The sequence below is a fragment of the Zootoca vivipara genome, chromosome 9 (assembly GCF_963506605.1).
Source record: "Zootoca vivipara chromosome 9, rZooViv1.1, whole genome shotgun sequence".
NCBI lineage: Eukaryota > Metazoa > Chordata > Lepidosauria > Squamata > Lacertidae > Zootoca > Zootoca vivipara.
Genome location: NC_083284.1, coordinates 29,836,971 through 29,909,059, shown reverse-complemented (window position 1 = coordinate 29,909,059; position 72,089 = coordinate 29,836,971). Strand labels below are relative to the sequence as shown.

Sequence of the window (72,089 nt, the reverse complement as noted above, 5' to 3'; positions counted from 1 at the left end):
GACACCCAGACTAATCCCCTGTCATCTGCTATTTTTTCCAAGCCTCTCAGATGACCTGATATGAATGGAGCAGCAGCATATTTTCCCTGTCTCCTGCCTTGTGTTACGATAAAGTGCTCTCTTGTTTCTAGAACGTGAGCTGGCCTGACTTTTGAAGCTGGACAACATAAAGGAGAAGGGTGGAAGGAGAACATCTCTCACACCCTTGGCAGTCTGCTGTAACAAATTTGCAAGGCATGTTGTAGACATAGATTCATAAAGTTGGATGCCGGAGTTAGACCAAGTCCAATGGTCTACCGGAACTGGATAAGTTTTGATTATTGTGGCCTAAGGATGTAGACAAGCTGTTTGAAGAGGGGCAGTCCCTGAGCTTTCATGGACCCAAACTGTTAAGGGCCTTGTCAATTAATACAAGAATCTTGAACCTTGCCTGGTAGCATATGGGTAGCCAATGCAAGCTTCTGGGCACTGGAATTATGTTCTTAGGACAGCACCACCTTGCTGTCCTAAGATTATCGCCAGTGTTGAAGTAAGATTTCAGCTGCCCGTCTGATCAGCTTTTGTATGAGGAATTGGGAACATCTTGTCTTTTGCCTCAGGCAGCCAATTGAACTGTAGGAAGTAGCGTAGAGGCAAATGAGGCCTGTCAAGATAAATGACTATTCCCCTGCCAGATTGGGGAGGTAGGCAAGCTCTATTAATGTTAAGATTGTCAGCATCTCAGGTTATGGAGACTGATATTTACCAGCTTCATAAAGGGATTAGAACCCTGGCTGGATCTAGGGGGGCAGGTGATTCAGGTGATTACTGGGTTACTGGGGGTTCACAGCTGAAACATATAGTACAAGCACACTGACTTGTGTAGCTAGCACTTCCTTATGCATCTGGGTTTCTTCTTCAGAAAATATATATGGGAAAATGTACAGCATAATTGACAGGGACAAATCATGCAGGCAGATCATGCACCAGAGTCGTGAAATGGGCTACAAGCCCAATAACAAATGCTAGATTCAGAAGGTCGAACAAATGCAAGAAATGATGAAGATGCTCCTTGCCTGAGGCTGTCCTTGTCCAGAGAACTTCAAAAGAAAAGTTCCAGATAAGTACCATATATTCAATGTATAATTGATCATAAAGTTGTACAATTAATCATAGTTTTGAAAGCAGAAGGCACTTCAGGGTTATTTTAATCCAGTGCTCACCAACACCAGCAGAATTCTGTAGGTGCAACCAGTTCACTTCAGATCATCCTACCCCTAAAATTCACAAACCCAAACTTGTTGATCAGTAATGACTTCATGGAATTATATCACCATATACTGGTCAAAGGTTGATAAGCCATATTTTTTGTTTAAGTGTTACTTTAGCAAGAAACATTCCCCATCTTCAAGATCTTGGGACTGGGGATTATGATAAAGCTCCAAAAGCAGAACAGGAGCAAGCAAGAGGATGTCAGAAGAGCCCATTATCCAGGACACTAAATATAGCACAGTTGTACAGACTGAGACAACGAGAAGCAGAGAACTCCCAAGAGTCTCCAGCCGTTCTGCTCATATATGTATAAAAATTGTGATTCCTCATATATACAGAGCCTAGGGTTTAGCGAGGCAAAAAGTATTTCTAATACAGGTTTGGACAGTGAAGACACCATGATGAATTCAAAAGTCAGAATCAAATTTGTCTCTGCAACAGCGAATGTGCAGAAAATGTACATATTTTAATCTTTCCAAGTAGAACGAGTAGGACTTAAAAGAACTTAGATTTGGGGATTGTGCTCTTAAATTTTGGAGTATTTGTGAAGAAAGGAGCAGGGGTGACATTTAGGGCCTACCAAAACATTTCAATGGATTTTTGCTGACTCCCATTCCTGATCTAATCACTTGTGGCAGGATCATCCACAGCTGTGAACCAGCTGCCAAAAAATCTTCATCTCCACTCTTGAGTCTCAACCCTGTTGACATTTCCATTGTTCCTAAAGATAGAAATTGCCATGGTATTTCATGATCAGAGAAAAGGCTGTCCTTGAGATATCATTAAGCCCACCTCCTTTACAGCTTTGAAGATCCTGGCGGGGATTTTTTACTTTTATCAGTCACTTATCAATGCAGTGTTAGGACTAATCAACTCACATGTTGTGCTTGGGACACGTCATCACATTCTCCTCCATCTGGAGATGCCTGACAACAAATATGTCTTTATTGCTGACAAGCAACATTGAGGTTTACAAATATATCATGGCTCAGCCTATTTGTGTCAGTGTAGCGCGTCTTCTGGCTAAGTGTAGGTGGGAAAAGGCACTGTGAAATATTTTAAGTGCTAATTGTCGGTCCTAACCACATAATCCATTGAATAGAAAGCTAACGAGAATGAAGAAATACAAAGTGGGAAAAGCATTTTTTCTCTGTTTATATTTAGGAGTTATGCTGAACTCCTCATCAGATAGAGTGGAAAGGTAGTTAATTTTTACCAGCTCAAAGAACCTAGCAGCAACCTGGTCTAAACTTAAAGTTGCTTTAAAATGCAGATTTTTTTTAATATAGTAGGTCAGTGCAATAATGTATAGCCTAGTCCAGTGGGGTGTTAGGGGAGGGGTGAGAGTGGGGACATGTGCTGCTGCTTCTGGGTAGTTTGTCCACCTTTGGTCCCATCCCTGCACTCAGCTCTCACCTCTGGCTCCTAGAAGCTGTCAGCATGCGACAGCAGCCACACTCCAGGAAATGGTCTCAAACCCTCGGTGAGTTAGGGACTTCCCCTGGATATGAAGACAAGCTCCAGCGGATTGAGTGGACAAGACCAATAGTGGATCCATTGGTCAAGAAGGTGGTTTCTGCTCCTGCTGTAGAGGGAAGCGAGAGGCAGATGGGGCTTGTCAACCTGGGAAGGTAGTTCATTAAGGAGAAGGAGAACTCTGATCCTAAACCTCTGCTGCCTTGTGGGATATCTTTGGCGAAGAAAAGCTAAGGAGTAGACCCTTCACAAATCTGGAGTGGAATTGCTAAGATGCTTGGATGGCATCCTTCCGGCAAGTGTTTCAGCCAAGCTGGTGCCAAATATATTCCTCTGCTAACTTTTGAACTACATCAACGAGGCAGAGAGGAGGGCCTTGTGTGGGCAGCCCAGGACCTCCATACACACTGCCCAGGCTTGCGCCCTGGGGCAGTCACTAATGCAGCAGTTTGACTTCACACCCCGTCAATGGCACAATCCATTGTCTGTCTGTCTGTCTGTCTGTCGTCTCTCAAACTGTTTTTATTTATTTTCATGGTACAAATGGATGCTAACAACAGCCTAATAAAACACATTCTGCTTCTGAAAATGCTTGAACAAGTAAGGTGGGGGGGGGAGATGTTCTAGTACCTGACTACAGAGTTTCCCAGAATGCCCTGTACAGCTCACTACTTGTGCCATAACACCTTGTACAGCTCCATAGGATTGACATAATTCATAGGTTTTTACTGCAAGCTTCTATAATTATTAGCCACAGTGGCTGGGTATGGCCTCCACTGATGGAAGCTGCTTGCCCCCTGAATACCAGGACCTGAGAATCACATGGGAGGAGTGTGCTGCTGCTCTCAGGACTTGGTTTTAGCATCTGGTTTACCGCTGTGAGAACAGGTTGCTGAACTGAATGGACTTCTGTCTTGATCGAACAGACTTGTTATAAGTTTGTGCTGTAGAAAAGCATCTGTTTTAGGATCCACCTCATTTTTATGGTTGCTGTTTTAAATTGTTTTTAATATTGTTTTTAATGCTGTAACCCACCCTGGGACTTTACAGTGAAGGACGGGCAGTAAATAAATAAATAGTAACAATAATAGAACTATATGCACTTGTAACCCAGTTTCCTCCTTATAGAGCTGTGAATTTGCTATCTTCCCATTAAAACCCCTAGTTCAAACTTGCAAACATAGAGGAAAGCCTAATGTAGAACCTGAACTGCTGCTCAAACTATGTGTCATATCCTATCCTCTTTGAAAATTACTGAACTGTAACATATGGAATTCTACTGCAGCACATGCATTATCAATATTAATTTTGTAGACTGGCATAGCATCATTGCAGATAAATTGTTCTGTGAAACAAGTTCCTGCAGATACTTGTGGTGGGGAAATGCTAAGTATCTTCATGTGTCGTCATCCTCCTCCTCCTCTTCATTTCACCGAGGAAGATGATCACCATGCAGACTTTGACATTATTATTATTATTATTATTATTATTATTATTATTATTATTTGCTAGATGTGACAATAAACTTGTAGTTTATTACTCAAACCAGAGAACTAGAAGATGCAAAACAGATCATTTTAAAAAATCCAGATCATCTGAAGAAGCACTGTTAGTCTTTCCGCAGGCCACAGAAGCTTGACTAGCTTCAAGTTGGGAATTTAGAAATTCTGGATCCATGTTGTGAAATTCTCTTCCCAGCAGAGATTCAGCAGGCAGCCTCACTACTGGCTCTCAGGAGATTTTTCTTGGAGGCTGTTTTTTATGCTTGCAGGCCATTCATTTCTTAATGGTTGTTTTGTATGTGTGTGTTTTATCATAATTTGTGTCTTATTATGCCTGTACATATTGTTGTACAGTGCACTGGTGCTGTATATGAGTTGACAGTATAGGCTTATTTTTATAAAGTACGGCACGTGTTTATCAAAAGTATGCAGATTATCCCATGAAGTGGAATTCTCTAACTGGTAGCATTTAGTTAACAAGTAAAAAGCAGCAAGTAGAACATGTCATTTGTCTAGAAGTGTCGCTTTATAATTTACCCACTTTCCAATAAATGCAGCGGTAATTTGGCGCTCTCCTAATTTATTCTTAATGGCTAAAATCCTATTTGTGGAGCTCACCACCCATTCTACCGGTATGAATCTATCCCTGCTGCTCACTTGACATCTCAAAGATTGGATGCTCTTTTTAAAACGCATTTGTTAAAACCAGCCAAACCTCCCCTATGATTTATCGTTCATTCGCCTTGCATTCTGTTTTGAAAGTTATGGAAGATAAACACACACATATATAATGTCAAATGCCTGCTTTTGTTGTTACTATACTTTGACATGAATAATTATATCTTGTAACATCAAAGCTTCATAATGTGGATATTGACTGATTAGAATGATGCAGTAAATTGCAATTTGGTTCCTTGAAAGCAAATAGCTCTGTGACAATTTTGAATTACACTGAATAACTGGGTGGTAGTGAGGTTTTCAAAAGGCCCAATCCTATGAGCCTCAAAACTGCCCTAAATGCATTTCAACCACCGTGGTCCTAGCTTTGCCAGTGTAATCATGCATACATTCGTAGATTTTAGTTCAAATGGCACAACAATGTTTAAAATAACTCTGCCATTTAGCCCTCTTCAGACATTATTTGCACAAAGGGAGCAAGTTTGGCTGTAGGGTTGCATGGAGCCACAAAGTCATGTGGCTCCTCTTCCTGTTCCCACACTGTCACTGTGTTGGAGCACAACTTGGATTCACCCCATGTCCTGCTTTATGCGGGACTGGGAGCCTCCATACATATATCTGGGGCCCCACTTCAGTAGTTATGCCCCAATACGACAATTGCAAGAGGAACCATGCGATTTGTGGGGCAGCCTCTTGCCACCATATTTGTTTACTTCACACAAGCGAGCCTGAACGTGTTTATTGTTTATCATATATATACATAATAGGTGTCACCAAAGTAGGCTGGTGGTTTGAGGAGGTACTTGCCAAAGTGCCCTCTGGTAGGCCCTCTTCTATAGTAGTCACCTTCCCAGTTGCACCAGCAGCCCAAGCTGAGGCACCAATGAGGCAATGTGGGATCCAAAATGGTGTGGCCACAAGATCGCTTGCAATGCCCCAAAGACATATTCTTTGATACTCCTCAGATCGAGTGCTGGGGCTTGTGCTTCAAAACTGATGCTGTGCATCTTTTTGTGATGCATCAAGGGATATTGAAAGGCATATTTTTAGATCATGTTGTCCAGCTGCTTGGGGCAGTGACACATCTTTGTCAGGTCCATCCCTTTCCTCAGCCTCATTTGCTCAATCCTGGTCAGGCAACCATTAGTTGTGAAGGGGCCATTCAATTGGTCCTGTGTTTAAATGCTTACCAGGTGATTCCTGCATTCCAGTGTTTAACAGCCTGGTGTGGAAAGATGGAGCAATTTCTATGCTAATAGCAGTAAATGTGTCTGGTGCCTTAATTTATATATAACAGCAGTCAGAGGCAGACTATCTCTGAACATATTATTGTGAGATTGAACCTATGAACTTTCAAGATTACAGAAGCTTCTCTGAAATTCCTGAATCTTGGTTCAAAACTGATAATGTGCATAGGATTGACCTATGGGAATACTGCCACCTCTGGAAGTCATAATTTAATAACTTATATAGTCCATTTTATCAATCATAAATGCATTTACCCTCAGACTTAAGCACTTAACTATATTTTTGCGGTCAACGAGTTATAATGGATATATTTATTGCCAAAATCATGTGAAAGGTCAGTTTTGGAATTTAATTTCTATAATGGGTTGTTGGTGACTGACTTTATTTTCCAGCCTATATTATGTTTCATAATATTATTTAATGGCATGTGAAGTCATGTGTTCCCTAAAAAAAATCTTACTCGGCTAGTTATCAGCTCTGACACCTGTTTTCCAGAGTATTAGCCTTTATTATCAACTTTGGCTTACCTCCGTATAACCAACTGCGATTACACGCAGCTCTAATTGTGCTCTTGTCACTCAAGCTGAATAAATACTGGCTTTAAACCTGCTTAATGGTAGGACTCTGATCTGAAGTAAGGCAAGCCGGTGCAATAGGAACAAAGGAATAGAGGTCTGTGTGTGACCTTTATTGTGAAAAGGCATTATCTGACAGAGAAATTAAAGGCTGCAATCCTAACCTGACTTACTGTACTTGAAAGGAAATCCCATTGAATTTAATAGGATTCACATCTGAGTAGACAGCAGTGTAGGACTGCGCTCCTATGTGCATTTACTTGAGAGTAAGCCCTATTTAACCTAGAGCTTATCCACACTTCCTCTTGTGCTGCTTTTTTCCCCTGGGGAAAACTGCTCTTTTGCACTCAGTTGGAACAAACAATTGTTTTCCTCAGTTTTCCTCATTTTCCTCACATTGCCATTTGTTCGGATCTATAACTCAAGAGCGAGTCTTCCCTTGGAAAGGCGTGGGCCAAGGTGAAAACTGCTTGGACCCATGCTTTCTAGACATGGCACAAGGGGAAATATGGATGAACCCTCAGTAGTGCACAAATAGGCTTCTGCTGTAAGAAGTTATCAATCCAGAGTCTGTGCTCCTGAAATATTCACAGACAATGAATGCACACTGAGTGGAGAACTGGATCACCTGAGATAGCTATGCCTGCTGTTAAATGGCTGCATATAATCTACTTGCGTACAGGCTGGGGTGCCAACTTGAATAAAATGTTGCGGGGGCCCAGCAAAGCCCCGTCCCACGTAATCGATCACATGACACAGTTCACACACACCATTTGAATGGGAATGCCCATCAACTTTGTGAGGCCCCGGCCTCCTCAAATATTTTATTGTGGGGCCTGAAGCCCCCATGGACCCTAGGAGTTGGCTCCTATGCATACAGGGCTTCCTCTGTGCCAGAACACACAACCTTCGTTCCAAAAGAGAAGCTATTGTGAGTGCAGAGACCCCCTTCTGAAACAAAGTAAGACAGTTTAAGTGCTAAGTACTTGTACAATGGTACTGCTTATGTCTCCACTATTTCTTCTTCGAGAGGGGAGGAGTGAGACCTCTTAGGTGCCAACCATATGACCTCCTAGGTTCCCCACCAGGTCTAGGTTCCACCAGCCTCTTCAGTGTGTAGATTCCATGCAGATGTTCATACATACTTGCCATGCCATGCCAATCTCCATGTTTCCTTTTGGGAATGAGGCACAGTGCAGACTGTGGTGTCTTTAGGATATATGGTTTACTTACACATATATGCAACCTGAGCCTACGATGGAGGGGTTCACTGCATTAACACACCCCAAAAGGGTCCTGTTTCTCCCATAACCACAGCCTTGGATTCAAACAGACACCAGACATCAGACATCATGCTCTGCCTCTCTGGCCTGCTGCCTTACACCTAAGTCACATTATTGCTCTAACCTCTCTACACTAAACTCTGGGTTTATCTGTTGAGCGTGGGGGACTCCACCCATTTGTCTTCTCACACTGAGCCCCCTTGATCCTTTGTTCTCTTATTGGCCTATTACCCAGGCACGCACCTCAACACAGTTGATAGACTACAATGCCCATCTTCCCCGACCACTGGCCCTGTTAGCTAGGGATCATGGGAGTTGTAGGCCAAAATATCTGGAGGGCTGCAGTTTGGGGGTGCCTGATCTAGGGATTAGAGACCCCAAGTCTTGATTAAATTCTATCACTTACTGGATCCAGGGATTATAGGAGTCTGGCACCCACAAACTCATAACAATATATTTTAGAATGGAGGAGACAAACTATTTTGGACAGAATAATTATAGTCTCATTTAGAAAAACAACAACAAGTGAGTGAGCATCTAAATCTATACAACTCAAGAAGCACAGCTGTGCATCTGCAGAGAAATACTCAGAAAAAGAGGAGACAAAGCTACAGAGTAAGAAAAGAGGACTCCTCTCACTAAGTGGCTCAGAGAATGGATAATAAACTGTGCGGGAAAGCCAGGGCGAAATGAAACTCCTCCACCCACTCTCTGGCTTCTCTTTGCAGCTTATTGGAATTCAGAGCATAAGCATTTTAATTATTTGAAGGAGCTTTCTTTTAATTGCTTATGCTTGTGGAGATTGATTTCAAAATGAGAGCAGGAATGAAGGAGGCATGGGTTTTAATATCCCCTATGTTCTTAGTCACCCCACTAGATTTTTCTCAAGTCTGAGCCAAGGTTTTGCATTTGCATCACCTACAGGAAAGAAAAGAAAAGAAAAAAAGATTATTGCAGAACGCTTTCATCATAACACTACCAGCTACCATTTGCCTTCCACCAGGTTCATAAAAATAATATACAGATGGTGTTAAATGCAGACTATTTCAATAGAAATGTATTGTGCCATCCTCCATCACTATGATTGCAGTCCTCAATGTTGAACAAGTTGCCTATCCAAGCTATAGAAGGGAAGAGCAGCCTGCCAAAGATAATGCCTTTCCATTAATTGTACGGAAACCCAATTATAACTTTTATTACTTCCACAATATTATATCTGCAACATATTATACTTGCAAATATAATAATAATAAAACATTTGGACCACCTTATATCATTGAATGTTCACTAATAACTACCTCCACACACCGAGAGTGACGGAGACAGACAGACAGACAGACAGACAGACAGAGAGACAGACAGACAGACTATACAGATGCAGAAAATAAAAATTAACTCATAACCAATGTCAGTTAGAATTATGAAAATATTAAAATTCATTGAATTGAAATCACGGCTGACTATGTATTCAAGAACTATGAAGTTGGCTCTCCAACTGATCAATTTTGAGTTTCAGCAGGAGGCATTGTTGATACTAACCAGTCCTGGAATGCTTCAAGAGCCATCCCTTTGATACCTGGGCATACAAATAAGGCTAACACACAGGACCACCTTGCTTATAGTGGTTGCATTTATAGTGGCTGTATTTGCAGTAAATTAGTCAGATAAGTTTGTCTGAAGTCCAGTCAAGGGGGAAAGAGCAGGGAGCAATTACAGGCAGGGATCTTGTGGCAATGGGACCCATAAAAATCTGCCTTATACCAATTAAGGCAACTGGTCCGTCCTTCCCTAACCTGGCAAGTACGATACAACTCCTATCAGTAACTCTATAGGATGTATTTCCAGGAACTTTCTGCATAAAATGCATGCACTCTACCAATGAGCTATGGGTCCTCCCACTCTCTTTCCCTCATTCAGTTGCCTCCTTATCAGCTTAGCTACTGTTCAATGTCAAGGTTCAGATGAATCTCAAATACAGCAGACCAAAATATAAGGAGATTTCCCTGTCAAAATGGAATTCTCTTATATATATATATATATATATATATATATATATATATATATATATATTGATCGTTTTATAAAACACAAATTTTCAAAAATAACACAAAAATACAGAAATACAAGAATACAAAAAATACAAAAATACATCATTACAGACAAAACAAAATAAAAACATATCATCTTCAGTCCATTTTTGTTACCATTGTCTTTTGGCTTCCCCAATTCCCCACTATCTGATTTTCCTTTTTAGATACATCTGTAGCAGTTTCTACTTCATCTTTCTTACTGTTATCATGTAATCCCTTTAACTCTTCTTATATTCATCTTTCTACCATTCACCAAATTTTCCTACCTTTTAACCTCCTATTTTCTCCCTATTGCCTTAACTTCTTTATTTCCCTGGATATTCAGACTTCTAATTTTCAAAAACTTTCCCTATATATATTTTAAACCTCCTCCATTCTTTTTCAACTTTGTCACTTGTTTGGTCCCAGAGTCTTCCTGTCAATTCTGCCAGTTCCATATAGTCCAACATTTTCATTTGCCATTCCTGTAACGAGGGCAATTCCTCTTTTTTCCAATATTTTGCGATTAAAATCCTTGCAGCTGTGGTGGCATACATAAACAGACTAACATCATTTTTGGGAATTTCTTCCCCTACCATTCCGAGTAAAAAGGCTTCCGGTTTCTTCAAAAATGTATTTTTATAAATCTTTTTCATTTCATTGTAAATCATTTCCCAGAAGCCTTTTACCTTAGGGCATGTCCACCACATATGGTAGAATGAGCCAACATCCTCTTTACATTTCCAACATTTGTTATCACTTTTGTGGTACATTTTCGCTAACTTAACCGGCGTCAAATACCATCTATACATCATTTTCATCAAATTCTCCTTCAACACAGTACATGCCATAAACTTCATACCCTTCTTCCACAATTTTTCCCAATCCGACATCATTACATTATGACCCAAATCCTTGGCCCATTCGATCATAACCTCAAAATGGAATTCTCTGTGGTTTCTGATGTGGATGGCAAAGCCTTCCCAAGGAACCGCCAGTTTCCATATTATAAAATTCAATTAGCCACAATCTAATTGAAACACAGCTTTTCTATAATTGACTCAAGTCAGCAGGCTCCTTGCCCTTTGAAATGAAATTTAATACACATTCAATGCTCCTGTTAACATTCCCAGCAATGTTTCTTTGCTTTATTAACATCAGTGTGTGCTGTAGATCAGTCTTCCCCAAGCTAGAGCCCTTGCAACATTTCTGGTCGTTTGCTATGCTGGGTGGGAATGATAGGATTTGTAGTTCACAATACGGAGAGCACCAACTGGGTAAGGCTAACAAAGGCAATCCATTAGAACAAAAGTTTTTGTTGTTGTTGTTGTTAAAGCAAATGATAAATAAGTGATTCAAGCTTCCTCAAGTTTAACAGGGAAAAGATAGAGATGTTAAAGAGTTTGGACCAATTTGCATGAAATGAAATTTGAAGGGGGGGACAATCCGAATGTGCATTTTCTCTAATTGTATGTGGACCTTTGCATATTTCGAGGTAGGAGAGGATTCAGACATGCAAACCTCCACTTGCACCCTGGGAAAGCCCAATAAGATTCTGTTGATTGTATCTGAGAAACCTGACATTAAACGATTCACTTTTTAATCTGTACGAGAAATCCACACCTCACAGTGGTTTATGGAAAGATTATAATAAATTAGGCATGCCAGCTAGTGAATTAAACTTGAGACGGGTAATTAAGATTTCTCTACTGAAAATGTAATCATGTGAATACAGATGTACAACTCATGACAGACCAAGTGAGCGCTCACTTTAAGCACCTCCGCATACTTATTTGTTCCTGCAAGCTGTCAGCTACAGAGACATTCGCAGCCTGCCTCTGATAAGATCCAATTCTGAATGTATAATGGGATTTTCTCAGATTTTCCTTTATTATTTAAACATGCAAAACAATGTACACTTGCTCCCTCACCGTGGAAAATGGGGAACAGGTATGAACTCGCTGAAAAGTGTGCTCAGCATTCGGCAGGTGCAGAGGCCTTGGACTGCCTTGCTGACAAGAGCCTAGGAAAAGAGACACCTCTGCTGAATCCTACCGCCCACAAGCAGTCCAGATCAGGAGTTCAGATTGTTATCTTACTTTGGGATTCATCCCCCTATGAGTGTTAAAGTGGGACAGGAAATGAAAGATAGGCACTTTCAAACTGAATGCATGTTTTACACAGGATTAACCTTCAAATCTCAGGGGAAAGAGATGCAAAAAGGCATAAACCGTCAATTGTAAACATTGTGTCCAGTAGAAAAGTGTGGCTAACCAGCCGGAATACTGAACACCAGCAACATTTTGTAGCAGATCATATTTGGGCATTATTATTTATATTGTGGCATTCATGTCAGTGTGTAAGTTAGCATGCTTTAAGTCCATTGCAAAGCACTTAATAACTAAACCAGCTTCCTTTCTTGCTTTTCAAGTTTCGTTGCCACTGTGATACTCTGCAGCGGCATTGCTTAGGACTCAACCTTCACCTGATGCAGCCTGATTCAAATTACTGTGACTGACTATTGTAAGCTCTTCAAATAATCACTGTAAATATCATGTTATTTTGTGTCGTCATCGTAAGCAAGAATAAAGAGTACAGTCACCTTAAATGCATGTGTTTTGAAGTTATACTGCATTCCTAAACTCAGTCACTTGTGAATTCTATTGAAAGCTCTTGATTTACTTTGGGAAAAGTGCACTCAGAACAGCAATGATTTTTTTAAAAAAAAGTTCTTGAAAATTTAGAGTAGAAAATTGCAAGGATATGAGTGGCTGCTAAGAAAAGGTAAGTTTTTATTATAAAACAAAATACAGTTTCTCTGTATCAAAATCCCTCTGAACAGCCTTAAATTACACAAGTTAAGCTACCCAGGGATGCCCATAAAGGCAGAGTAACTGATTACTCACTTCCCCAAAAGGTTAAGTTTAGAAACAGGATATGAACTGACGAAGGTATCACTGCAAAAGCAGCGTTACTCACACTTAATACTTTGGCACATGATTCTATTTTAAAGGTGGTTTGATAGCATACGCCAGCAAGGGACCCACTTTTTCTAAAGCCCAAAGCTTATAACTTACATTTAAACTTCACATGTGGTCAAAAAATGCTATGCAATCTGCAGCTCAAAGCACCTGCAAGACTAACATAGATGGCCACAGAACTTCCCCTCCTTCTTCCTGAGCATAACTGATGCACCTAAAAGAGGTCAGCATGGTACCCTACGTATCAACTCTGTATCTAAAGTTTCATTGGCAATATTAGCCAATGCGTGGAGCTCAAATCACACGAGTTAATTCCCACACCGGTCCCAATCGTTTCAGTGGACACCACAGGTCTACTTTAGGCTACACCAATGCTGATGGACACAAGTCCTGGGGCAAGTATAAGGTGTCGGCATCTGGGGGTCGAACGGCCAGCTGGCTAGCCCCCAGCTGGATCGTCTCCTTCTAGGCGGTATGCTGCGAAGATCCCTCAACCTCTGGTGAGACATAAATCAGTGACCCAAGTCAGCGGACATGGGCACACTTTACTTAGCAGAGCAAAACTGTGCAACAAAAGAGGCTTGAAGCTTTTGGAGACATACTAGGAACTATGGATTTATTAATCATAAATCAGGACAAAGAAACATGACGTCTCTCTCCTTGCCATCTCTTCCGAGACAGAGAGAGAAAAGCAAAAGCAAAACAACCCAGCGGAAGTTCCGCTTACGCCACCAAACAGTGCTGGAATGTAAACAGACATGAGACATGTAATAATCCCATGTCTGCAACTAAATGTGGAATGGAATTTTCCAACATAAGGAACCTAGGGGGGAAACAGCTGGGAGAACAGCTGGGGGAGAAATGGGAAGTGCTGCCTTGCCCAGCCCCTGCTGCAACTGCCGCCACTACCACTGCCATACCTGCTGCCATTGCCTGCCAGTACATGGCCCAGTCGTGCAGAATTGGGCCCAACATTGGGGTGGTCCATTGCCCATGCATAACATCACACACCTGACAGCCCCCCCCCAATCTGGCCAGGCCTGTGGGGACACCTGGGCATCCCTTTGAAGTGCCTCCCTGGAAAGGGCTCTGATTATTATGGCAGGGAGTGTGGAGGATGAAAATTGCACTCCACACCTCCTGTCCGGCGGGCCGGCACTCGCTGGAGGCAGAGGGGGATGGCAGCCTCCTCAGTATTGGGGGAGGGGCTCAGCTCCTTGCCTAGAAATATTCAGGGGGATAAAGCCCCTTCTGCCCCCTATAGCTGGTACCCCAGCATGCCCTTCCACACATCCACCACTGGTAGAGAAGTGGTGCCACCATCGGTACTGGTTTCAGGTGAGATGTCACCCCAAATGGATGCGATCTTGCCTTAATCTGGTGTTGATGCTTGTATTGCTTTGCCACTGAAAGAGATGGTGGGGGGACAAGGGGGTGCTGCCTCTGGGGTTTTTGCTGTCTGAGGCAACAGCCTGCACTGTCGCTTCCATCAATAGTGAAGCAGTACCTTACCTGGACCATACCAGATCTCACCCAAAATGATGATGATGGCAGTGCTTCTCTGCCAGTGGCAGATGTGGCAGGGTGAAGCTGGTGGCAGCACTGGTGGTGGCAGGAGCAGCAGCAGGGGCTGGGCACTTTCCTAGGGAAAGGGACCCCTGACCATTAGGTCCAGTCATGACCAACTCTGGGGTTGCAGTGCTCATCTCGCGTTATTGGCCGAGGGAGCCAGCGTACAGCTTCCAGGTCATGTGGCGAACCAGAGCAGCACACGGAAACGCAGTTTACCTTCCCGCCGGAGCAGTACATATTTATCTACTTGCACTTTGACGTGCTTTCGAACTGCTAGGTTGGCAGGAGCTGGGACCGAGCAACGGGAGCTCACCCCGTTGCGGAGATTCGAACCGCCGACCTTCTGATTGGCAAGCCCTAGACTCTGTGGTTTAACCTACAGCGCCACCCACGTCCCTATTTCCTATTCCTATTTCGCCTCAAAACAGGGCATGCTGCTCCAGCTCACATTGTGCCAGCCCTGTGAAACTCCATACCCACTTTCCTGGGAGTCAAGGGCCATGGATAACATGATGCAAAACATGAGGAAACGTGCAAAAAGCCTTGCCCTTATTCATGCTAACAATCAGACCTCTATTCTCAGTGGAAGAAAAGCTCCGCCTTGAGGATGCTGTTGTAGGGAGGGAGCAGAGCCATTACCATTAGGCAGCATACTGAGGTGACTGCCTCAAGTGGTGGGTTCCTGCAAGGATAGGATCCTGCAGGGATCCAGAGACAACAGATCCCATTGCTGTGCCTGAATACCGTAGAACCCACCCACTGCTGCCACTGCCATGGAAGAAACGAGGAGAGGCGGTGGCAGCAGTTTCTGGTTTTGGTTGATGAGGAGCATAGAAGCCAACTCATTGGGAATGGGAATAAAGGCTCTTCCCCCCCCCCAAAAAAAATATTTGAGAGGACCGCCCGCCCCCCCAGTTGATGGGCATTGCCATTCACATAGTTTATGTGCCGTGTCTTGTGACCGATTATGCCGGGTGGGTCTTACTCCCCCTCCCTATTTTATTCAAGTTGGCCCCATTGGCCTCAGGAGGTGAAACTGGATGGGCTTCCCCCTGGGAAGAAGTGGTAGTATTTTGTTAGGGATGTGTGTGTTTCTTTTAAAGCGTCTGGGTTGAGCTTGAGGTTCTAAATCGCTGTTGGTAGGTCATGGGTTGTGGATTCAAGTCCTATGTTGGGCAAAAGATTCCTACACCTCAGCGGGTTGGACCCTCGTGATCCCTTCCAACCTTACAATTCAATTAAATATAGCAAGTGACCAGGGCTGCGATCCTATATCCTGCTTTATCCCAGGTGCCAATTTGAATAAAATATTGGGGAGTTGGGGGTTAAGCTACTGTATTTGAATGACAATGCCCATTAGCTTTGGGAGGGAGGCAGACCCCCTCAAATATTTTATGAAGGGACCACGGCAACAAGGAGTTGGCTCTCCTATGAGCCTCATAGAAACCAGCACAGTAAACCTACTCAAGAGCCAGGTGTAGGGCAAAGCCTGTTGTTCCTGAAAACAAAGGAGCGACTCAAGAGTCATCGGCCAGCTGTGAGGATCGAGCGCAACGCACCGAGGATTCCCTCCGCTTCGGGCGATGCTGAGCGGCGTCTGGCCACGCCCCTTCCACGCCCACGGTCGAAACACCAAACCAGCAGGCGGCGGCGGGCGGGGCCTAAGGAGGCAAGCGCCGAGGAGGAGCCTGAGCGAGACCGACCAATCAGATCGGGGAGAGGGGGAAAGGGGCGGGGGCAACTCTGGTGGTGGCGGCGGCCGCGCTTCGGCTGCGCCGCACAGGGAGAGCGAGGCCGGAAGGCCGGCCCTGCGGGGAGAGAAGAGGGACGAGGCGAAGAGAAGCTCCGCGGACACGCCTGTCTGGGCTTTCGCCCGCCTTGGGGAAAGCAGCGGCGGCGGCGGCGGCAGCGGCGGGAGGGGAACGAGCCAACCAGCAGCAGCAGCTGCCGCCTCCTTGTCCACAGGAGAGGAAGCAGGGGAGGTAACTGAGCAGCAGCAGCAGCCGGGGAAGGGAGGTTTTCTCGCCGAGTGAGAGGGTGGGTGGAGGGCTGGGGAAGGAGCTGCAGCCACGCACCCGTCCACCTCCCTCCCTTGGGGTGGTGTCAACCCCGGCTAAGAAGACCGCTGCCTGCACCCTCTTTTCTGCAAGGGGCTAGGCAGTCTCCGCGGCGGGGCAGCTGTCTCAGCTTTGCTGGGGCTGCGCCCGGGTATACGCGGCTCTTCCTTTTCTTGCCCGGCGAATCGCCGCCTCGTCCCGTGTGGATGAGCGCCTGCCTTGTGCAAAAAGCTCCGTGTGCAGCGGGTGGGCTCGCGCGCGGGTCTGCTCTGCACGCTTGCCGCGCCCCGTGCAAAGGTCTTTGTTTTGTGTGTGTGTGTGTGAGTGTGTGAATGGGAGGGGGGTGTCCCTGTCTCAAACCGCCACAAATCGTTGCCTGCCTCCGCTGCCTGCCTTCTTGCGATCGCGATCGCCAAGAGCCCCGGCCCGCCGGACTTGTGCGAGGCGCTGGTGCGGCTTTTGGGAACGTGGGAGCGCTCTCTCTCGGGGTTTCTGTTTGTTTTGGTCGGGGCGCGCGCGCGCGCGCGTTTGCCTGCCTGCCTGCCCGCCCGCCCGCCCCCTCCCCAACTTTCCCCTCCCGATTCATGGAAGGCTGCATGAGTGGCAAAGGTGAAGAAGGGGCCAGCGCGCAACGTCGTCGGAAACCCGGGCGGGGATTGCCCGAACTCTCCTCTCTTTGGGTCTGCGAGTGTTTGAAATCTGAACCCCGCGAACGTGGGAGTGGGGGTGGGGAGAGGGAAGCGTGTGATCCGAGTTGGGAGCCTGACCGGCAGGCAGAGAAGAACGAGGCCGCGGCGGGACGCCCTCTTCCCGGAGCATGCAACTCCCGTGCAGAGATGGAGGGTGGGGGCTGAAGCGATCGGTGTGGCGGGCGGATATCTTTGTGCCGTGGGGCGCTGCTGCGTGCGTGTCCCCTCCGTTGCGCTGGCTCAGGCGGTGGGGTGGGCAGGGGAGGGAGGAAGGGAGGGCGTGTGTCTCTCCGGAGCGGAGGATCTGGGAAGCAAGCAAGCGGGCCAAGCGCTCGCTGGCTCGAGTGAGTCCGCTTTTCCTGGTTTCCCATTCTTTCCTCCTAAGCTTAAAGACTTCAAGGCTCTGCAACCAGGGAAGCTTCCCTAGGAAAGGGATCGTTGCATCCTGCTGAATCTCCTCTCTCTCTCTTTTGGCTATCGGCTGAAACGGGAAGACCAGCCGTGCGGGACGGCCGGGGGGGGGGTCGGGGGAGAGACAAAGCCGAGGACAAATGCAACGAGCGCGTCGCTGGCTGCTGGATCCAACCGCGGGGAGCCGAGCCGATGACAGCGACAGCACGCTGCCCAGCAACAATGCCGGGGGACTTTTGGGGTGGAGGGGGGCGGAGGGAGAGAGACAGTAAGTGGAAACGTGGCTCCTGTCTTGTTCCTGATGCTCCAGAGCCCTGAACAAAGAAGGCTGTGAAAAAGCTGGAGGGCGCAGGACCAGTAGGCATAATAGGAAGCAGGTACAAGGGAGGTTCAGATGACCAAGTTTTTTTTTGGAGGGGGGGAGGAAGAAGGAGATAGGAGGGTCCTTGGATGAATATCAGTTTTCAGAATGGGATAGGAGGCTCTTTTGTGGCTTCAAGGTCACATATCTTGCATGAAAAGGGCACAAATGTGAATCTAGGCAGTGCTAGTAGGGCTTTGTTGGGGTTTTTGTGCTTTTTTTCCTCCTCCGATATTAACAAAAGCAGGACGTAGTGTGCATGAAGTGAGTGAATTCTTAGGTTCTTTCTTATTTTTGTGCCCTAATAAACAACTGGCTTCAGTTGATTTACTTAAGAGTGGAATATCCTTGTGCATGTCAGCTAACAAGTGTTTCTGGTGCTTAATTTCAGGTCTGGGGCAGAAATGGCAGTGTTTTGACACCTGCAGTTGAGACACCTGGAGTGTGAGAGTAAACCATGAGACTGCAAAGAAAGCACTTGCTGAATGTCTCCTGCGCAAGAAGTTTGAGTGTTTCCATCTCATTGGAGACACGGTGCGTCATAATTTGAAGGGCTTCCTTGGACCACAGAAGCTTGCACAGACTCCAGTGAACCACTTCTTGATAAACAAGGCAGATCCATACGTTTTCAGCATACATTCACGGAACAGAAAAGCCTTTTATTTTTATTTTTTACAAGGGTTGCATCTTGATGTGGGCGGCATTTTGAAGGGAGTTATAAAAGCCACATATTTTGGAATGACTGGAAACCTAGAGAAGCACAAAGAACATGCAGGAACCGTGCATGTTAGCAACTCAGCTTTTTTAGATGTATCATCTGTAATAGAGGCAAATGCAGCACTATTAAGCTGCAGCTGTAGCCATGGCATTGCATGACCTTTTAAGCCATATGAGAAGTATTTCTGAGCCTTGGTATCAAACGTAGCTTTATTTCTAAATCGGATGATCGGCAATACACCATGTGCTAATCAGGAGAGCATTTGGATGGAAAGATGCCTCTCGGCTTTGCAAAGATGCTACTGACCATTATATGAGGGGATGAAAGGTTCACAGATTGCATTGCCCAGTGACCAAGCTCCATGCTGCGCATGTGTCGACTTGGATTTAAGGACCTGCCTTGAATGCAACTTTTAAAGATGTGCTGTCGTTTCTGACCTGTCCCAGAGAAGAAAGTCTGTAAAATGGCTCAGACCAGCTTGCTGCAGGGGAAACAGTTTTATTGTAGAGAGTGGGTTTTTCACAAGCTTCAGCACTGCCTGCAGGAAAAGTCGAGCTGCAGCAACAGCACTGCCAACAAACCATCCGTTGTGCTGAACTCTGGGACTAATACTTGCGTCGTCCCTGGCAAGGGAGCTGCCTGGGGTGTGCTGCTGGTAGGAGGGCCGGGTAGTGGCAAGACGGCCCTCTGTACTGAATTACTGTGGCCGAGCTCACCTGCCAGTCTGCAAAGGGGTTTACATCACCAAGCCCTGGCTTTCCACTTCTGCAGGGCTCAGGACTCGGACACTCTCTGTGTGGGAGGCTTTATCAGAGGGTTAGTGGCCCAAATCTGTCGCAGTGGACTGATTCAGGGATTCGAGGACAAACTGAGAGATCCTGCTGTTCAAAGTCTCTTGCAGCCTGGGGAGTGCGAGAGAAACCCAGCTGAAGCATTTAAAAGGTAAAACAAAAAACAAAAAACCCTCCCACCCTGTATCTGCCTGCTTCATATCTCCTGATCAGATAAAATTACAGCCCGCCATAAAAACAGGTAAAACCTATCTCGCACATGGTATTGTGTCTCTGCATGAATTGTTCCAATGGCCCGTATGGAAAATACCCATTTGTAGCAGATGCTTCCAGACAAGATATACTTTGAAACACATTCCAGGTTGGCATCTTCCAAAGATTTCATAGTAATTGGAAACAGAGGCTTTAGAAGGGGCAGGAGGAAGGAATAAAGTGGAAGAGGTTTTTTCTTTTTTTTCTTTTTAATATACCAAAAAGGAAACTGATTCCATGGTTGTATTGACAAGAGGCCCTGATTTTAAACACAAAAGTTTTTTTGCTAGTGTTGTAAACTACTTCTGACTGAACTTTTGGGGAAGTCTAGAAACGAGTATCAAAAACAAAACAAAATGTGTGAGGCTGTGGTTATGGAGGGATTTAATCCATTTAGTTTCATCTTGGTGATGCCATGAATTACTTCCATGCCTCTAAAGAGATTAGGCTTTATGCAACATGGGAAATCCCATATTGGCCAGCATAAAAAAAGATTGAGCTCACTTTTTTTTTGTCCTTTACTACAATACCTTCCAGGTCTTGTACCTGGGAAACAATAATTGAACTAGGATTTTGAAGGAGGCTGAAGAGCTGACATGAGGATTCAACAAGGGTTTCATTTTCCCATGTGTGAAGCCTTTCCTTGTGTCTAAAACAGGCTTCCTCAACCTCGGCCCTCCAGATGCTTTTGGCCTACAACTCCCATGATCTCTAGCTTGCAGGACCAGTGGTCAGGGATGATGGGAATTGTAGTCTCAAAACATCTGGAGGGCCGAGGTTGAGGAAGCCTGGTCTAAAACCTGAAATTATTCCTTTGGGAATATAGAAACAGAGTAACCTGCAGGGGGAGAGAAGAGACGAGAAGCAATGCCTTGGGAATGTGTGAAAAGAATAAATGTTGCTCATGAACTTGCCAAGCTCATCTAATTAGAGTTAATTTAGTATAAAAGGTAAAGGGACCCCTTACCATTAGGTCCAGTCGTGACCGACTCTGGGGTTGCGCGCTCATCTCGCATTATTGGCCAAGGGAGTCGGCTTACAGCTTCCAGGTCATGTGGCCAGCATGACAAAGCCGCTTCTGGTGAACCAGAGCAGCACACGGAAACACCGTTTACCTTCCCGCTGTACTTTGACATGCTTTTGAACTGCTAGGTTGGCAGGAGCAGGGACTGAACAACGGGAGCTCACCCAGTCGTGGGGATTTGAACCGCCGACCTTCTGATCGGCAAGCCCTAGGCTCTGTGGTTTAACCCACAGCGCCACCCGTGTCTAATTTAGTATGATGTCTGTTAAATAAGCAAGACTTACATAAGAGGTTTTTTTTAGGGGTTAGTTTCTCAAGAGTATTTTATGAAAGCTGAAAGTTTCAATGTTTTGTTTTTTAAAGTTCCAGCGGTTGTCCAGTTACACTTATTTAGTTAAACTGTTTCTGTGAAATAGGTGGCTGTGTAAATAACCACACAAAGAAATGCATTCTTGATTTGAGGCCCAGCACTCATAATTTCATAAAAGCCGTTTTAATAGTGGGTGATGAATGCAAGTTATTATTCACCAAGTGGCACCTTAGCATGGTATGTATTGAATGTCTAAGATGTCACTCTGATGGAAGAGAACTTTACTTTGCATCTACACCTGATCAGAAATACAGGAAAGGTAGTATCCTCCTTACTGCAGGGAGTGTTACTGATGGCTGGTTTACAAAGGTGGTATAGGCCAATGGTCACGAACATGGTACTCCAGATGTTTTCTATTATAGCTCCAGCCAGCATGGCCAGTGTTGAGAGATGATGGGAGATGTGTACCAGCAGCATTGGAGAGCACCATGTTGGCTGGTATTGCTGTCACTGAGTTATTGTAGTAAGAGGTTCCCTTGTGTGGCTTGTGGGTAATCATCTAACTCAGGTCGGTCCAACTTTTCATACCAACTGAGTCATTTTCGACTACAATTCCCACCACTCCTGACTATTGGTCATGCTACCTGGAGTTGATGGGAGTTGCCATCCAAAACATCTGTTTGGCAAAGGCTGGTATAAACTTACTGCTGGGTTGTAATTTTTCAGTGTTCATATGCTGCATTGGAAGTTACTAATGGTGTTTAAAGCCTGTTACCTTTGTCTTCATTTTCAGGCTTCTTGAGGGATCCTAATTTAGTGCTATAAAAAGAACACTTTAATTGGATAGGAAGGGCTGAGGGGGGGTACTAGCATCCACTGTTAAAATGGAGGCAAAATTGTATATTACCATAGTTCATATTTTAAGAAACTGATAAGAGGTAATTCAGTAGACTGTGGGGTGGAATATAAAGGTAAAGCAAACTCCCCCCCCCCCATCTCTCCCTTTTTATACTATTCTCAGTAATTGTTTATATTGGTTCTATGTCATCTTCTGCCTCAGCCTTACACTTAGAAATCTCTTATGTGGTTGATTCCAGTGGGTTTATGTGAGTTGCTCAGATTGGGCTATTAATGGTTTTCCACCTGTAATTATCCACCTGTAGTATCCAGAAAACTGATTCAGTTTTGGATGGGGTGAGGGGCAGTATCACTTTTGGGTGGAAACATCTGCCAAGTTGTTGGGAGCTGTACCACAGAAATAGAGAGAACCACTGTGCAGATCTGTGCAGAGTCACCAGGGAGCAGCTGGCTTCAACTCTCCCGTTTACCTTCTTAGACCTCCTCCTAGTTCCTCCTTTTCAAGTGCCTGCTATCTCACATTCCTATGTCTAGAAGTATCTTCCACTCCTCATTTGCTAGGCATTTTCCGTCTGTAACCCTTTTCTGAACCATTGTAGAATCACATTACTGTTCTTCAACCGTTCTCTTGGAAAGTGACTTGCTGCTTATGTTTATGCAGCACCTAGCACGCTGGTGCTAAATGAATGTCAAACAACAGCAGTACATTTTTCTGTTCTGTTGCTTTGGTTAAAATGAATGGGAAGTGGAACCTTGTCCATTCTGCAAAGAAGTTATGCAAGTTTTCAGCTCTGCTTTTTAATATTTGGATAAAACAGCTGCAAGCCACAGTGGGATGAAAGTAGCAGTCATTGCATCAGCTTAATAGCATTGGTAAGTAATGATGAGGAAGCTAATTTGAGAGCATCTATGCCTAATAAAACACGAGATGGAGGTTATCATTGTTTGAAACCCTGGTATTTCAAGGGCTACAGTCTCTCTAAAAGCTAAGAGAAGTATCTGTTGGCTGCAACTATTGCTCAAGTATAAGTGCTATAACTGCATTTTTAAATACCTGTAAACAAAGCTGCAGCTTGAAGCTCTGTTGTTGGAATGCCTGTAAAAGTTCTTTCGGGGGGGGGAGCACATACTAAAAAAAGATTTGAATCTGGTTACATTGAAAACAAGAATTAGTATGTGTTCTGCACAGACTTGTTAGAAACCTGAAACTCATGTGCTTTAAAGTCTAAATGTGAATAATGTCACAAGCAGCATTTGTGAGGAGATCTCACAAAGTATGGAACTATATGAAGGAGGCAATGGATGTTTGCACCATAATGGGGACTGACTGTCAAATGTTTTACAGTAGTTGACTTTGATAGCCCAACTCTACAGGCTGGTTTTCAGCCATGTGGAAATACAGGATTTACTGCACCTTTCTTGATAAGAGACATAACTTTGGACTCGGCCCTTCTGAGAGAAAGTTCTAGGGATTTTGTTCTAGCCCTTAAGTGTACTTGTGCATGACAGTGTAATGTTTGTAAGCATCTCTACTTGATCATATGGAGAGACTTCATGCCTGAATGTTTGGAGATCCTGTTTGATAGGTCTAATTCACCTAGTGTAAGACTTCCAGCTGTTTTGTGGGTGGAGGGATCCCCACATGGTGTTCATGTTTCAAAAGCAGGCCTTGTACTGTGGAGAATAAACTGTGTTTACACGAGTGTCTTTTCTCAATTATTATTATTTAAATAGTGGAAGTCATTGAAAGCCATTCTGCCTTTTGAGAAAATACTGTTGCCTCAACTCTTAACTTGTAGCTCTATTTTTTTAATAAAAAACTGCTATTAAACTAGGATGTAAAGAGGTTTCCTTTGAAATGGACACCAGTGTTAGGCCCACAGGCAGAATTACAGTAATAAGGCTACATGGAGATGCAGGATTGAGCCTGTGCATTGCTAATTGAAGTTATTTGACTCTGAAAGGATACACACTACTTGAAATACTGTATGTGCTTAGGACATTTGGAGAGACCGTATGCATAATAATACTGTAACAGCTTAGATTCTGAACCTGTTTAGGGCCAGCCGGAAAAGGTGGGTAGTTAAGTATCATGACTACTGTGGAACAACTGAGGTGCAATTTGGCTGAAAAAAACCAAGCACTCTTGGAAGGAATCCGAAAGACTTGTGCTGTCCTCAAGAGATGCATGTGCATTATAAATGAATCTACCCACAGCTGTGAAAAGATGCTTCAATTGCACACCTAATACCTCCATAAATATACTTCTGAAATGTGTTTTGTTTTCTCAGTGGCCTTTAACATATAGACAGCATATGCCAGATACATGATATGGGTCTTAAGGTGAGCAAATAGTCTAGGCTTTGCTTTTCTGGTCCTCAGCTGCAGAGGTGCACTCGAGCCTGAAAAGCAATGAACCTGGGGACAAGCAGAGCATCTTTTGCCTCGACACTGCACACAAACTGCATCTTCTATCTCCTGTGCACATAAAGAAAGCAAAGTATTTTTATTTTGTTTTTCATTTTACCTGCAATATTTGCCTCAAGCTGCTGCTGCTGGTGGTTGTGGGATTGGAAAATGAGTGTCCAACTCCTGTTATGGTACAATAGTTTTCAGCAATTCACCTTTCCTGCAGATCTACTTCTGCAGTCCAGATTGCATTATATATCCTGAGGATGGGAGTGTGTATATTTTATGTATATCACATAGGCATTACTATTACTATTACTATTATTAGGTTTATAGATTTTTCTAAATAATGTTGAAGAAACATGCTGATAGGGTAGATCTCCAGATTTATACAGGTGAACTAATCCACCTGCTGCATGCGAAGGAGGAAACACAAGCTCCCTAGTACAAACTTGACTCAAGAAAAACATTTTTGTGTGCCTTAAAACATTTAAGGACTGTACTCCTAAAGGTTGAGTAAAAGCTGTCCCTGGAATCATGTCAAAGAAAAATGTGGCTTGATGCATCTCTGTGCTCTGAAATACATCAAGCTTGGTGGCACAAGCCATGGAATGCTATAGCTCAAAGGTAGCAAACGTGGCACTCTGCACATGTTTTGAACTACAATTCCCATAACTGATGTTCACAGGGGCCGAGGAGTTGGGAGCCTATAAACATGTGGAGGGCGAATCGCAGAATTCTGCCACATGTATACAAGTTAGGCATCTGGCTGTAATTGGGCCTAGGCGTTATTACTCTACAAATGTTATCATATCAAAAGCCTGATACGGATTCACCTTTGCTGTAAAGCAGGCAAATCCTTTAGTAATCATACTGCCTTTGTTCATGCTACAAAAGAGAAATGTCTGTTACATTCTGCCTGAGGTATATGCAAGGGGAGAGGTAACAGAAACGGGAGGAAGTGCTGTCTAGAACTTGCTGCTTGTCTATTATCTGCTTCCTCTCCATCTGTAGCAGAGAAGGGAGCTACCGGTACTTGTCTAGCAAAGGTATCTGATGAAAGTCCAGGCAAATAATTGCCTGTTTGCGGTGCACAGAGGTTTTATTTGCATGAAACATCTCATGTTGTCCTTTCCCAGTCTTTGTTTTGCATGTTTTCCTTTGACTCCCTTTCAAGCCTCCTAAGCTTCAAAGGCCATGAAAATTAAATTTTAATAGACTTGAATACAGCTGCAAAAGTGCATCAGATTGTACCATCCCTAACAGCTGTTCATTTGAGTTTCCAGAAAATGCAAGCCTCTTCAAGCAGGTACACATCAGAGAAAATTAGGCATGCCATGCACCCTACTCCTATGCATGTTTCCTTGGGACCATTTTAGTGGCGGTTGCTCTCAAGATTGTAATTAAAGATGGTTGGGGCATGAGTTTATAACCAGCAGTTTAGCCATACGGTGAATCCTATTGATTGAGTGGAACTTGCAAGTAAATGTTTTTTTAGGATTGCAAACATAAATTCTTACGGGCAATAAGACTCCGCTGGTTCATATCAAAGGTCCATCTAGTGCAGCATCATGTTCTCACAGTGGCCAGCTAGATGCACATAGGAAACCTGAAACTGGACCTGAGCAAAAGAACACTCTCCTCCACCCCTACCCTCCCATGTAGTTTCCAGCAACCAGTATTCAGCAGCATTACTGCCTCTGACTGTGGAGGCAAATCATAGGTGCCATGGCTAGTATGTTGTTGCAACCGAGTCCATGAGCTGGACCTTGCACAGAATATTAATGAATAAGCTCTCCACCACAATAATGAATTTCAGCGCTTTACTGGAAACATTCCTAAAATAGTTACAAACAACTGTTACAAGGTACAAAATAACACACTTCTCTGAAACAATCAAGGTATGTTGTCCCCTTTTCTTTTTAGTCCTTAATTTAGTCCAAGAACTTTCCTTTCTGCTCCCTACGCAACTTGCTTTATTGCCCTTAGGGGTGCAGTACATACCTTCCATTTCTGTACTGGTGTCTTCCTGTCTCTCACACCTTCCACCTTCTGTCCTTATCATTTGTTGGTACTTAAGTCCTGCAATCCCCCTTTCTTTTCGAGAGCAGCTTGATGTGGAGTACAATGGGCTACTCTTGGACTAAGCCTTGAGATAAAAGACAGCCTTGAAGCCAGCACAATATCTGTTGAAAACAAGTGGTTAAATAGTTGGAATATATGTCTTATAGCATGGATTTAAATATATATGGTAGAGAATTTGTGTGGCCATTGGTCTCTTTGGGCTTTATACAATTTGTGCATCATCAATTTGTGTGTAGGTTTGTAAATATCAGACCAGCATTTGCTTCGTAGGAATAGAGTTTAATAGGAAACTTTTGATATGAACAAATTGATTGAAATACATCCACACATTGTGGTCCAGATTAAAACATAAAAGTTGATCTGCCATAGCAGCAGGTGCTGTTAATGTCTTTACAGTCCTCTATGTATTATTATCCCTTGACCTGGTGATCCCAATATATATGTTGCTGACAGTTTTTGATTGTCTTGTGATTTAAGCATTGTGGCCAAAGTTTTAGCTAAATGATTATTGCAAAGGTTTTGCCTTGTGTTGGTGATGGAAGGGACTGAGTGTTACTTTGTTATAACTCTTAGTTCTAAGCTGCTTTAAAAAAGGTAAAGGACCCCTGACAGTTAAGTCCAGTCGCAGGCGACTCTGGGGTTGCGGCGCTCATCTCGCTTTATTGGCCGAGGGAGCCGGCGTTTGTCCGCAGACAGTTTTTCTGTGTCATGTGGCCAGCATGACTAAGCCGCTTCTGGAGAACCAGAGCAGCGCACGAAAACGCTGTTTACCTTTCTACCGGAGCGGTACCTATTTATCTACTTGCACTTTGAGGTGCTTTCGAACTGCTATGTTGGCAGGAGCTGGGACTGAGCAACGGGAGCTCACCCTGTCGCAGGGATTTGAACCGCTGACCTTCCAATAGGCAAGCCCAAGAGGCTCAGTGGTTTAGACCACAGCGCCACCTGCGTCTCTCTTCTAAGCTGCTTAGAAGCGGTTAATTTCATGACTTACTTTACCAATTCTTACATGACTCGTATCATTATGCTACCTGGTTGAGGGTGGGGCTGCAGATAAATCCCCTATGGCAGTGCTAATGTATTCCTAACTTCTAGGAAGAAGAATGATGATGATGATGATGATACACTGGAGCAAGTTTAAATTCGCATAGTGGCAGTAGCTAAGATGATGGGGAAAGAAGAGAGAAACAATGGAGTTGTGGCGCAGTGAGGAAGAATCAGAAGGGGCCAGCTCAGTCCAGATCCCCTTCTTCTTTGGCATAGTTGCATCTCTCCTCTCCATCATAACAGTGCTAAAGAATTTAGCTGCAGTGGTAACTAGGGATTTCTGTTCCAACCCATCTCTGTCACAATCAGTGCCGTTTCCGTTCTCCTGCAATTTGATTTCTGACAAATACAAAGTTCTTCATTTCATTGTCTGCTATTTTATGTAATTTTCAAAATTAAGACAATTCAAAAATAAGACAGTGGATTATTTCCACACCGCTCATTTCATTGCAACCTGCCACACAATGGCTGTCATAGATGACATCAAGTGTTGGGTGATTGGGTTTGGCGTGTGAGGATTTGCTTCGTGGGCCAAATTAGGATTCCTGTTGGGTCTAGTTTGGGCTGGAGGTTCTCCAGTCTTGATAAAACGAGCTTGTAAGGCTTTTGTAAGAATAACTGAGAAAATGTATGTGAGCACTGAACACCTGAGGTGCTAAATATTAATGCGCTCTGTATATATCTAGTTAGAGCTGGTTAGAGAGACCAATATGACAGAAAGCAATATAACCTTGGAGAGAGGTTTACTGTCTTAATTGGAAATGGCTTGCAAATATATTGGCTTCGGAAAACACAAGTACTGCCATCCTGGTATATACCTAGACCATATAGAAAATCAGTGATGTGGGAAGCAAAAGGAAGCTTGTACTGACAAAGCAGGCCTTGTCTGTCGCAAAGCAGTTACTTGGCTTTCACAAAGAATTCCCAAAGTGTTCTTTTTTAAGAGATCAAGCATTGCAATGCTAATCTTGTAGTTGCTTGACATTCCATCAGTGAATGACTTTGTGCTTTCAGGTATGGGCAGTTTATGGCATGGACAGTTTATGGCAGTAACAGCCACTTAAGCTTCCATCCTGGTGTGTGTTTGTGTGTGTGTGCGTGAGAGAGAGAGAGAGAGAGAGAGAGAGATAATTATTATAAGTGGGTGCACGCACAAGTAGGGACGCGGGTGGCGCTGTGGGTTAAACCACAGAGCCTAGGGCTTGCTGATCAGAAGGTCGGCGGTTCGAATCCCTGCGATGGGCTGAGCTCCCGTTGCTCAGTCCCAGCTCCTGCCAATCTAGCAGTTCGAAAGCATGTCAAAGAGCAAGTAGATACTGTAAATAGGTACAGCGGGAAGGAAACAAAAACGGTGTTTCTGTGTGCTGCTGTGGTTCGCCAGAAGTGGCTTAGTCATGCTGGCCACATGACCTGGAAGCTGTACGTCAGCTCCCTCGGCCAATAACGCAAGATGAGCGCCGCAACCCCAGTTGGTCACGACTGGACCTAATGGTCAGGGGTCCCTTTACCTTTACCTTTACACGCACAAGTATTTTGCCATAGTCCATCCCAGAGCTAGGTGTGGTATGACAGGATTGGAGGTAGGAGATTTTGGGAAAATGAGATAGAAGAAAACGTTGTCCTTGCCTGCTGGCTCAATCATGTGGTAATAGAGTTAGTACTGGGGTTCCCCATGCAACATTCCTGAGTGATACAGTGTTGGGCAGAGTAGTTTTATGTCTCTCTGCTAGTGCTATATGGGAGAGCGCTGGGAAAGCCATGATGGCCTGAATTCCCAATTTTTCTTCTGCTCCCCATTTGAGAATCTTTACCCTAGAGGTTAAATCAGCCCTCCAGATGTTTTGGACTAAAATTCCCATCTTCCTCGACCACTGGTCCTGTTAGCTAGGGATCATGGGAGTTGTAGGCCAAAACATCTGGAGGGCCGCAGTTTGGGGGTGCCTGGGTTAAATTGTTGTATTGAACCAGTGCATTTGGATTGGAGAAAGTGCTTTCTCCTCTATCCTCCCCTTCTTATTAATTGCTCCCAAAGGACAATTTATGTTGCAAAGAGGGCACATCCGTATTGGGATTGAACTTGAAGGACAGAGAAGAGTGGGTCAGCAAATCAGCCGGTGTGCAGGCCTCAACCCTAATTCTCTCCCCTCCCATCAGCCCTCAGGTTGAAGGGAAGTGAGTGTCATCCCTTGGAACTAATGGTCATTTAACCCACCGAGTTTTGTATTTTCTATTTCATCTTATGTCTACCCACCCGCCTCCTGTCTTTGTTGATGGAGGTGACTGTTTTCAGACTTCTTAACTGTTCCTTACGTCAAATTCTTTTCCTGTAGAAGGACTTGGTTGTTGTTTTTGCTTTTCTAAGAAAAACAAAAAACAAAACACCCAGAACCAGAAAGGAAATGCATACCTGGCAAAGGTCCAATGTATACAGAGCCCTCTCTGCCTTGTCTCTGTCCCAGTTTGACTTTGGCTCCCCTTCTGATCAACACAAAGTTTACTATTAGAGGGAATGAATATGATTAAAATAAAGTTTGGAAATTATTTGTCAAGAATGTATCAAAGATGTCGACCAGTTGCTTGCTTTGATGGTTGGGGCACATGTGATTTGTTTTTGTTTCTGTTTTAAATTTATAGTATCTCCTTTGAGCGATAGCATTCTTAGTCATGGCTCAATTTCCCTCCTTTAAATATGCTGCACTAGATCTGAGGCAATAGCCCCTAATTCCTTTAGGATGACTTTTGCTATTTCAAAATAATTGAAAGCTGTTTGTGTGTGGGGGGGGGGGGGGAGAGGATAACTCACTGGAAGAAATCCCAGTAGAGAAGCCTGAGGCGTTAGAGAAGGGGAAGGATGTTGGCTTTCCTACCAGGATACACTTTCTGTCTTGTTGAACAATCGTTCTAGATGTTTTAGAGAAATGAGATGCTATTACTCTGTCACTGGGTTTCTGAATCATTACCAGCATGCTCAAACAAAAAGGCTGTTTTTAAGCAAATGTTTCCCTTGTTTCAACTCTTTGTGCTTCATATTTGCTGGCTATTCGTGGGAATAAGCAGAGAATAGTCCACTCCGTTTGATTGGGTGAGCAGTTCAGGAGATGAGTGAGACTAATGCAAAATCTACGTAGTTTACCACAGAAATGTGCTGCACAGTCTCCCTCTTGGCCCACAGAAGCTGCTATTTCAGAGAATACACCCCCAACCAATGCAGGGAGAATATAGCCATTGTGGCCAGTAGCCCTTGAGAGTCTTATCCTCCGCAGATTTTCCTAACTCTTTTAAAGCCATCCATGTTAGTGACTATTACTACATCTTGTGGAAACAAATTCCATAATTTAACTATGCACAGTTCAGAACCAGCTTTGGTTCTGATAAACTTACACGAGCCACCCAGGATTGAGTGACAGTTTTCTGAGTGCTGGGAATTGGGCTTACTATATTTTCCCTGGCTGAGAAAAGCCATCTTTCTTAATGGATGTAGACTGTAGACAGATGAACATGAAGCAACACAATCTCTGCAGTTTGGCTAGGCGATTTGTATCCAGCTTAAAGTTAATCCCAACCTTGCCTGACTAGACATGTCCCTTTCTCAGGGATCTCCTTTATAGGTGCCCATTAGAGACCAAAATTAAGCAGATGGTAGCCTTGGGGATGCGGGTGGCGCTGTGGGTTAAACCACTGAGCCTAGGGCTTGCTGATCAGGTCAGCGGTTCGAATCCCCGCGATGGGGTGAGCTCCCGTTGCTCGGTCCCAGCTCCTGCCAACCTAGCAGTTCGAAAGCACGTCAAAGTGCAAGTAGATAAATAGGTACCGCTACAGCAGGAAGGTAAACGGCGTTTCCCTGTGATGCTCTGGTTCGCCAGAAGCGGCTTTGTCATGCTAGCCACATGACCCGGAAGCTGTACACCGGCTCCCTCGGCCAATAACGCGAGATGAGCGCCACAACCCCAGAGTCTGTCACGACTGGACCTAATGGTCAGGGGTCCCTTTACCTTTACCTTTAGCCTTGGAGTATTGTTACCTAACATCACCAGGAAATATATCGCTGCACCAAACGAGGTATGCAAACTGTACCGAGTCCATACCTAATGCTTTTTCCCTTTGTTCATGTCAATGCAGATGTGAACACAGAATAGGATGAGTATGTAATCAAACTGTGCACCAGCTGTTCTAAATCCTGGAAGAACTAACCTTTCACCAGCCATTGAACAGTGAATGAAGAGCTGCAGACTCCATGCCAGCCCCCCCAAAACCTGTGCCCCAGTTGCCCTGGGATTGCAGAAGCAAGGGGTTGGGGATCTTTCATCCTCTGCCACCAGCCAGACAAATCAGATCTCCTATGGACAGCTGAAAATAATGTCAATATATTTCATGTCTGGCAAATTAATGTATTCTGACCAAACTAAGCCTCCTGGTGTATATTGTGCTCTAGGAGTCTGCTCGGAATCTAGTACACACTTCCATAATTAACACTAAACACATAACTTATTGTAAATGAGCCACCATAGCTGCTAGAGGGGCATGAAACTTTGTGCCCCGGGCTTTGTAGACTCTGCTACCCATGTGCTGTCTGAAACCAAGAGGGCACATTGGTTGCCAGATGTGATCCCCCCCCCCAGCTTTCCTACCCACCTTGAAGATCATTTGATCAAAATGCATGGGTGTATAAATAAAATCATGATTATCAACCTTGTTCTGACCTGTTTGCCATTCCTGCTACTGTGCTTTTCATCCTTGCCTTTTAATTCAGCTACACGTTTCTGTTCTTAATTCATCAGTGCATTAATTGGCTTTTAAAAATGAGCTGGCCTCTCACCCTTTGGAGATTCTAGTAGTTGCACCAAGTGACAGTTTTCTTTCATTTTTCTAGGTTTCAGCATTTCCCCACTATCTACATGGTCTGTACATTTGGCACAAGGAAGAACTTGAACAAATAGGAGTGAACTAGATTACTTCACAATCCACCCTTTAACAAGAATTCTGTTGTTTTGAAGCAACAAAGTAAATAACTAAGTCATAAGCATTCAGAATTTACATATGTTTTAGATTGCAGGGTTTTTTTGTTGACTCTTTATGACTCCTATGTCAGTAATGGGCTTTTTTGTCCCTATTGTGTTTATTCATGAGAAACTCCGTGTTGCTTGCCAGTTACCCCAGACCTCAAGTGACCCATTGCTGAGTTGGTATTTGAGCCCTTGCCATACAGGGCCAGCACTGTATCCAGCTGGACATACTGCTTTCAGTATGACTTAATGTCATGAGAATTCGCCCCTCCCCAACATCCATTGCTGTGGACAGATATAAACAGCTTAAAACGCAGTGCAGAGAAAATTGAACAATCTTTCTTTCAATTCATTTTGGTGTTCTTAACCTGCTTTGTCTGTCATTTTTACTAAATCTCCAAACCCAGACTTCTGGGACTTCCGAGAACTTTTTGCATTAAATCACTAGTAGGACTTTTGGGGGAAATTGCCAGATAAAATATGCGGTGGTGGTAGCACAGGTGGAACAGTGCTATTTAAAAGTCTTCCTTTTCCTCTTGCAATCATGGTATATCTAAGAGGCTGAAGACATAAATTGTGGAATAGATTTTGTTAACAGCGTTAGTGTGATTTATGCCTCTTTTGGTGCTGAGGTGAGTCACTTTGTGACAACCCAACTACTTCAAAGGAGATGAGAAAAGAATCAGAGGAGAAAGGATGAATGGCATAAAGAAGCAACTTGTCCAGGGGCAAAGTTGGAAGGCTGAATGGTCCTTGCACATAATTTTTGAAACCTGCAGAAGGTTAAGAAATTAACGTTAGAAAAGCAAAAATGACTACAGCAAGATACAGTCATGACAAACATACAGTGAACGTAGGTTAATTTTGCTGTGTTCCAGTTGTTGTTGACAAATAGGCAATGCATAATACCAGAAGTTAAGGGAAAGAGGTAGAAAATTCATTTTCAGGGTATAGAAGGGACTGAGGGAATATAGTTGTTTTCTTTGAAATAACTGAGTGTCCTTAAAAATTGACACCAAGGGTGGGGAACCTGTGTTTCTTCAGATGTTGTTGGACTCTTAATTCCCCTCAGCTCTGTTGGTGCAGAATTTCACTCTTAAAGTTTTTGTTACTGGTTCTATTATGTATGAGTCAGTTCAAAAATTGAATCTTTTTTACATAGTGCACTCTCTCTCTCTCTCTCTCTCTTCTTTCTAACGGACTCTTTAGGAGAGATGGAACAAACCACCATACATGGTCGTGCTACAAACTGCTTTAGTTATAAATCAAGATGGTGTAGAGAAGGAATCCTGCTTGATTTAGCATATGTTATGACCTAGAGAACTAGCTTGTGAGTAGAAGAGAACAAATAAGGGGGGAAAGCTTGATTTTACAGAGCATGTTACCAAAAATAGAGAGGCATTACCTTTGCTATAATTTTACAATTTTAAGCTCATGTCAAAATAGTCTGTTTCTGTATTAGTCCTGGACTGTTACAGTATAGATTTCGGGCATTTAATAAACCTGGAGGACATGAGCTTAACATATTAATGATCTGTAAAATGATGAAACAAAGATAGCTATGTCTAAAGCAGACTGGCTAAAACAGATTTATATAAGGATTCGGTAACGGTGAAAGAGGAGACACTGAAATTTCATAATTATGGTTGCTGTGCTGGTGTCCAAGTGTAAGCTACAAGATGATACAGTGATCCATTTGAACTCATTGCTTGGCTGGATTAACTAAGGGAATTGAAAAGGGAAGATGAAAGTCAGTACAGATAAATGTGGGGTGTGACATGGTGGTATGTGTGAGACTTTCCCTTTGCAACCTTTAAAGTGCTGGATTTGTTGTTACCATTCAGAGCACTGCTGCTGTCAAAAAGGCTATGAAGAAGGAGGTCAGTGGTTATGGAAAGATGAACTACAGTCCCTTCTGCTTGCCTGCTCATAAATTATAATAATGCAGCTAGAAAAGGCAGGCTAACAGTGTAATCCTGTGCACATCTACCTCAGTAGTAAGTCCTACTTAATTCATTGGGACTTGCTCCCAGGTAAGAATGTTTTCAATTTCACCCCCAAAAGGCCGAGCACACGTGACCATAGGATAGCAGACCCTGATCTTATTTGAGTCACCTGGGAAACCCAGCCAGATGGGCAGGGTATATTTATTTATTTAAGTGAAGGTGGGGAAATATTACATGGCAAAATCTCTTTGTAAACCACTTTGAGGTTTGTCGGTTTGTTTGTTGCAATCAAGCAGTGTATGAAATAGATAAGTAGATAAATAAACGATCAAGTAGGAATTAGTGTCCTTCCTTCGAGTATTAGAGAATAAGTCCCACTGGATTCAACAGAACTTCAGCAGACAAAGTTAGGGTTGCAGCCATAGTCCTGAAACCTGTTTTATTCATTCTTTTTGCTAGCAACTTTAGGAAGGAAAGTGGGGGGGGGGTTGCCAATGAAGTAGTTAACTTAAATGGACATTGAGGAATTGTGCAGGATGCCTGGAATGATGTCATGAGGATGAATAAAAGAAATGGAATGCAATCTAGTGTTTGTGTCATATGTGTTGGGGGCTAAAGCATATTTTGTATCAGTGGAAAAATGAGAGAGGATCTAGGGATTCCAGCAGTTTTGTGTGGCTGTAAAGGAGATGAGGGAAATTCTTGAATGTTAGGTAGGGGTGGTTTTTTTTTTTTTTGCAGGGATAAGGAAGTTCTGATAGCATCGTAGATGGCACTGGTTCCTTTTGAAAGCTACAACCAGTTCTTGTCATCTGTGTTAAAAAGGATGCATTCACAGTCTGCTAATTCCGAAGAATGACTACAAAGTCTTGCACTGAACTATCCAGACATAGTGCAGTTCCTCTGTGGTTTTACACTTCCCCTCAAGTACTTAGATCAATGAAAGTTATGTTAAATTTATTAAGGTGAAAGTTGAAATATATGGAGGAAGTGGGGAGAGCTACCAGTGGCTTTACTGGAGCAAAAATAAAATAAAATGCAGTATTGTTACTTTAAACTTCTTATAAAGAATTATTGCGTCCTTTGAGGAAGCCTTTGCGAGTAGAAGTCTCTACTCCTCCATTGTCTGTAGCTTCCTTTTCATATCTATCCAGGGAAATCCTTGGATTGCTGCAGAAGTGCATCCTCTTTTTATCACATGAAATTCTTTTCAGATTTGTCAGGCTTCTTCCTTGTTTGTATGATATAGATTCAGGAAAGGAAAGGAGGGATCCAGAGGCAACTGTAAATCTTGTAAGTCCGAACACTCAGCGGATATCTCTGGCAAGAGACTTCTCTTAGCGCTGAAATGAATTGTCAACTCAGGTGAATTCAGAAGCTGTATAGCATTGGTGCAGTTGAGCAGTTTGAAAATGGCACCAAATCACAAATGGAGAAGTGCTGCTGGAAAAAGTATATTGAGGTTTCCTGTGGGTGATCTTCATTTATTTCTTAATTTATATCATTATTAATATCCTGCCTTTTCCCCTGAAAGGAACCCAAAGCAACTTACAGCTAAAATAGAAACAGGTAAGACAAAGCGGGGAAAGCTTTCATCTAAAAACACATTTAAACATACACATGCAAACATATAGATCATTGCAATAAAACCAAGACAGCACTAGCCCCTTCAAGTCAACAAGGAGGGAGCCAGTCTAATTCTCTAGGAAGGGAGCAGCCAAAGTCTGGGAGCAGCCACTGAGAAGGTCCTGACCTGCGTCCCTACCAAACATGCCTGTGAGGGTGGTGGGACCAAGATAAAAAGGCTCCCCTGAATATCTCAGAGCTCAGGCAGGTACGTATGCGGGAATATGGTCTTTCAGATTTATAGACCTCTTCTGGTGAGATAAGGCTGAAATTACATCTAAATGATCAATGAACACACAAACCAATTTGTACTGTTTCTTAGGTCCAATTTTGATGCCTGCATGGCTAGCACAGTTTACATAGGATAAAGAAAACCATGTGTAAAAAATGTAGTACAGTACTTCTGGTTAAGAACTTAATTCGTTCCGGAGGTCCGTTCTTAACCTGAAACTGTTCTTAACCTGAGGTACCACTTTCGCTAATGGGGCCTCCTGCTGCCACCGCGCCGCTGGAGCGCGATTTCTGTTCTCATCCTGAAGCATAGTTCTTACCCCGAGGTACTATTTCTAGGTTAGCGGAGTCTGTAACCTGAAGCGTTTGTAACCCGAGGTACCACTGTACAGAGACCTTCAGGTGTTGCTGGACCCCACTGCCATCACCTCTCACTGTTTGCCATACCGACTGGGTCAATCAAAATCCAGAAGGCCACAGATTCCCATTTCCTGGTGTAGCAGTGCAGGTTTTTAGCACTTTCAGGAGTATTGGCAAAGGTTGCAGGAAGAGTTGGCGCTGATCGTCCCAAAACGAGCCATTCTAGGGAAACGTGTTTAGTGTGAGCTTCCAAGATGAAAGGCATTTCCTGTCGCTGCTGCTGCTGCCATGAACATTTTATCACAAATTACTACACAAGCGTGAATGTAGTGGGAGGGAGGGGAGAATAAAATAAAAGGTGTGGCTTGGTTGCATCTCCCAACCAAGGCCACATGACTGGCTGGTGTTTCATGGTGTTCTGTGGAGACCTTTTTCCTACATGGTGTGGATGGCAAATTCGCAAAGATGCAAAAGTTGGGAAAGTTTAGTGCTGTGGATTTGAAAGGAAGGCTCTTTGTGACATATTTTTAAAGAGCGTCTGATTAACATGAAGAGTCTTTCTCATAAAGGTGTTTTTGCTATTGAAGGGAGGAGTGAAGGGTAGGCGTGATTACCTAAGGTAAATATCTAGGGAAAGAGTAGAAACAAGTGAATAAAGAGGGGCTAACTACAGGTCGGCTACACATCTGAATTTGGAAGTAAAGCCAGTGTTATGTGAAGATGCAGAAGTTTCAGATGCTCCCAGCCCTTTGTTCCACTCATTGTCATTCTGAAGATCGATTTCTCACTCAAAACATATAATTAGATTTGATGGCATATTGTTTCCATCTTATTTTACAGAGCTCATGATTATTTTCAAACGGTCTTCAAGATGACTGCTCACCTTCTCTAGAGATAACAAAACATTTGGCTGGCGCGAGAAAGGGGCAAAGAGCCACAGTTCATTCTACTTTGAAACCAAGATGGCATTTTTGAAAATAAAGGGATTGTTTTCTAGTCAATACTATTTCATGGCAGGAACAGTTGCCTTATTGAAGAATCTGCTGAATAGGCCTGAGGTCAGGATGCGGTTGGAGGTTAGAGAATTCTGGATGCGCTGAAGCAGACACTTAAAAGAGTCTGATTTTTGGTGTGATATCTCCTGTTGTAATGATGCTCTAGCCTTGGGGAGTTAATGGTAGCTGTAATGCGTTGTAATGCATTCTTTTTTTTCCCCTGGTAGAATTAAATTTGTGTTTAAAAATCTTAGTCAGAATGCACTGGTGGAAATGGGGAATAGCCAAACTGTTCTAAATGTGAACTGTGGTGAATTTGCATGGAATGTGTTTTACCTTACATATGGAATGCCTAGCTCTTTACAATTATTAGAAAGTGGTGGTCATCTATTCCATTTAAATATGCACCAATGAATTTTTTTAAACCCATTTCAAATAAATTAGGAATCACCTCTATGATAAAATTCATCTTAAATAGGGACATAAAGAACTGCACGCAGAAAAAGTATGATGGAAATTATGGATTCTCAGAGGTGATGGGGGAATTCCAGTCCAAAAACACACACAAAAAGGCAAATGGTTAGTAATACAAAATGACACTTCAGAAGTGTGTCAGGCCTTTCACTCATCTGGTCAAGTCAGTGGGGCTACATTACTGGAAGCGGTTGGTGAATCACTTCCTTGGTATGGCAAAAATGCAAGTTGCGTTGAATGTTCTACCCGCCCCCATCCCTGCCGGTTGATAAAATAGTACTACAGCCTTATTCATCCCAATAGCTGTGTTGAGTAATCAGAAGTTTGGATAATTGAGCATGCTTTTTTCACTGGTTTACCAAGACTTTCTCACATTTCATGATGGCAGAAAGTGCAATTAGATGCATAGGGTCTTTGGATAATGAAGGAAACATTGAGTTTCATAGGTTTGCTGTGCAGTCCTAAACTTACTCACAAGCAAGTCCTACTGAGTTCAGTGAGACTTACTAGAATGCAAATGTTACCAGGATTGCAACTCTAATGCCTAATTATTCGTTGGCTGTACAGACTTTGAACTATTTGTGTGTGTTTTTTCTGGCATGTACTTTTTTTTACTTCACACCTTACTTAAATCCCATTTATTGGGGATTTATAATTATAATTATATTCTGAGGGGATTATCCAGGTTGTTATCATGACACATCCTTTGATAAAATGCTGTCATAAAGAATTCCAGAGCACGGACACATCCTTGAGTTATTTAAGTGGTTCTGGTTTTTGCCTGTTCCTTCCACCCCACCCCAATACAATTGCAAATCTTGTGATCAGAGAGAACCATGCTGTTGGGGGAGGGGAGAGCTGCCTTTCCTGAAGGGCTATTTCTTTACTTCTGAAGCTTCCATAGCTCTGTTGCTGTACTTGCTGTTAATATATGCTCCCCCCCCCCCAACCAGTTTGGGTGGGGAGGTGATGGCCTGTTTCCTAGCACTGATGCAAGGACTCAGACATCTACAACTGTGACATTTTGCGTGGGGGCAAATGGGGTAGGCAATCTGGTTTGGTTTGAGTAGATGGTCCTGCAATATCTTGTATTCATACAGTGAATAATCATGTAACCTCCAATGAACGAGAGGTGAGCCAGCACCTCTGATCTTGCCAAGAGTTGCTGGTTCACGTTCAGTTCACTTTAGCTTTGGACTTAACTGCTTGCTAGAGTAAACAAACTGGATACTGACTTGAATCCAGGAATGTTATTTCAGAGATCATGCAAAGAGGCTCTTACTGGGTGGTTTTGTGATTGTGTACTGTCTCATCATGAGAGCATCCACTTGTTGCGCACTCGGCCATGGAAATGGATGGCATTAGCACAAGAGCGCAGTTGTGGTCTGTGTATCTGCAGTACCTTCCAATAGGACTTGTACAGACCAGGAATATCGCTGTGAATAGTTGTTACTAGAACTTTAGCTGGGATTGAGCTTTGTACTAATAAAGCCTCTATTCAGATTTCACATACGTTCTGCTGGGCATATCCAGCTTGAAATTCCCTGTTTATGGCAGTATTGGGTAGCTGCACAAGCGTAATCCGGACGTGCTTGTTGTTGTCCTCAGCACTTGAACTGCTGCATTTGTTTACATGTTAAAAGGCTTAATCAAATATTAAAGTGGCTGCAAGTGAGTCTGCACTCCCTGACCAACACTGGGAAAAGAATTCCCTAGCGACCTCCTTTTAGTACATACTATGAGCACCTCTTTGTGTACACGCAAACACACACACACAAGTTCCATTGCTAAAAAACAAAAGTACCCATATAGAACATATTTCTGGATTTTATGTGTGTGTGTTATAATTCTCCTTCCTGCTTCTCCTTGCAGGTGCATTTTGCTGCCTCTTCTCGGAGCCAAGCCCCCTCAGCAAAGTCTCTTCCTCCTTGTAGATTCTGTGGATGAGGGATGTAACATTGGAGAAGGCGACCAGACATCTACAGGCTTATCTGGAACTATAGCTGAGCTTCTAGCTAGTCACTATGAGTTTTTCCCTCCGTGGTTGCTGCTCCTGTGCTCTGCCCGGAAGCAGAGCAAAGCTGTTACAAAAATGTTTACCGGTGAGTACAAATACCAATGAAAACTTAGCTCCTCCTTCACTTTTGGATCCTCATGTGTCAAATCCTATTCTGAAATGTTTTACTGATCACTAAATTTCAGCAATTAACTTTCTGGAATCTCCATTTTCTTGGAGCCTTTACCCAGTTGACAATAGTGCTGCATGGGTGCTGATATATTATATGGGGTTTATTGTCCTGTTTTTCCCCAGTGCATGAAACATGACAGCATTGAAGAATTGAATCCACTATTCTGGTGTGTGTGCAGCAATTATTTTTTTCTGTCTAAAAATCTAGATTTGTCAACTTCTTTTCTGGCAGTTGAGGATTACCTTTTGCAAGCTCATGGTATGGGTGTAGCTGTATTTGATCCTGGGAGTATGCTGTTGGCAGACTATTGGGAATCTTCTACAACTTGTTGTTCCAGTCTTTGCTGAATTGTGAGCTCATTTCATCACTCCGCTGCTATTGTTTGTGGGATTTTTCTTAAACGTAGAGAAGCATAAACTCTGGATTCCAAGCCTTCAAGTGAAACCAGCTTGAAACCAGGCAATGAGTGAAATAAAACTGCAGTTATAATAAAGCCTTAACAGTAAGAATAAATAGATTAAAAAACCCTGGTCTCTTCACCCTTACAGCAAAACTAGCTGATGCATTTGGTTATGATAATTTGATTTCCAGAATTGATAATGATTATTATTATTAATATCTTAAAGGCATTAGTAACACCGCTGGCAGCTTTCCCCCTGGGGCAAGCAAGAACTTCAGGGGTGCTGTGTATATACACAAGGTCTGAAGTGGGAGAGAGGAGAAGGGTTGAAACAGTCTGAATGCACCATAGTCAAAATCAAGAATGCCTCCCTATGTCTCTTAAAAACTGAGGTGCATTTAATTGTGCAATCGCACAGTTAACATAGGGTGTTAGACAGTGCTATTTTTGTAGGAAAAAAGGTGCTGGAACTCATCACAGATGCCACCCTTGTTCTCTTATAATGGCAATGGCACCCACATGAGTTCCAGTGAATGCTGGCTGAAAAAAAGCCCCGGTGTTAGATATGGTGAAGTCTAATGTTGTGTGAGTGAACTTCTCCTTTCTCCCCTCCCAACCTATGGTGAGAGGAAGTTCATTGTGTTAGCAGAAATTGGTTCTGTTCTTGCAGTGGCATTATTGGGTTTCATCCATATTGTCTAGTTCAGTGTTTCCCAACCTTGGGTCTCCAACTGTTTTTGGACTACAACTCCCATCATCCCTAGTTAGCAAGACCAGTGGTCAGGGATGATGGGAATTGTAGTCCGAAAACAGCTGGAGACCCAAGGTTGGGAAACACTGGTCTAGTTTGACCCTAGAATCTCCTCTTTGGCCTCTGTGTGCCATGCCAGCCTGTTCTCCATGGATGTCACTGGCTGGACATTGCAGGAAAGAGGGTGCAATGGTGCTTTGGCTATCAATGATTTAGGTTGATTTGCTATCATAAAGAGTCCTGAGCAGTCTGTTGTTATCATCATCATTTGTTAAATTTGTACCCCACCTTTCCTCCCATGGGAGCCCAGCAAAATATTTAAACGGTGCAATTTCAAATCAAATCAAAACATTTAAACGCAATCACATACCCTGACATTTATTTCACGGTTGCCATAACCACTATATCTTGGCCATCTCATGCCTGCGTAAATGGGAATATTTTCACCTGTTTCCTTAAAAAAAAAAAAATCAGTTATGAGAGAGACAGACACACCTCACCAGGGAGAGCATTCCGCAAACGAGGAACCACCACAAGGAAGGCCCTGTCCCGGGTCAATGCCAACTGGTTGGCAGCAATGCAGGAGTCTTGGGCAAGGCTTCTGAGTGGTGAGGTGGGCTTGCTCTACTATAACAGGAGTTCTGAATCTATGAATGACTTTTGTCAAACTTACCTGAGCTATCAGTTCCTGTATGGCAAGAGCTTTTGAACGGCACTGTGTTTGAGTGAATTTCTTGAGCAGTTTCAGATCCTTTCAGTGAAAAGTGACAGATTCCCCTTTGCTGTTTAGGCATACAATCGTACCTTGTTGATAAGCATAGTAGCTTCTGCAGGGCCCACAATTCATCTGATAACAGCTTCCTTGAATGGAATATTTTATTAGCCCATGTGGATGTTTGAAAAGAAGATGTGAACTTGAAAGCATACAGCTACTGCATTTTTGCTTTGCATTTCATTTCACTTTTTCATCTTTGAAGTATTCTTTTCCCCCCCAACTCCCCCTGCCCCCCAAAGTATGAAAGGTTACAGGGGGAAAATGACTGAATTATGCTTTAGGGGTGCATCTTTCATTTCTTCAACCTTCGTATAACAGCCTCACCAATTGAATCTGGTTGCTCCTGATACTTGCTACAGGCGCATCATTCAGGGTTGCAGCTGATCTTTCATTCTCTGATAAAAAGGTCTTGTTTCATAATTGATTTAAATCTTTCCCCCCTTCGCTATTTCATATATTTCTAAAAAATGAGGCATGCGAATTTGGTTGATTCACTTAATTTAATTTACAAGTTAATGGAGCATGTGCAGTGTCTTGTGTATAATTTTATACATACACAATAGGCTTTTTCTTGTAAGGAGCTGCAGCAGCCATGATTGCTTTCCTCTGTAGCCTGAGAATAAATACATGCATTTGCACTGTCCTCTCCTCTTTCCAATGTTTTCTTTTTTGTTTTCTTCCTGCTGCTGCTCCCGTATTGCATAACTCTCCTGCCTTCCCTCGATCCATCCCCTTCCTAGATACAAAAAAGTAGGTAACATTTCAGTTAGGTTGCTTCTTCCATCCAGTGTGTACACGTGTCTTTGTTTAAGACAACTGAAGGTTGAGAACTTTCCAGAAGTATGTATGTTAGTATGTAGTTGGTTACTGGGCGGAGCAGTTTATTTTCAGAAGATGGAAAGGGAAGGTTCCCCTTCTTTATAGGCAAATAAAACACATAATCATAGCTGCCAAGTCTCCCGTGTTCCCCGGGAAACCCCCGTTTTTCCAGCCGTTTCCTGCTGGCAGCCCGGATTTTAAACCCCCCCCCCCGTAAATCCTCTGGATTCTTACCGGCCCGGGGAGGCTCCTTCTGCGCATGTCTGGAGTCTCTGGACATGTGCAGAAGCGATTTCTGGCACTGTGGCCATTTTGGAAATGGGCAGAGCCTGCGTAGAAGCGACTTCCGGTGCTGCTCTGCCCAGTTCCAAAATGGCCGCAGCATGACTTTCGGTGCCACGCTGCTGCCAATCCCGGATTTTTCAATCTGGGAGTTGGAACCTATGCTCATAATTTTGAGTAGTGAGCAAATTGCAGAGCAAAAGCAATTTGAAATATAACTTTTGCATAGTTTTCATAGCATGTATTTCACAGCATGCATGCATTTTGTCCCCTGCAAGAGGAAAGGATCATAGTTCAGCAACAGAGGAGGAGGAGGAGGAGGAGGAGGGAGGGATTAATTTGGTCTGTTTTTCTCAGAAGACCAGTCTGATATGATGGTGCTGAATTTGCTTGTGGGTCGGAATGCAACTCCTATTCACCTTGCTCTCTTCTTTCTCTCATTTTTGCAATGCAGTTTTGGTGTGCAAAAAGTGCATGCAAGTAGATGCATTTTATTTATTTTCAAAGCATTGAAAGGTGCATATTTTCTGGGGGGAAAAGTCCTTACAAAATGCATGCCATTTGTGGAATCTGAAAAAGAACACAATGAAGCTACTATTGAGTGCCCGTGAGACCAAATGGAACAGAGTGGCCTGTACAGCTCCACTTACTTTACCCCTAGATTTCCCAGATTCTTGTCACCACCATAAAACACTGCCTAAATGTTGGAAATGTACAGACAAACAAAAATCAAAATCAAAACAACCTGTGGGCTGAAAAGTCACCTACAAATAGGAAGATAGCTATGTACAAGAAGTGACAGTTTTAGACGACACATTCTCAGTATTTGGGATGTAAACCCAAGCACCTATGATGTGAACATAAAAAAAGCTGTCATATCAAATTGGAACATCTGCCCACTGAGCATGGTATCATCTGCTCTGACTGACAAGTGTTATTCAGTGTCTCAGGTACAGAAAGCATATGAACTACCACTATGGATGGACTGAGAAGCACAATTCCCCCCTGAGTTTTATGGCAATGCATGGGATTCCAAGTGAAGACACTTCCTACATTAAAATTATTATGGAATTCATTAATAACATTAGCTATAGCCAATGTTAAAATTTTTTAGAAGTTATATTGAAGGATTTGCACTTTACTGTCCATTTGATATCAGTGGGGCTTGAGTGTTTTATCTTTCCTTGATTTTGCATTCTTATTAAAAAATTACGTACTGTACTATGAATGCAGCAAATTCAATTTGAGATTATGCAATTAACATCTGTAACCCTTGGTAACAATTTTGTTCCAAATTGTGATCGTTATGAATAAAAAATGATTAAGTTCAAAATATGTCCATTGAAATGAATGCTAGAAAAAGCATTTTGTACTTGACTGTGTTTATAAACAGTTACATTTTTTTAAAGAAGGCATTAAAATACCACCTGTGCCTCAAAGCCAAGTAGCTTCAATAAGCGTCTGATTCTAAAATACCTGAAGCTGTTAATTTATCATGGTATACTTGCTTGCTTGCCAAGTGTCAGGTTTCTCAAAGGAAGTTATTTTTAGATGTTCATGCAACACATTTTTAGCAGGCAAATTCATTTTTACAATATTTCTGTTATTAGCTTGCCTTGTATTTTGGAAAAATAATCAAAGTTGCATCTAGACTATTTCTAAACTGTCCAGATGCATTTTTAAAAAACTATTGTTATTTTCACATTTCAGCCGTACTAATAGGGACATCATAAAATATGCTGCGTGTTAGCAACTTAAAATAAATCTTTCTTAGCAGTGGCAACAAATGATGTTTAACAACTTTCCTGATAAGTACAGTAATTTCTGCGTATAAGACTACTTTTTAACCCATGAAAATCTTTTCAAAAGTCGGGAGTCGTCTTATACGCCGGAATATACGGTAAAAAGATTTAACAGTTAAAACTAGCTAGCACTGTATTGGGAAGCAAGACAAAACATTTTAGTAAAGCATTGGTACTGTTCCACTATGTTGGTAACTGTTAAATTCCAGAATGGGGAGGAGAGACAGCAATACAGGTATTTTTCAGGGGCTTGTTCAGTGTGATGCAGTCATGTGGTCCTCTGTGTAATTCATTCAGCTGATCTACAGGAGCTTCATGGGAGCAAATTAGCCAACCTACAAAACCATCATGTGGATTGTCTTCTTCTTTTTCGGCGATCACTCGTAGCCAAGTAAGATTGTCTTCCATAAACACGGCTTTAACAATGAGTCCGTAGGTGACTTTGGCGGCCAATTCTGGATCCACAAATCCTTCCATAGTGGGGAGATTGGTTTCTGGGCAGGAGTTGATCACGGTGTGGATTTGCCAAGCATGCCTTCCTCTTAGCAAGTTTCTCCCTTGTGTCCTGAGTTCGAGTGGGTAGGGTGTTTGTCAAAGCTGTATAGAAGAGAGGAAGTGAGCATTCTCTTATGTGTACATGTATCAAAGGGTTCCACTTTACATGACTTATAAGACCTTTTTCATTCCTTTGCCCATATACCAGAAATCCTGGCTGTTTTAATGGGGCACTTACTTCAGGGTTGACCGTTTTTAAGAATGGTGGTGTGGTAGAGGTTTCTAGTATATTGGGAGAACTTCAGATATGAACTCTTTGGTCTTCACATGAAGCTGTCCTCTGGGTGCCCCACCTGAGGGAAAGAAAGCGGGGTGAGAGACTTTTTCTGTTGTGGCTCTCCATTTGTGAAATATTCACAATTTGGTGCCAGGCTAAAACACAAAACGTTTCCCAGGCATTTGACATACTATATGAGAAACTTTTTTTTCCTGTCCATTGTTTTTGCTAGTATGTTTATGGGCCATTATCATGGGCTTTCTTGAGTTTATACTTTGCCTGTGGCTCTTAATCCCTGTGACGGGGTGAGCTCCCGTTGCTTGGTCCCAGCTCCTGCCAACCTAGCAGTTCGAAAGCACGTCAAAATGCAAGTAGATAAATAGGAACCGCTACTGTGAGAATCCGGTAAACGGCGTTTCCATGTGCTGCTCTGGTTTGCCAGAAGCGGCTTTGTCATGCTGGCCACATGACCTGGAAGCTATACGCCGGCTACCTCGGCCAATAATGCAAGATGAGCGCGCAACCCCAGAGTCGGTCATGACTGGACCTAATGGTCAGGGGTCCCTTTACCTTTACCTTAATCCTTGGTAAGTTACATTTTTCTTTGTAAGTGACAAATGATGATCTGCCAACACTGGTGTAAAAACTGTTTTGAGCCAGGAAGGGGTTCCATCCTTCTCATTCAGCTGCCCTTTGCTACACAACTGCACTTAGGATGGAGGTAAGATTTGTGAGCAAGTCTCCAGGGCAAGTATAGCACACAGTACAGAATTTAAGGCTGTTATGCAAACAAAACATTACTGTGTGCTGTTTGCAGACTCTCTTGGGTCATTCCCAGATCCCTGTGGAAATGCATGCTCCCTCTACCAGAGATAAACTCTGCTGTTGTTTACATACTCACTTATCTTGAGATGAACAGCAAGGCCAATCAAGAGACTTTGATTATTTCCAAGTTGATCTTTTTGCTTTGAATTCTTGGCTTCAGGATGGTGTCTGCATCTCCTAATCAAGTTAGGCTGACTTGAAGCAAGGTCAGAGGCTGTTATCCCAAGATAAGATCTCATGTAAATAAAGCAGGGAGGACAAAGAATGTTGCTAAATGGCAAACATTCACATTTGAGAGAAGTTATTAATAGGGTCCCACAGGCTCTTTGAAACTCTTTCACTCAAAATTTTCATTACTATTTTGGGAGGGAGGCAGGGAGGGATATGTTATCCATCAAAGTTGCATTGCAGTATCAGTTCAGAAGGATCATGCGACAAACATGAGACAAACAGGATGATGTCATGAAATCAGGTTGATAGAGTCCCTCAACAATAGGAAATATTGATGGTCATTTTTAAGACTACTGTACTGTGTTCAGGTTTTGATCAGTTGCATTCAAAACAGTTGGATTTCAAAAAGGAGAAGTGCAAAGCACAAATGTGGAATTATTGCAGGAACTAGGACTATGCCTTGGCTCACTGCAGCCAAATTATATGAGATAAACTTAAATCTCAGATGCATAGGATTGCTGCTGTGGTTGAGTTTCTGGCACCTTTGTGGGGAAACGGTGTGGTGCTGCATATTTTTCTCCTGTAGACCTGGTCTAGATGATACATTAAATATGTTGATGTGTTTAATGTCAAAACATTTTTAATTATTTGAAAATAATTATTTAGGTCTGTTATTATCTGGGTTCAGACCTGGCCATGGGACTGAGTCAGCTTTGGTTGCCCTGGTGGATGACCTCTACAGACAATAGGACTATGCTCCCCCATGTGATTTCCCTCCCTCCCCAGAGTTCTTGTAAAATGTCCAGCCTTTGCTTTCTTCAAAGGGAAGGCCACACACAATTGGATACAACCTCAATGCTTTTTTCTGCAGGAAGGGGAAAGGTTTGTCATTGGGGTATGCATAATAAAGCACATATGTTCAAGAACTACATATATGGTTCTCTTTACATCTTAATTACAGAGAGCAATAGTAGACGTGGGTAGCTGATCACCAGTTAAATGTGATTTGGCTACACAAAAGTCATAACATAGAAATTTGTTCCAGCCAGCTGCATTGTTTGGTTCAGACAATGGCAGGAGCTAAGTAGATAAACTGGAAGATGAAAACAAAGACATAAGAAAGCATGGTAGCAACATTGCTTGAAGAGCAATATATCTAATCTACCCAGAAAAGAACGCAAATTAAAATTGCAAATGTAGACAGACGGTTCTTGGAGGTTTTGTGATGCATTAAACAGAATGGTTACGGAAGCCAAGAGGAGATTTTCCAAGTTAAAGCTTACTGTAGGAGAAGGCTAAAATTTTGCAATTCAATTATGACAATGACAAACTTTGAAAACAGCACTATTGCCTGAAGTGTTCCGTATTATTCTGGCTGTAACATTAAAACGGCAGCAATTTCCTCACTAATGTGTATCTAATCTAACTGGCACATCTCCAGGGCTGAAGGGCAAATATAGTTTCTCACCAGTGGAATGTTTTAAGACGGTGCAAATCCTTCCACACATCCCTTTTCTTTTCATTGGAAAGATTAACTATTGATAGGTGAATCAAGTGCTACCATTAATAAGGATCCCAGAAACAACATCCTGCATTAAATCATATTGGCTCACTTTATTTCGAAAGCACAAAGCAAAAGGGTCTTATATCAACCCAGACTGTTTGCTTAAAGTGTTGGTCTGCTCTGATTGACAGTGGCTCTCCAAGCTTGTCACATTACTGGGAAGTGCCAAACATGGATCCTGGGACCTTTTACACAAAGCACATGTGCTCTGCCCTTGAACGGTGACTCCTTCCCCAAGATAATTGATACCGCACTCTGTTCTCCTTGCAGAACAGTATCTATTTTAGAGGTACAGTCATACCTCAGTTTAAGTAAGCTTTGGTTTGAGTACTTTCAGTTTAAGTACTCTGCGGACCGTCTGGAACGGATTAATCCACTTTCCATTACTGTACTTTCAATGGGAAAGTTCGCTTCAGGTTAAGTACGCTTCAGGTTAAGTACAGACTTCCGGAACCAATTGTGTACTTAAACCGAGGTACCACTGTATATTAGTTGTGGGTCACTGTTATCTTAAACTGTGTGGCCTTAAGTTGCACTGAACATTTGTGTACTGGAGTAGCCTTCATTCTGTTTGCAGCTGTTTTGATTAGAATGCCACTAAATGTACATATAGAGAACGCTCAGTGGATCAGGCTATTAATGGCTACTAGCCGTAACAGCTATGTATTACCTGCCATGTCAGTTGATATGCTTTTAAATACCGGCTTTTGGGAATCACAAATGGGGGGAGTGCTGTTGCACTCATGTCCTGCTTGCAGGAATCTGGCTGACCACTGTGAGAACAAGATGCTGGTTTGATGGACTTTGAGTCTGGTCCACCAGGTTTCTTGTGTACTTAGGTTGGTGGAGGGAAAAGAGTTCCCGAAACTTACTTCCATAGGCTTGTGCATTCGACCTCTAGAATGGAAGTATTGATGTGCAGCGGAAGAGGTTTATGCTCTTTGCATTGCTCTGCCCCGGAACTTTTTTTTCAGAGTAGGCATGTATTGTAAATATATAGATAGAGATACTTTGATTTACAATGTTTTGCTGAAATGCAAGCTCCAGTTGGATAAACTCTGTTTCACATGAAGAACACATGAAGATCTTAATAACAAGGGCTTTAAAACAGGATGCTTGTTTTTGAAAGTGGCAGCCTGGCTGCTTTGAGTTGTGAAGCTCACTCTTACCTTAAATGACAAATTATCCAACCAGTGTATATGAAATATAACACTGGGCTACGATAAGTCCCTTTAGCACCCTCAAAACAGATAGAACACCAGCCTTCTCCTTTGGTGAACAAGTTGCATGGATGCCTCATCCGATGAAATGTTGCCTCCAATGAAACTTTACAGATAAATGCATTCCAAGCAGCCATTTTGTATATTCAAAAAATTGTGTTTGAATTGGTTTTTAGAAGTTATAGCAGGCTGGGAAGTGCACCATATTTCAAAGGAATTGCATTCTAATTGTTTTGTGCCAGGTATAAATGTCAGCCTCTGTACACAATTCAAAAACTCAGTTAACCCTGTTCTATTAAATTCTCTCGTATTCTGCTTCTGTGAATGTTCTCTGTGCTCAGGCAGTTTTAACTTCAGTTGTCACTCAGATGGCCTCGTGTAAGGAGGGGCTTTGGTTTTCTGATTAATATTTCACTGCTGAGAGATTAGTTCCTTATGAGTAGGTATGCATAAAATGTTATTATGAATGTCTAATTCTACTTAGATCAGCTTAGCTTGGCAATGTAAATTATTCATACTTAAGGCACTGGAATATTGCCTCATCATTTAGATTACATATTTAAGATGCATTGAGTGAAGGAGAAATAGGAACAAAGGTTGTTTTGGAATTTTCCATAATGCATAGGATTAAGAGGCAAACAGATCCAAGATAATAAAATTCAGCATTGTAGTTCCCAAAAGTAGCCTTGTTAGTCTGTTGTAAAAAGGAAAACAGCTTTGTGGCACATTGAAGACACACAGATTTATCATGTCCTCAAAAGCTTATGCTGCTATAAATTTGTGTGTCTTCAAGGTGCCACAAGGCTCCTGTTTTGTTTTCAGTGGTAAAGCATTTTTGTTAGATTAAGGACCAAAGGAGGTATTTTGTTCTTCATAGAATGCATACTGCCCATATACTTCTTACAACGACCCAAGACCCCTGTGAGATGCCAGAAGCTAAATTTGGTATTGATTTGTTTACAGAGCTGGAAGCAAATTTAATAAATCAAGGAAATGGATTTTTGAGCTCCTATTGGGGAAAAGATGATGTGCTGTAGGAAAAATCTAAACAATGCAGAAGTTGGGTCATGAGATTGTAAGTTGTCTCTGCTGTTCCTGACTTGCTGAGTTCAGGAATTCGTGAGACAGGCTTTGTAACATAAATGAGTTTTCCCATAATATTTTATCTTTATTGTCCATGCAAGCCTAATATAAGTGTGTGTGTTTTTGTGTGTGTTTTATGAGTTAGTCAGAAGCAGTTGGCAAGGAATCTTGCATAATTTTGTTTAGACTTGTTTAGCGTCTAGATCATTCAACAAAATGTAAGATTGATTCAGAGTTCAAATCTGCCTGGCTATCAACTGGGTTGAGTGACATGAGAACAGCTAGGTGTGGCTGGGCGTAGGAGAGAGACTGTGTGCCTTTGCATGTGTATACCAAGCAATTTTATTTCAGTATGTTAAGATACATTTTCAGGATGCTTCCAGGTGGACACATTTTCAGTTTTCCAGGTATACTAGATCTGAGTGCCAAACCATATAGGGATAATGCCAATGCTGACTGTTGCTGAATCACGGTGGCAAACTGGTGGCTAGCTGGTTTAGCGTGGGTGGTGAAGTCCAAATCAAGTATTGGAATACACACACACACACATCCAGCAACTCCTACTTGTTACCTTATTGTTTTCTGGTTTTGCTGTCCGTTAGCTGTCATGAACAAAGTGACTTGTCTGTACAGTCGAGCCTTGGAAGTCGAACAGCTTAGTTCCCGAATGTTTTGGCTTCTTAACGTTGCAAACTCCAAAGTAACTGATCTGGTCTGCAAACTATTTTTGGAAGCCGAACATCCGACAGGGCTTCCGCAGCTTCTGATTGGCTGCAGGAAGATGCACTTTGGTTTTCGAACATTTTGGAAGTCAAAAAGACTTCCGGAATGGATTCTGTTCAACTTCCAAGGTACAACTGTATTACTGAAAAGGAAAAGAAACAAAAGCTGTGACTCTTAACTTTGTTCAATAAGCTACATTCCTGCCAAGCAAGAAGTGTTTTCACAGTTCAATGGCATTCTCCAGACTGGCAGAAACTTGAGAGTGCAGAGTAGGCTGGTTAGGGGTGTGCAGCCTAGAAGAGGGAGAGGATGTGGCCTCAGGCGTATCCCAGGAGTCTGAGAGCTGCATCTCCATCCCTGCTGTATACAGAGTAGCCCTTGGCAAACAGTTTGTGAATATTTATCAGTTAGAGAGTTCTCGTGCTTCCCGAGAAGTATTTAGTGATGGAGTGGCTGTTTGCTATTCCATGCCGTGGAAAATGTCTTATGAATCGTACGTGCCCATTCTGTCACTTTGCTTGTCCACACATTGTTAAGGATTTCCAGTAGCCAACAACGTAAAGTAGGTTAGCAAATTATCTTGTCTTTAGATGATTAATGTAAGGTATTAGATTTATGATCTTGTCCTTGGAGTATTGAACACTAAAGGGCTTGGGAGAAATGATAAATCTTCAAAGGACCCCCTTCCACTCCTGGATTCGGTGACTTCTCTTGGAATGTGGTCGTGATAGCATGGTTCTGCTATGCCGGAGTGCTACTTTAGTGCCATTAAAATTGCATAAGTAGCCCGTGTTGTGCATCTTCATTTTCAAAATCAAATGCTTAATTGCATTTCACTTCTGGCATGATCATAGTTAACAGAATAAAAGCTGGAGTCGATTTGTGTTGCACAGTCAGGGGAAGATTAGGCTACAGATTTAGGTTTGGGGCAAGCCCCTCTCTTACTTGTGTGAAGTCACATGTAGGGTAGGTGGTCATGGCTTACCCAAACTGGGGAGGCTGCCAGGCCCATATTGGCCTGTGGTCCAGACGTTCCCCAACCTTTGACCAAATGCACACACTGAAAACCTGCCTCAGGTATTGCTACTTACAGGGCTGCTCTGAAGACCATGTACAGTAGCTGTGGTTATCAGGTAGCAAGTGCTTATCAGAGGGCAGCTGACAGTGGACACGTGTGGCTGATAATCTCTCTCAAGATTTTGGAGTGATTGCCTGTTTCTATCCAGAATCAAATAGTCACTTCATAACTTGTTTGCTGCATGTTTGTGAATCCACCCAGTGTATGACTAGCCTTGGACCTCTGCTGTGTTTGGACACTGTAAATTCCAGCAGTCAGCACAACAGCTGTAAAAATCTCTTGTGTCCCTTAGTATTACTGCAGCACTCTTGCCCATAGGACTTGAGCGTTCCAGCTGGATTCCCTCATCCCTATTATACCCCAAAAGAAGGTTTATTGGAAAGTGGAGCACTTTGATCCCAGAGTGCTGTAAAGACAATAAACGTGACTCAAAACAATTGCAACCCAACTATTATAGCCCCCTGGATACATGGTTTAAACTGGGGTGGACTGTTGATCATTTAACAGCTTTCACCCACAATATAATTTGGCCTTATTGACCATCGTAAGTTGAAACCCACAGATCGTTAGCGATTAGGTGGCTCTCAGGAACAGTATGCAAATTACTAACCAGAACAGCTGAAGTTAGTTGATTGCAAAAAGAGAGCTGAGATTGCAGTAGCTATATAAAAGCAGTCTTAAATTCATCCACTTGAAATTTTGCTGTTACTTCTGAAACTGGTTCCAGAAAAGTACGTGCAGACTGTGTAATGTTTTCTAAGTCTGAAAAAAAAAAAGTTCTGGGAGGAATGCCAAAACCAGACACTATTTCCAAGGGCAAACAGCAACACTGAGCTCATATCTTCAAATCAAACACCATATTCTGTCCTTCTGCTACATCAAATATGGGAAATCTTTGGCCCTCCAGATGTTGGTGAACTACAATTCACATAATTCCTGGTCATTGTCCATGCTTGTAGAGCCTGATGGGAGCAGTGGTTCAGCAACATGTAGATGACACACATGTACTACATTCTTGTGACTAGGTAGACCTTTTCAGTGGCATCTCCCTATCACTTTCTTAGGAGAATAACGTTTTGACCCTCTTAAGAAAAACAAAAACAAAATGAGTGATTGTAAGCTTGTTTGCAATTAAATTTCAGAAAAACTTACTTTCCTCCCCTCTATCCTTTTTTCTTATAGGCTTTCGAAAGATAAGCCTTGATGATCTCCGAAAGGCTTACATCGTGAAAGATGTCCAACAGTATATTCTCCATCGCTTAGATCAAGAAGAAGCACTGAGACAACATCTCACAAAAGAAACTGCAGAAATGTTGAATCAGCTTCACATTAAAAGCAGTGGATGTTTTCTGTATCTCGAGCGTGTCCTAGATGGAGTGGTGGAAAACTTTATCATGTTAAGAGAAATCCGTGATATCCCTGGGACACTCAACGGCCTCTATCTTTGGCTTTGTCAAAGACTTTTTGTGAGAAAACAGTTTGCAAAGGTCCAACCCATTCTGAATGTAATCCTTGCTGCTTGCAGGCCACTAACTACAGTTGAATTGTTCCATGCAGTATGGACCAAAAACATGGCATTATCTATGGAGGACTTCCAGCGCAAGCTAGATGTTCTGTCAAAGGTTCTTGTCGATGGTCTCGGAAACACAAAGATCCTTTTTCACTACAGCTTTGCAGAATGGCTGTTGGATGTAAAGCACTGTACACAAAAATATTTGTGCAACGCAGCAGAAGGGCACAGAATGCTTGCAATGAGTTACACCTGTCGAGCCAAGGATTTATCGCCTCTGGAGGCTCAAGAATTTGCTTTGCACCTAATTGATTCCAACTTGCAACTGGAGACCTCTGAACTGGCTTTGTGGATGATCTGGAATGGTACGCCTGTCAAAGACTCTTTGTCAACGTTGATCCCCAAAGAACAAGAAGTTTTACAGTTGCTGGTAAAAGCCGGTGCTCATGTCAACAGTGAGGATGATCGGACATCTTGCATCGTACGGCAGGCTTTGGAAAGAGAGGATTCCATTCGAACTCTATTGGATAATGGTGCTTCGGTAAACCAGTGTGACTCGAATGGTAGAACACTCTTGGCTAACGCTGCATATAGTGGCAATCTTGATGTAGTCAATCTGCTAGTTTCCAGAGGAGCAGATTTAGAGATTGAAGACACGCATGGGCAGACGGCACTTACTCTAGCTGCTCGGCAGGGCCACACCAAAGTTGTCAACTGTTTGATTGGGTGTGGTGCTAACATAAATCACACGGACCATGATGGGTGGACGGCCCTGCGATCGGCAGCTTGGGGTGGGCATACCGAGGTGGTTTCTGCACTCCTCTATGCTGGAGTAAAAGTAGACTGTGCAGATGCTGACAGTCGGACAGCCTTGAGAGCAGCAGCTTGGGGAGGCCATGAAGATATTGTGCTGAATCTGTTGCAACATGGGGCTGAGGTCAACAAAGCAGATAATGAAGGTAGAACTGCTTTAATTGCAGCAGCATACATGGGGCATAAAGAGATTGTGGAGCATCTGTTGGACCACGGAGCAGAGGTAAACCATGAGGATGTGGATGGAAGGACTGCCCTCTCCGTTGCTGCTCTTTGTGTACCTGCCAGTAAAGGACATGCTTCAGTTGTGAGCCTTTTAATTGAGCGGGGCGCCGAGGTGGACCATTGTGACAAAGATGGCATGACTCCACTGCTAGTGGCAGCCTACGAAGGACATGTAGATGTTGTTGATTTGCTTCTGGAAGGCGGAGCAGATGTAGACCATACGGACAACAATGGCCGCACCCCTCTTCTTGCTGCAGCTTCCATGGGCCACGCATCAGTTGTAAATACTCTGTTGTTTTGGGGGGCAGCTGTGGATAGCATTGATAGTGAAGGACGGACGGTTCTTAGTATAGCCTCTGCACAAGGCAATGTTGAAGTAGTACGGACTCTGCTGGATAGAGGGCTGGATGAGAATCATAGAGACGATGCAGGATGGACACCTTTGCACATGGCAGCTTTTGAAGGACACAGGTTGATATGTGAAGCACTTATAGAACAAGGTGCTCGAACAAATGAAATTGATAATGACGGGCGCATAGCCTTCATATTGGCTGCCCAGGAAGGTTACTATGATTGTGTGCAGACCTTGCTGGAAAACAAATCTAACATTGATCACAGGGGCTATGATGGGAGAAATGCTCTCCGTGTTGCTGCTTTAGAAGGCCATAGAGACATTGTCGAGCTACTCTTCAGTCATGGAGCTGATGTGAATTACAAAGATGCTGATGGCCGGCCAACGCTTTATATCTTGGCTCTAGAAAACCAGCTAACGATGGCTGAGTATTTTTTAGAAAATGGTGCAAATGTCGAAGCCAGTGATGCTGAAGGAAGGACAGCGCTCCATGTTTCCTGCTGGCAGGGCCATGTGGAGATGGTACAGGTGCTGATAACGTACCATGCTGATGTGAATGCCGCAGACAATGAGAAACGCTCAGCTTTGCAGTCTGCCGCGTGGCAGGGCCATGTCAAAGTAGTTCAGCTTTTGATAGAGCGTGGGGCCCTAGTGGACCATACGTGCAATCAGGGTGCTACTGCACTCTGCATTGCAGCCCAAGAAGGGCACATTGATGTTGTGCAGATATTACTGGAGCACGGTGCTGATCCTAATCATGCGGATCAATTTGGGCGCACAGCTATGCGCGTAGCTGCAAAAAATGGACACACGCAGATAATTAAATTACTGGAAAAATACGGTGCTTCTACTCTAAATGGCTGCACTCCTTCTCCGGTCCATACAATGGAACAAAAACCTTTGCAATCGGCATCTTCAAAGATGCAATCCTTAACCATAAAATCCAATAGTTCGGGGAGCACTGGTGGGGGAGATATGCAGCCTGCTTTGCGTGGCTTGTCTAATGGGCCAGCTCATGCTTTTAGTTCTCCTTCTGAATCTCCCGATTCGACAGTTGATCGGCAAAAGTCCTCCTTATCCAATAATTCATTAAAAAGCTCAAAAAACTCTTCTCTACGCACAACTTCATCTACAGCAACTGCCCAGACGGTACCGATCGACAGCTTCCACAGTATGTCCTTTACGGAACAAATACAGCAGCATTCGTTACCCCGCAGTAGAAGTAGGCAGTCTATTGTTTCTCCTTCCTCCACAACTCATTCCTTAAGTCAGAATCATAGTTCGCCAAACAGTGAATTTGAATGGAGCCAGGTGAAGCCCAGCTTGAAATCTACAAAAGCCAGCAAAACGGGGAAAACGGAGAATTCCAACAAATCCGGGTCTGCTGGGAAAAAGGTGAAACAGAGCACCTCCTCTCAACCAAAAGTCCTTGAATATGAAATGACTCAGTTTGATAAAAGGATACCTGTTGCCAAATGTGGGGCCGGCGTGCCCCTTAAATCAATGCCTAGTGACACTCAGTGTAAAATTTTAGTCCCTCCAGCCCATCAGGAAGTTTGCCGATCTCAACAGCAGTTCCTGATCCACCAACAAAGTGGGGAGCAGAAAAAGAGAAATGGAATAATGACTAATCCAAAATACCACCTTCAGAACAATCAGGTTTTTCTTGGCAGAGTTTCTGTCCCACGAACAGTACAGGATCGAGGGCATCAGGAGGTTTTGGAAGGCTATCCTTCTGCAGAGACGGAGCTGAGCCTTAAGCAAGCCTTAAAACTTCAAATTGAGGGGAATGACCCAAGCTTCAACTATAAGAAGGAAACACCATTGTAAGAGGTGAGGCACTTTCAACAGGGTGGCAATGCAGGTGGGCATCAAAAGCCAAGGGGGAGAAGACCTCATGTCCTTACCAATCAACATTGTGAAATAGGATTGGAGGCAGGGGGCAGCCAAATAATTACCTTACATGTTCATGGGGTTAATAGGCCAGAGGCGTCCCATGTAAGTCTCATCATATCACATCCACATTGATATCAGTAGTCTTCTCTCCAATGCCTCTGCACAACTCCCAACAATAAGTGTGGGGTCCTGTAGCTCAGTTTCCGCTCAAGGGCTGATAACTGCCTGGCACACCAATTTGTCAACCACCTCTGACCAATTTCTGGATGCTATGTGTACATTTAAATTATAATAATTATTAATATTATTATTAATTAACGAGTTATTTGGTGTGTATGCTTCACATATATTTTTTAAGAAAATGAATTTTATCTCATATTGAATGACCAAGCTACCATTCTTAATGAAGCTGTACCGCTTGGCATGGTGCTGTTTCTGGAAGCAGCATAATAACATGCTATCGGACCCTGAGTGTGTATCATTTCAAACTTGATCCCTGCAAAAGAAAATGCATTAGCAAATTTAAGGTACAAGATTTTCGGTGATCACGACTGTACATCACATAGATTGCCACATACAGCAGCTTATTCATAGTTTTGAGATGATCTACTTAGAATGTAACGATGTTATGTTTTGTTTCGTTTTTGTTTTTAAGGCAGCTCCATGACACCATGAATAAAATGAAGAGTTTCTGCCTGGAATGTTTTGTCACCCGGGCTGGAATCAAAGCATGTCTTGCCTGTTGAACCACATTGAAAATTACGAATGTGATCACTGCAGTACAGTTACCTTGATTACTGTAATGTGCCTAAAGAAAAAAAATTAAGGCTGCCTTCTTAAATGTAACCTCCTGTGCTTCAGAAAAAAAATATTTTGTGTACTTTGTACTTACTACACAGAATAAGCACTTTCTTTTCTTCCTCAGTAGCAGAACAAGATACATTGTATTTCCACTTACACAGCTGGAAAGTTGTTAAGAGCTAGAAATTTGAGTTCGGTTCCAGAAGGCTTGATCAGTGTAAATGTGCCACAGTGGACTTTGTGACAAACAGCAATGCTTTCTTGTATTTATTTTACATTCATGTGCAAAAGAAACTCTGCCCACAGTCGAACAGACAAGGAGTTTTCAATATCACCTCAAAGACTAAGGGAACACCTCCACCATTGACCCAAGTTAGAGTTCCTGTTAATTATTTGAACCCACTTCTAGAAGTGTTGCGGCATACTTTTGATGTAGGACTTTAGGTGCCCTTAGACTTTTTTATTTTGCTGCAGGGTCCACCATGATCAAAATCCACATAAAAGACCCCATCTATCCTCAGAGAGTACTATTTGCATGGAGAGTAAAGGGAAAGGGACCCCTGACAGTTAAGTCCAGTCACGAACGACTCTGGGGTTGCGGCGCTTATCTCGCTTTACTGGCTGAGGGAGCCGGCGTTTGTCCGCAGACAGTTTTTCTGGGTCATGTGGCCAGCATGACAAAGCCGCTTCTGGCAAAACCAGAGCAGCACACAGAAATGCTGTTTACCTTTCCGCTGGAGCGGTACCTATTTATCTATTTGCACTGGTGTGCTTTTGAACTGCTAGGTTGGCAGGAGCTGGGACTGAGCAACGGGAGCTCACCCCGTCGCTGTAATTCGAACTGCCAACCTTCCGATCGGCAAGCCCTAGGCTCAGTGGTTTAGACCACAGTGCCACCCACGTTCCTGCATGGAGAATAGATAATGTGAATTGGCCCATCCCCAGATAACAGCCATAGCAGTTATCGATACCACCTGTGGTAGCTCAGAAATCACAACTGCAGTCCCAGACATCAGTGTCTGAGTCTGAAGAATCTGGTTTATGCATTGCATTCTGTATCTGCTCGTGGGAGCGTAAAGCAACAGAAGCCACAGCAAACATGTAATGTAGGGCTGATTTTGAATATGTAAACTGACTCAAAACACAAGCTACTCTTCTGTACACGTAACATCACATTTGCATTGCTGTAATGTACAGTTGGTTTTCTGTGTTGTTCAAATGTTTCTCATAAGAAGAGCAACTTGTGACAGTATTGGCTAACTTCAGTACTTCCCTTCAGCCTGGGGTGGGGTGCCATTTATTGGGCCCTGTCTCCGCTACTTGTTTTAGAGGTGGTTTATGAAGGAACAGTTCTTTAGCATCAAGTTTTCATACTTCCCACTTAAATGATGGTAACTATTTAAATTTGTTAGCCGCTTTCTCTTGCCCAGGGCAACCCAAAGTGACTTATCTGGTTTTGCTTATGAGCATATGAAACAGCTCTAGATGGAATCAGGTCTTAGGTCCCTTAAGTCCAGCACTGTATGTTCCCAGCCCTGTAACAGAGATCCTTTAACTCAGGGGTGGGGAGCCTCTGGTCCTTCAGATGTCCCATTCTCATCAGTCCCAGTCAGCACGGCCAATGGTGTGTAGTCCAAGAACATATGGAAGCCAAGTTTCCCCATCCCCTCTCTAAAAATACAAGGGATTGGATATGGACCCTTCTACATGTAAAACAGGAGTGGGGAACTGTTAGCGTCTGGCAGGCCAGATCTTTTATCTCCCCCACTCCATCAGGCCTATCTTGGTCAGGAATGATGGGAGTTGCAGTCTTAATATCTGGAGAGCCAAAGGTTCCCCATTCTTGACCTTAAGTACAGAGGTAAAAATGTTGATTGGTAAGTGTGTCAAATCATTACTCCCAACTTGCTCTGAACATAAGTACTGGATATTTTCAACACTGCACAAGAATATGGCTGCTCTTTCATGTTAGATGTATTGATCTGTAGAAAGACATCCCTAAAGGCTGTCTTTCTCTCTGGATCTCGGCTGTTGCTGAGATTATATTTATTTGTTTATTTGTGTGTTTTTAAATTACAGTATGTACCTTGTGACTAGATGGTGATATTTCTGGCCACTTTCACAAGAAGGCTACGCATTGCAGAAGTCTTCATGATTTTCAGCAGACTATAATCTTAATGTCTCTAAAAGAGCTGCTGGTGGTAACATGCCCAAACGCAGACACCAGCTATAGGAAGGTCAGCTGAAAAGTGCTACCTTTCAGATAATCAAAATAAAAGTTCCTGCACATTTTCAGAAATGCTTAGGAATGCAGCATGTGTTTCTTCTCTCTTTAAAAATATCCATTTGACAAGAGTGTGAGATTGTTCCGCATTGCTTTAATGTATGATTTAAAAAAATAATAATATTGGCTTTTGTGGCCTCTCTCCCAAAAAAAGGTAAAACTAAGCACCCTGAATTATTGGCAGGTCTGTGTGTCTTTGCAATTGTGAATTGATGTGTGTGGCTCAGTTCTGCTAAGCCATGACTTGGCAGGGCTGATCAGCTGTAATGCAGCAGAATTCAAGACTTCTTACCTTTTTTCTCGTTTCACAAATCTCTGTATCTCTGGTCCTACTTTCATCTTTCTTTTCCCTATATTATCCAAAGTCATCCCTAGAGGAAACTAAAGAAAGTGTCGCAATTCATAATTGGAGACTAGGGAAAAGGCTGATGAGCATTAATATCTGCACCATATGTGTGCCAGGAAAGTCACCTGAAAAGGGAATTGAATGGCAAATTTACCTGTCAAAACCTTAACATCTTACACTATAGTGATACCCTTGTCATGATCAGTATTGGGAAATGGCTTTGTTTTTACTTAAAAGCATCGTTTTCTCTTGTCAACTATGCTGCTATGCAAATGTCTGTCCATGCTCGTTATCCTCCATTGAAACTCTTCAAATAACATGGTGCACAGCTAAGACTTTTTTCTGGATTGGATTGTAAATAGCCTATAATGTACATTGAATTTCACATTGTAAAATTTTTATTTTATTTCTTGTATTATATTAAGCAAAAATCCTTATGTATATGAAAGTGCATAATAAATATATTTGCTTTTCAAGCAGACACTTGTTTTCAATTTGCTTGCTCCTTTCCCATCCTCTGCAAAACGATATTCGGTACAAAGGTACCAACATGCTTGGAAATGGGATGCTGTTAGGGATGTGGACATGCAATGTGGTATCTTATTATTATTAGATTTATATAAGGCCCTTCATCACAAGATCTCAGGGCGGTTCACAGAATAAAATACAGGATAAAAACAAGTAAATAATTAAGACAGTAAAACAATAACTCCCCCTTTCTGCAGACACATTTAAAAGGCTGTAGAATATTAATCAGCCCAAGGTCCGGTTGAAGAGGACTGTTTTTGCTTGGTGCCTAAAATATATATTGAAGGCACCAGGCCAACCTCCCTGGGGAGAACATTCCACAAATGGAAAGCCACAACAGACAAGGCCCATTATTGTGTTTCCACCCTCAGGGACCTCAAGTGGAGGAGGCACATGAAGAAGGGCCTTGAGTGATGATCACAAGGTCTGGGTTGGCTCATATGGAAAGAGGCAGTTCTTGAGGTATTGCAATCCTGAGCCATTTAAGGCTTTATATGTCAAAACCAGCACTTTGAATTAGGCCCACAAGCTAATTGGCAGCCAGTGCAGTCGGAATCCATTCGACTTCCAAAACATTCGGAAACCAAAGCGCAGTTTCTGATTGGCTACAGGAAGCTCCTGCTGATTCGGGAGCCAAAATGTTTGAAAACTTAAGCTGTTCGAAAACCAAGCTACAACTGTATATCCTGAATGGCAGAGGGTAACGTAACTTTGTCACTAGCCTGTTGTCCAAGTGCTGCACAAATCCTTTTTGAGTAGCTTGCCCTAGCTACATGATTTTTTGTTGTACCATGACATATTTAAATGTGCAGCTCGGTGAGCTACAATATTTGCACTGATTAATTTTTAAACTTCACTTGTGTGCTGTGCTTTATTTACATAATTAAATAATCAATATCTATATGGTTGACTCTAGAGGTGTGCTAATAATTTTCTTTGGTGAGGTAGTTTTGCTTGTGGGGACTTGAGTACTCTGCACTTAATTTTTTTATATTGATTGAGGTGACTTGTAAATTATTCATCTAAATGCATACTCAATCTTGCAGAGACTTGGCAGAACAGAACAATTTGCTGGGAAATGGTGTGTGCCAAGAAAATTAAATAGCTAATCTGGTGATCTGTTGTGAAGGGTATTGAAAACTACCACCACCAAGAAATCCAGGCTGAGCAGGTAGCCTGGAAGCTTCACTCCTTGTCATAGTCACAATATTTTAAAATTCAGTTCACTATCTGCCCTTTCCAGAAGTGGTGCTCATTAAAAATGGAAATTGCTGTAGATGACAAATACATAATGTGATAGGAAAAGGTGAAAAGTGGTGGAGAAATGGTTGCATTAACCTGCCTTGCATAGTTATGAATTCCTCTGGAATACGTATTACAGCAGGTACTGTAGTTTGGAAATGTTGCTGAAGTTTGGAGGGAATGAAAAGATTAAGATCAGATATATTTTTTATCAAGGCTAAAAAAAACTAAATAAAAACATAGAGCAGAAAGAGGGGAGCAGATTAAGACAAAAGAAAAAGAACTTCCCATTCTTCATCTGTCAGCCATATGTAAAAAATTATTCAACACATCCACTCCAAGATAACACCCACAGATCCACTTTCTATAAACCAATATTATCTTCAATCCTCAAACCCAAATACTGTATTATGTTCATTTTCTTTTTCACACAAAAGGTCTCTAAGCAGCCTCCAATCTTTAGTAAAAGTTGACAATGATTTTTCTCTGATTAAACACGTCAACTTCACCAACAACCATTCATCCATGGTAGGTAATGATGAATCTCTTCATCTTTGTGCTGTAATCATATCTTGAAATAAAGTCCCATAATCTTTCTAACTATATATCCATAAGTCTCAGCAGGAACAGTTCAGTTGAACATTAACCTTCAAAATCCTCTGTTTCAGTGTATGTATTTGTATCCAATATCTCTTAGCTTTTTTACACATCCACCAGGCATGATATAATGTTCCTTCAGGCTCTTGACACTTCCAACAAGCATTTGGAGCATTTTAATACATTCTAAATATCTTCTCAGGAGTTAGGTATCAATGATAAATCATTTTGTAAAAATTCTCTTTTAAATCATAGTACAATGTGTATTTTAACCCCTTTCTCACAGATGTTCCGCTGCTCCACCCGCATATTATAACCAATTGGGTTTTGTTTGTTGATTTTGTCCATTTATTCATTCTTTAACTTGTTCTTTTTGTGTTTCAAATTTCAACAAGGACTGTTTTCCAAGGAAAATTTTAACCTCTCAAATAGGCACTTGATCAGACCTTCTCATTTGGAAGCTGGCAGATTTGGGCTGAAGTCAGATTTGTAAATAGTCTGTGTGGACCTTGCAGTTCCAGAAAAGATAACCCACAATATATAAAAGTTTCCAGAGGCTTGGAAGATCCAGAACTTTTTCGCAATGTGTTGTGGGACTTTATGATTTATACCAATACAACTAATCTCAAGAACTCTTTGGAGCTACCAGTGAGGGAAATCTACTAACAGATGTCTCCTCACTCACATTTTCTGATTTTGCTGACAATTTAAGAGAATATATATGAGCAGTCACTCCACTCATGCTTCTCAACAACTGGTATATCAGAACTTCTGATACTGGAGATAGTTCACAGCCATTATGACTTGCATGGGAGAAGGTATTTTTGGAGTCTTGTGTTTTAAAATGGATATAAATTTATCCGTTCAAGAACCCTATCCCAGAAGTCCAAGTGGGAAATGACCCAACTATTGACATATGCCCTGTAAACTGTTCTGTGATTTTAAATGAAGGGTGATCTATACTTAAAATACAGCATTCTTAGTAGTAGTAGTAGTAGTACCTGATTTCAGTGGGACTAATGAGGCTGTGTGTGGTTAAATCATAGTTCTGATACACAAATGAAAAGTAGAAACCACAGATTGAGACTAAAACTTGGGACACCAAGAGTCAGTGTGATGGAATGACTCAGGTGATGGACCTGGCTGGGGAAATCAGAGCTCAAATCTCAACTCAGCCATGAAGCCTGTTGGGTGATATTCTATCAGTCACACTCTCTCAGCCTTAACTGTCTTAACAGGGCTATAATGAAGCTAAAATGGGATGCTGCAGGTCAGTGTTCACTAATAGTTGAAGGATGAGGAGGATACAAATTGTATTGATAAACATGTGGAACATATCATTGCAATGCCATAAAAAAGGAGTGACAAACTCTTGAATTCCATATGTAAAATTCTTTTGTGAGTATAGGTAAAAGGTAGGTAACTGATGCATGTGTCTCAGATGTATGTGAGATCCAAGTTTGTCAGTGGATTTTAATGTTTTGCGATATGTTCTGCAATTTGCTAGTATTTCACACTTTATTACCACTTGGGCTCGACCTTTCTTTTTCTTTGTGTACTTCAGCTGCAACAGCATCTAAAGGTAAATAATTCCCTCACATGTTCAAGAAATGGCTGGTCAGGCTGCTTTCAGAGTATAACACTCTTCCAGGTAAGTACTTGCCCGAGTAAAACCAGTCAAAATGTTTTGTTTTCTGCTTTTCTTCCCCAACTGAAGCCAAGCTCTGCAGGATGACTTCAGCAAAACAAAATCAATAAAAAGTGCAACCAAATCCAATTTACTTTTCTTTCTTTCTTTCTTTTTTTTACTATGCAGCCTTTTAGATCTTTAATGACTGGATCACATTGCTTCTTCTCTACTGCCTCTTTATTCCTGCAGTAATTGGATTTTTTTAAACCTTTGCACTGCACTTACACTGCTTTCTTCTCACTTGCCCACCTGAACTTCTTTAGCATGATTTTTCCATTAATTAGATATTTTGACCTATCAAGTGCAGTTTATTAGGTTCCTAGGAGAACAGGAATGTTGTGGTTGTAATGGTAGCACCAAATAATATTTTCCTCCAAGGAGAGGTGGCATACATGGTTCTCCCCCTTCTTGTTTAATTCCCACACCAACCCTATGAGGTAGATCAGACAGTGGCTGCCCCAAGGTCACCTAGTGAGTTTTATGGATGGCTGAGGATTTGAACCCTGTCTCCAGGCCCTGGTCTAAAGCTCTAACTACTATACCACACTGGCTTTCTACCTTATTAACGCACAGCAAAGATATGCCCCAACTTCAAAGGAAAAATAATTCTATATATTCATCAACTAGAGATGGAAGGTGTTTAGGGTTGCCAGACTCAATAGAGGTCTGTCTTAAAGAATCCTTAAAAGAGAGAGCAGGAGTCTTGATGCCACACATCCAAAGTTCACATCTGGAGAGGAGACTGGTTAGCCTTCCCTGTGATAGCAATACAAATTAATTGATTGATTGATTGATTAATTACCACTATTTCATTAAAATATTTATGTACTGCTTTTCATGTACAAAAACGAATACCAAAGGGGTGCCCACAATATTAAAAACAAAACACCATCCAATAAAACAATACTGTATAATTTATATTTCAATGATGCCCATTCCTTCCCCTTAAATCGGCGACCATACTCATCATATAGGATCTACATATTCATCATATAGGATCTTATGTGCCCTTTTTGTCCTTTGAGGGTGATGCCTCTCTTCCTTTTTGGTGCTGCACAAGTGGCCACCCTAGCTGTGGCTACATCAGGTTCTTTTCTGCTTTGTTTTATATACTGTTTCTAAACATTCCTTAGCTGTTATTTGCTGCTTGCATGTTCCATAGCTATCATTCCCTTTAAACGGAGCCAAGCAATGATAGCGGTGGAGGGACAAACTGGGGGTAAATGTAAGTTCTGCTTCATTCACTTCTTGTTTATTTTAAATTACCTGATATGCAACACCAGCCTTCACAGTGTGGGAAATTGACTTCTAGGTGCAATTCTGTATGGAGACCGGTGTGCAGATGCAAATGGAACAAGGGAGTCCTTTCCACCTTACACACGGGATTTGGGGGGGGGAGGTAGTTGTCTGCAAGATTTATGATATTCTTCATTTTCTGAGCTCCCATTTTGCCATGAAAGCTCTCTCTAGTCCACATAATCTCCTTTGATAGCTTTTAATATTTCCATTTTATTCCAAGCTGCCTGGGCTTTGGAAATGATTATGGGGCACAAAATTTGCCAGTTCATGTGAGCCCCTTGATGTTCTTGTGACATGATTTACGGTAGTTCTTTCATATAAGAAATCATCCACCAGGTCAGAAATGAAAAATATTTAGGCTGCAATCATATACTCACTTATCTATGAGGAGCTCTCATTGAAGTCAGTGGGCCATATTTCTTGAATAGGGTAGCCCTGTAAAGTAGGGTGCATTGAAGGTTTACGAAAGGTATCATAAGGGCAAGACTGGATAAGAGGACATGATTTTGAACCACAGGATGATGGGGCCAAACTACATGTTTCAATGGAAACACTGAACTTTTCCCCCACACCATTTTCCTGACCAAGTTGCTGTTACCTCCATGAGGGAAACAAAACCAGTGCAACAGGTCTATCTTTTTTCTTTCATATCCCCCCCCCCAAAAAAAACCATAATGGGACGGGGAAATTTGATCCATGAAATAGCAGAAAAAGAAAGCTCTGATTCCCGTCATCCTGCCTAGTCTATCATATTGTACCTTTGCTGTAATTGGGATAGTCTAGAACAGGGGTCAGCAACCTTTTTCAGCCGTGGGGCAGCCCACCGTCCCTCAGACACCATGTGGTGGGCCGGACTATATTTTGAAAAAGAAGATATACGAATTCCTTTGCCCCACAAATAGCCCAGAGATGCATTTTAAATAAAAGCACACATTCTACTCATGTAAAAACACCAGGCAGGCCCCACAAATAACCCAAAGATTCATTTTAAATAAAAGGACAAATTCTACTCATGTAAAAACACGCTGATTCCCGGATCGTCCACGGGCCAGATTGAGAAGGCGATTGGGCCGCATCCAGCCCCTGGGCCTTAGATTGCCTACCCCTGGTCTAGAACAAGGGCAGTGAACCTGTGGCCTGTCCAGATACTGCGGGCCTACAACTCTCATAGTTTCTGGCCCTTGGCCATGCTAGCTTGGCCAAGGAGCTTAAGGTGGCATACATAGTTGTTGCTGTTTTCCTCCCCCCCCTTCCCCATTTCATCCTCACAACCTCATGAAGAATCCCAGAAAAGCAATAACTCATTAACATAGCATATGTTTTTCATGTAGTATGTCTTGGATTCAACCCTTAGCATTTCCAGTTAAAAATCACAAGTAGTAGGTGATGGAAGGGAACCCTGCTTGTAGGTTTAGGAAGTTGTTGCCAGTAAGAGTTAATGTTCCCATGTTCTTACTCAGGGTAAAGTAACTTCATACATTCATGTTCATTCTTTGCATCTGTTTTTTTGCTGAGTAAGACAGATCCCTGCACCTGAGTTAAGTTTCTCAGGAAGAGAGTCTGAAGAATTGGACGAAACAGTGGATGCAAGAGATGAAGTTCTAGGCCTCAGTGACAAATGAAAAATGAATTACTGGGTTCAGATGTGAGATGAGTGTTCTTGTGCTTATGAGATTTTCATAGGCATGTCATCAGCCAGGGTCAAAACAGGATGCCAGTCTAGATGGGCTTTTGCTCTGATCCAGCAGGGTTCAATCATGCGCTTGGCCTTGGGCAAAAATACTTACGGTAGTCACATGATCAAAAAACACAGCAACCACTGAGAAAGAGTGACTTTGAACTAGCTCTTCTCTACTGTATCTCTGAAGACAGGTGTGTACTATGGTTCTCTCTGTGTTCTTTTGAGGATAGCTAGCTATCAACTTTTGGCAACATTTCCCCTGTCATTATGTTGTTTTGGAGGAACCAAACCAAGGCATGTACACCTTTCAAAATGCCAGTTTAATCCTGAGAGATCTGTTCAAAGTCATGTTTGCAGTAAAGGCAGAGATTATTTTTCTTGAAAACAAACCCAGGGTAATACTATTGATTGCTGCTTAGAATAGTAAGCAGCTGTTACAGTCCCTGTGTGCAGGGTGGGGGTGGGGAGTTCTCAGAAAAGGAAAGCTTTTCATACACTTTGTTCAGCTACTTTGGCTCAGCATTAAATGAGAGTTGTAGTTTAGTTTACTTGTTAGGTAAACCTTCAACCGTCTTTGCTGGTTGAAGTTTTATTTAGGTGTGTTCATCAGAAAAGGCATGGGGCAGTGTGAAGCAGTACTAGGTTGGGGAGATCTGTCTAAGGCAGGCATGTCCAAAGTCTGTTTTGGGGGCCTAATCCGGCCCGCCGGTCAATTTAATCCAGCCCCTATGACTCAACAACTTCAATCCGACCCTTTGGTCGGCCTTCACGGCCCTTCATTTAGAATCATAGAGTTGGAAGAGACCACAAGGGCCATCCAGTCCAACCCCCTGCCAAGCAGGAAACACCATCAAAGCATTCTTGACATATGCCTGTCAAGCCTCTTCATCAAATCTGGCCCTCTCTGAAAAAGCTTGGACACCACTGAGTCCCAGGTTGGTCACCACTGCCACCCCAAAGCTACTCTGATCTTGCTATCATTACCTGACCTCATCCTGATCACTGCCAGGAGGATGCCACTGCTTCTACCCTTCTGTCCCCATCACAAGTCATTGCTGGTTGACATACAATGGCATTAACATGGTTGTTGGAATGTACTACCTCTCTTTCAAATCAGAACCAGTGAAGGCGGTGAAGGTCCTGTGTGAGTGCTTGGAGGCGGTCGGAGGTTGGATGGCGGCTAACAGATTGAGGTTGAATCCTGACAAGACAGAAGTACTGTTCTTGGGGGATAGGAGGCGGGCAGGCGTGGAGGACTCCCTGGTCCTGAATGGGGTAACTGTGCCCCTGAAGGACCAGGTGCGCAGCCTGGGAGTCATTCTGGACTCACAGCTGTCCATGGAGGCGCAGGTCAATTCTGTGTCCAGGGCAGATGTTTATCAGCTCCATCTGGTACGCAGGCTGAGACCCTACCTGCCCGCGGACTGTCTCACCAGAGTAGTGCATGCTCTGGTTATCTCCCGCTTGGACTACTGTAATGCACTCTACATGGGGCTACCTTTGAAGGTGACCCGGAAACTGCAATTAATCCAGAATGCGGCAGCTAGACTGGTGACTGGGAGTGGCCGAGACCACATAACACCGGTCCTGAAAGACCTTCATTGGCTCCCAGTACGTTTCCGAGCACAATTCAAAGTGTTGGTGCTGACCTTTAAAGCCCTAAACGGCCTCGGTCCAGTATACCTGAAGGAGCGTCTCCTCCCCCATCGTTCTGCCCGGACACTGAGATCTAGCACCGAGGGCCTTCTGGCGGTTCCCTCGCTACGAGAAGCCAAGTTACAGGGAACCAGGCAGAGGGCCTTCTCGGTAGTGGCACCCACCCTGTGGAATGCCCTCCCACTAGAGGTCAAAGAGAATAACAATTACCAGACCTTTAGAAGGCATCTTAAGGCAGCCCTGTTTAGGGAAGCTTTTAATGTTTGATGGATTTCTGTATTTTAATGTTTTGTTGGAAGCCGCCCAGAGTGGCTGGGGGAACCCAACCAGATGGGCGGGGTATAAATAATAAATTTATTATTATTATTATTATTATTATTATTATATTATTATTATTATTAGTGTTATAAAATCATATTGGGGGGGATTGCAGGACACCATTATTAATGAACAGAGAGGGGTGACAGAATTTGACAGCTGCAATACCCAGAATCCTGTTCAATGCCATCTTCCCTGTCTCCCCACCCCTCCCGCTAGGACGCGACCCTGCCTGAAGGAAGGCTTAAGGATCTGCATATGCACAACAGTTAGCATAAACTCACACATTTCCCCTCTCCACCTCCCCTCCGCCCAGAACATGTATGTTTTCCAGGTATATTTTCCGCCCAAACAGGTATGTTTTCCAGGTATATTTTCTGTATGAACCCTGTATGATCCCAACCCACCTGAACCTTGCCCTACTACCACCCTATACCCATTCAAGGACACATGGACAATAGAGGGATTAGCTGGAACAACTTTATTCAAATAAATTGCCATCCTCAACGTAGCCCACCCTTCCATGGCCTGGAGGAAAACACCTGCCGGGTGGACTTCCACCCCACGGAAATTGCCAGGAACTGCCCCACCTCTGCACCCATCTCGACTGATTGCCCCTCCTGCCAAACAAAGGGAAATGCCATCAACGACAGGGGAAGAGCGATTGACATCTCCCCATCTGAAAGGTTACAGGTAGGTAGCCGTGTTGGTCTGGATCGAAGTAAAATAAAAAAATTCCTTCAGTAGCACCTTAAAGACCAACTAAGTTTTTATTTTGGTATGAGCTTTCGTGTGCATGCACACTTCTTCAGATACAGTGAAATGGAAGTTTCCAGGCACTTATGTAGAGAAGGGGTGGGGATGGGGAGGGGGGATCACTCAGAAGGGTGGTGGAAATGGGTGATTGACTGACTGATAGCTGTTGATGACCGCAAACGACTGCAAATGGTCCCAGTCCAGAGATTTCCATGCAGGAACAGGAGGGTATATAAGGGGACTTTACCATTTCCCGGGGTTCCTTCATTCTTTCCAGAGGCAGGGACCCTACAGCTGTAGCTTTGCATTCTGCAATAAAGGGATCAGTTTGTTTTTCCTGACAGCATCGTGTGGTCTCTGTCATTTTCCCGGCGGAGCTGAACTTAGTGCAAATTTTGGAGCTTCCGACCCGCGTCTGTCCTTCTTAAAAGGCAACGCATTTTGGGGTACATTTTTCATAACAATTAGTATCCAGTGTTTCACTGTATTTGATAACTAGCATGCACGGAACTCTGTTATTTGGAGGCATTTCATATTTAGAATGTAAATTTAAGTTTGAAATTCAAAGTGTCACATTCGCAATTTGAGTGGTGAGATTGCTGGTGAATTCTGAATATTTGTTTCAGTCCTATTTGCTTGCTGTGATATCAGCTGGGCGAAATACTGTTGAGTCATCAAAGCAGGAGACATTGGATTGCAACCATGTGGAATAGACCCTTAAATTCTAAGGGCTCAATCTACCTCAAGCACAGCACCCACATGTGGTTTCCTTCTATTTCTTCATCCCTCTTTCCTATGCACAGGTTTGGACACACATGCAGGCAGTTTGCAAAACAGTGGAACGCTCTGCATTGCCCCTGAAGTTCTAGCAGATTATGTCGACTATATTTCAGCCTTGTGACCCTGAATTACACTTATGATCTAGTATAAAGATTAAAGTAAGGTTTTTCTACATTTCCTTCCCCCGGACCTGCGTTTTCTGCACTGCAGCTGTGTGTTCTTTGGGCCATGTTCAATAGAGGGGATTCTGCATCTAAATGTAAAAATGAGATGCCACCACATTTCCCTCTACTGTCTCCACATGGGCTGAAGGGTGCCGTGAGGGGAGAAAAACTCAACAGCTTTACCTGCAGCCAACCAGAAGCTTTTCTGAAAACAGACCACACTAACCAGTTTCTGTCTTCTGTTGCCTTCATCTTTTTCTTGATAAAGAGTCTTGGTGATAGGAATAGAATTATATGAGTGTCTGCAGAGATAAGAGCACACAAGATAAACAATGTCTCCCCCCCCCCCACTACTGCTTAGATGGAAACCTTTATAGCATTTTCAAACATATTTCTCAACCGAGGGCTCTGGAAT

General features: G+C 42.9%; 1 protein-coding gene across 4 annotated transcripts; it reads left to right on the top strand.

The window, feature by feature from the left end:
- Positions 1-16,421: 16,421 nt before the first annotated feature.
- Positions 16,422-61,439, top strand: ANKRD50 (ankyrin repeat domain containing 50). 4 transcript variants are annotated; one of them, XM_035112182.2, is made up of 5 exons: positions 16,422-16,617; positions 18,545-19,813; positions 40,155-40,384; positions 53,919-57,469; positions 58,188-61,439. In XM_035112182.2, the coding sequence occupies exons 2-4, from the start codon at positions 19,335-19,337 to the stop codon at positions 57,464-57,466; spliced, it is 4,257 nt and encodes a 1,418-aa protein (XP_034968073.2). In that variant the 5' UTR covers positions 16,422-16,617; positions 18,545-19,334; the 3' UTR covers positions 57,467-57,469; positions 58,188-61,439. The 4 variants fall into 4 exon arrangements, with proteins under 4 accessions (XP_034968073.2, XP_060134569.1, XP_060134568.1 ...); XM_060278586.1 differs by lacking the exon at positions 16,422-16,617 and adding an exon at positions 16,645-16,989; XM_060278585.1 differs by lacking the exon at positions 16,422-16,617 and adding an exon at positions 17,698-17,725.
- The last annotated feature ends 10,650 nt before the right edge of the window (positions 61,440-72,089 follow it).

Coding starts and splice junctions, on each gene's coding strand:
- ANKRD50 (XM_035112182.2), top strand. CDS start 19,335: ATGGCTCAGACCAGCTTGCTGCAGGGGAAACAGTTTTATTGTAGAGAG. Junction 19,814..40,154: donor CCAGCTGAAGCATTTAAAAG/GTAAAACAAAAA, acceptor TTCTCCTTGCAG/GTGCATTTTGCTGCCTCTTC. Junction 40,385..53,918: donor TGTTACAAAAATGTTTACCG/GTGAGTACAAAT, acceptor TTTTTCTTATAG/GCTTTCGAAAGATAAGCCTT.